Source organism: Dermacentor variabilis, chromosome 8, assembly GCF_050947875.1.
Source record: "Dermacentor variabilis isolate Ectoservices chromosome 8, ASM5094787v1, whole genome shotgun sequence".
NCBI lineage: Eukaryota > Metazoa > Arthropoda > Arachnida > Ixodida > Ixodidae > Dermacentor > Dermacentor variabilis.
Window position 1 is genome coordinate 136,922,418 of NC_134575.1, and position 72,089 is coordinate 136,994,506.

Consider the following 72,089-nt stretch of genomic DNA (forward strand, 5'->3'; position numbering starts at 1 on the left):
AAGTGGCCGTGTGACACAGGTCTACTCTCTTAAAAAAGTTTACACCCTTTGAGGCTTATCTTGTCCCATAACGATAATCGTCGTCTGCCTTGCTTGCGCTTCCTCCCTTGGAAACTCTGCGGTTTCCTGTCGAGAATGCTTTGTCAAGCTTATAAAGCGCAAGTCATTCGTGACTAGGAAGTACCGGGCTCGCAGTGTCAAAGAAAGGAAATACAGGCGACACAGATGATTATTGTTTGGGGTCAAAATACAACCCAAAGGGTGTAAACTTATCTAAGAGTTCCATGCACTCCAGCGCAGAAACGGAGTCTACTGAAATAGTGAATTGTCATTAGGCATTTTGTGCAAAAAAGAAAGAAAAAGAAATACAGTAAAACCTAGTTTATAGACATGTACAATAACAGTGCTTGACTGTCAAAACTATTTCATACTCCACCGCATTTGTAATGAACTGTTCTCCTGCATCCGTTAAGCGTATCACCATCCACCATCATAAAGATGTGCTCTTCCGATAGGTATGCCTTGCTATAAAATGGAGTCTTATAAAAGTCATACAATCTTGGCCGTTCATTGAATAACCAACTATGTTAAGAATAATAATGTAGAAAGTTTAAGTGAAAATATTGCAAGATTTGCTCATATGCTTGTTGGTATATAAAGGAAATGCAATAACACGGGTAATAATAACGCAATAACAAACAAATAAATAAATAAATGCAATAACACGGGTAAATGCAATAACAGAGAAAAAAAATTGAAATGCCTGCAGTGCTTACAAAAAACATGAGCAGAGCTAGAGATTCTCAAGATTCATAGCTAACTTGTCTCCTTCTGATTTTAATTCTTGTCAGCTTGTTTTGCACCACCAGCATGGTAATTGCAGGCCTTCGCAGTTAGCATCTGGTGATTTGCAAGACTATTTTGCTTGTGTAAAGGCCAGGTTCCATTAAAGCTTGTTCCAGCACATTAAGTATTCCTCTCTTGCAGGCACGAACCCAGGTGGTGGGGGCCCTGCCCGCCCCCTCCCCCCCACCACTCCTCACACATTCCTAAAGCACCGCCAAATGAATTTTCAGATTTGACAGCTATTGAGCTGTCATTTTGCTGCCTTTTTCACTCCTTTTGGATCATGGTAGTTATCGGCATCTCTTGGGGTGTGAAGGCCAGTTTTCCCATAGATTCGGTGCGTGCGCGATGAATTCGAGATGCCTTTAGTTTTCACCATCTCTTCAACAGTCACGTGCATCGCTGTTGCTTCGTCAGTTCTACCTTCTTTGTTTAGACTGATACATGGACCAGGAAAGGGATTCGTTCCTTAGTCAGCTGGTCTGCATGCTCGTGGAACGAGTTGCAGTCAGAGAAAACGCCAATTGCATTTAACTTTTCCCTTCGCTTCATTATTTCCTCGCATGGCGGCTCGCCGCAACGCTGGCGAGCCGGAACAATATACCCGCGATATGGGTTAGATAAAGTGGAAAATAAGATAATGCGAAGCAGCGTCAATCGTGAAACCCTGCAATAACCCTTAAACCCATAGGCAATATGACTGTCATGCATTACGTCATCTGGTTTTTCCCTAATTGTACAGCACTTTTCGTTCAAAATTGGCAACTGGAAACAAGAGTCACAAGGAGCTGAGAAATTAAACAATCTACTAAGGGAGAGAGCCAAGGCAACAGCCAAAGACGAAAATAAAGCAAACATTAACAAATTTAACCGTTTACGAAAATAATTATGGATAAACATCTTTTTATTTAAAAAGGAAGTAGAGTAAACGTCGCCAGAAGTGGGGAACAATTCCATGTGTCTTGAATGACGCTTGTACAGTTATCAGTCAAACCGCCTAATGTTGCCACTTCTCTGCTGTGCTTATGTGGGCTTTTTTCTAACCTTTCACAGTGGGTGCAGCATGTCCAGAACCACAGCGTTCTGCGGTCTATGCGGTTGCGCGGGACTGGTGGCCACGCATCGTTACACAACTTCCCAAATAACAATAAGAGTCAGTTTTGGCACTTGGTAGAGCAGTAAACGAGGGATCCAAAAGAAATGTGATTGTTCCGCAAATATATATTTCTCTATCATTCTTCTAGAGGTAATTAAATAAACGAAACTATAGTCGGATGCAACTTAAGTATGCAGCGAAGCCCTGCCCCCACGGCCTCATAACCGCCAGCCACTGTTCCTCTGCGAGGCTGCAAATAATTCATACTTCAAACTTTTCCTGTTAGGCAAATAAGGCGGTGACCACAAAAATAAAATTATTAGCGCGTAATTTTATACATTTTCCCTCGCTTATTAATGTATAATGGCGAAAGTCGAATTCTTTATTGAACTGAAAATTATAAAATGCTTGCTTTGCTGCAACTATTTGTTTTCAAGTTTCAGTGCAGTTGGCAGTGAAGTTTCATGAGTAAAACGGGTTCAGCAGTGAAATGAACTGTACCGCAGACTTTTGAAGAGTGAAATGCTCAGACTCCATACACTTTGTCCATGCCTGTTGCACACCTCACTGCTTCCGCCGATGAAAAGGCTCTTCAAGAACAGCAGACTCTCCGGATCTATCAAGCAGGACGCATTGTTGAAAAGGCCACATGGCGATGATTTTGTTTGCTTTTGTGATTGGCTGGCTAAGCAACACAACCCCGCGCGGTTCACGTGCCATGGTTGCTATGTATTCTACTATAGAAATCTTTAATTTACATTTTCACTTGTTTACTTGTTCTTGGCAGAGTTCTTCCTGCAGTTCTGTCCAGCGTGAGTCCATTTGATGTGGTTCCTTGTTTGCCATGTAAAGGAGAGGTGCATCTCACAGGCCTTATGTCTTTATGGTGAATGGTGGGCATTATTTATATTTGTATAATAAAGGTACCCTTCCCCTAATGCATAGGAAGGAGACCTATGGTTACTCCCTCTCCTCCCCCCCCCCGAAAAATATTACAGCGTACGCGCCTGCTCTGTTGCCATTGATGAAACGGCACAGAGGAATACATAGAGCAAACTTTAGAGTCGGAAGGCTCGCATCGATGTCACTGGTTGTCCTTTCCCATTGTGCACCATTAAAAGCACTCATTGGGGTTAAAACAATGTTTGACTAGTTGCTAACATATTTCATAGTTTCCTTCCAGCGCAAACCCTCACTCCAGAATGCTGCAGGTCACACTGAACATTAATTTCCAAGTTTCAGTGCACTTCCTGAACCACTCCCACTGCCAGATCCATCGACAGTAATTTTGGTTAGTTATTCCCGTAAAACTTCCGGGTTCCTTGCCTTGGCACTCAACCTCAGTACACTGTAGCTACTAGTATAGGTGAGAAAATTATGTTGTATAAACAGAATTAAAGGCAATTTCCTAAACATGCAAAAGCATGCAAGTTGCTTTAACGCGCGAAAAGCATGGATAGCAGGCATATTTCTAATTTAGTGTGTTCACTGTGTGAAAGCTTACATTTACATATATGGAAGCATAGAACGAATGTTTCAAAGCATTAATTACATCCTTGAGCTTAATAATTAACATTAAAAATTCTATATAATTTGGGCAATTTAATCTGAAACATAAAACCAATTCATTCAGTTTTGCAGAAACTAAGTGGGCTCACAAGTTTCACAAGGTCTTTTGGAAGAACGACACAAGAACATATTTTCTGCTGCAAAATGTTTTCCTGTAAAACATCTAATTGGGAAGAAAAGCATTTTAAAACAATACAGGGTTTTCAACTTACTTATCCCAAATTAAATATGCAGTAATTTTTGCCAGTCTGTCTTTTATAGTTCTTTTAACAAAGAAATTATTGCCATGTGATGCTTTGTGCACTACACACAAAATTCAGTGAATGACAATGTCATTCATGCTTAAAATAAGAAAGAACACTGCTTCCCAAGTGTTGCTAGTGGCTACTTCCTAATATAGGTTATAGGCACTCAAAGTTCAAAATTCTCAAGTGGAAATGAGAGTGAAGAAAGGCAAATAAGGAAGCTAAAGTGAAAACACTGTATTAGGCACACCTGCAACTAATAGAGAAGAAAACTCAACTAACAACTCCATGGAGGTAATAGCAGAAGTGTCAAAGTATGGAAGAAAATAAACGAAGCACTAAATCGGAAGTCAGTCGATACACAAACAGATACGTTGAACATTGATTGCACTTTTGTAGGTGGTACAGAACTTGCAGACCATTTTAACAATTTTTTTGTTAAAGTAGGATGCATAGATCACGACATTCAAGATACAATGCATGCCACTTCATTAACAGAATCTTTATTCCTAAAGCCTACTGGCATCCCTGAGGCGATTACAACATTTTCATCCTTGAAGAATAGCCATAGTCGAGACGTAGATGATTTAGAAATTAGGCCAATTAAGTACGTCATAGACTTACTTGCACCTGCAGTAATGCACATTTGTAATATTTTCCTGTCAACCGGAGTTTTCCTGCATAATATGCAGGTAGTGAGAGTAATAGTTCACAAAGGAGGTGACAAAAATAATATGGGCAATTATCGGCCAGTATCTATACTTCCTGTGCTATCTAAGGGACTCGAAAAAATTGTTAACTTTCGTATTGATAATTTTTCGCAAAAACATAGCCTGTTAACCGACTGTCAACACGGGTTAAAGAATAAGCGGTTTACGGAAACTGCTTTAAGTATACAGAAGGAGCTTATTCTAGAGAACACTGAAAAAAAAATTCTGACTTTAGGGTTATACTTAGACTTCAGCAAAGCCTTTGATAGGGTCAACCAGAAATCGCTGCTGATAAAGCTGGAAAAATATGGCTTCCGAGGAATAACACTTGAACTTATCTGATCTTATGTAGAAAGCCGACGTCAGTTTGCTGAAATTAATGAGAACAGATCGCAGATAAAATCTTTGACAGCGGGTGTGCTTCAAGGTAGCATTCTTGGCCCGATACTTTTCCTGTATTACATTAATGATATTGTACAAGTGAGCGATATGTGTAAATTTGTCACGTATGCAGATGATTGCTCGGTTTTCTTTACAGGTAAAAATTTAAAAGAAATAACGCCTGTAGCAAGCTCCGTTTGTTATGGACTTCGAGCATGGTCTAAGGCAAACGGCCTCATCCTCAATGAAACCAAAACAAAATGCGTTGTTTTTCATGCTCTGGGAAGTTCTACTGCATTGCCAGATAATATTGTGTGGGGTCTGTATAAAATTAACATTACGTCATCCATAAAAACCCTAGGCATAATACTCACAGAGCATATGTCGTGGAATGAACACGTTAGTCATATTTGCCCAAACGTATGAAAAGTTGTTGGTGTGTTAAATTGCAATTGAAGTGCATTACCTTTTCAAGTTAAGCGTCTCATTTATCATGCTCTTCTCCATTCACACCTCAGTTACTGTTCACTTATATAGGATAACACTACAGCGCAAGATATTCAAATGCTGGAAATACTTCATAAGAAAGCAATTCAGGCGATAGCGAACGTTTCTTTTTTTGAGCATACGCAAGAGCTTTTCCAACAAAACAGAATAATCAGAGCCCGTGACATATATAAATTCAAGACATTACTAAGCTATAGAAATGCTATGCTGGGAAAACTCGATTCATTCCTAGCCCCGGCAACTCTACAACAAAATAGAAGTGCATATTCATATCGTCACCAGGCACCATGGCAGATCCCTTTTTCACATACTAAATATGGCTGCCAATGCCTTAAACATACACTACCTTCCCTACTTAACTATTTTAACCAACAACATGTTGATGTGTTATCTCTAAACAAAACTAAAATATTGGATTTGTTCTTATAGATGTGTATTGTTAACTGCTCCAACAGTTCCGTAGAACTTATCATATATTCTCATTTTGTTTATACGTTCACACTAGTAACTACTATTCCTAGAATCCAGGTTTCCACTGCAGTGATTGTGCCCGAACCACGTGGCAGGGTTTCGTGTCGTAAACTGGATGCTGTAAAGGGCGTCTTCGCATTTGTTAAAATTCAAGGATGTGACGATGCCCTGGGCTACGTTGCCGAGATGTCTGTCGCGAAAGCAGCAGCCTATATGCAGATTTTTCTTTTTTTACGTTTTTTAACATAGATGCCCATATATATTTGCAAGTATGTAAAATAATTTCTAAAAAAAAGAACGTTTCCTGATGGTAACTTGTGTTTATTGTAAACTTCTGGGAAATTTGTTATATTTATATATGTATGTGTGTGTATGTATATATGTATATATATGTATACATATATTGCTTTTGCATTCTTATTTATTTATTTATTTTACAATACTGCAGGCCATCGTCGGGCCCATGCAGGAGTGGTTACAACATGGAATACAGTACAAAAAAAAGAATAAAGTGAAACTAGTGTATCCAAAACAAAGAGCATTAGCACACACAAAAATGAACATACTCAATAAATATATACACTGTTTAAATGAGCCGTCCGGGAAGCAGGAGAAACAGCGTTTACCATAAGAATGCATCTACAGAGGCTGCATATGAAATACAGGTAATATCACCATTCGAATTCCAGATTCTCAATACTGTCAATAATTGCGTTGGCAGATGGGCAATTTACGGCTCTAGAGGGTAGTATGTTCCAATGGGAAATGGCGTGTGGGAATAAAGAGTACTTGCGAGTGTTATTATGGCTGGGATGGTGTCGTATTGATTTATTATCAGGGTGTCTACCAAGTTGACATTTCCAAATTCCCTGAGTTTCCCAGGTTTTCCCTGAGTGCCTTTGCGAACTTCCCTGAGTGATGCAGAACTATGTTTTATGTCAAGACGGGCTGGAACCATATCGCCCGATGCTGTCACTCCTTAGTAAGCATACGAAAATTCTTTTTAAAAAAAAACCGGCTTAATCTAATTTGAATACTAATGAGTAGTGTTTATGTTACTCAAAAAAAGAATAGAAAGGAGGGGTTAGTAAATTGCACAGCAAATAAAATGTCTGAAAGAAATTGCAAATCGAGTCAGACATTCTCAAACAGAAATAAAAAGGAGATGCATACAGAAGCAAATATTTTCGAATATGAGCTATTTATACTATCTGATAGCAAGCTCAGTGTCATGAGGCCCGAATTTTGTCCCAATAGAGATTCTCTCTCCACAGCTCGTAAGTCAACCTCAACTGTCCTGACATACTCTCAGCCCGCGCACGACGCCTCAGTGTTGCGTTTCACTGATTTAAAGAGTTTATTTTGGTTTGTGTGAGGGACACCTGCATCTCGGCGTCAGCCAAGAGTGTTATTTGAGCTCAGGCTCCTTCAAAGAAGCCCTCGCATACTTCATTCCCCGTTCATTCCTCAATGCGTCGGTCCTTTCTGTACTCGGGCTCCTTTTCTCGCGCGTTCGCAATACGGACCATTTGAAGCATACTCTTGGTCAGTTTACAGTCAACGTCCAATTCTTCGGACCCCCTAAGGGCCCCGAAAACTTCCGAAAAATCAGGCAGTCCGAAAAAATAAATGCATGTATTTTACTGCTCTTAAGGCCTCAAATAGACACAGGCACGTCTGAAAAAGCTCTGAATGCCTGTCAGTACACTTATTAGGCATATCGGTGCTCCTACTGCGACAGGAGAGGGCGAGTGCACGCGTGTAAAATTAAGGAATACATACTGCATCCCGTGACGATTGCCCCTTCCTACGCTGTTAAGCTTCACCGCAATACGTTTGTTAATGCTTCACCGCGCCACACCGCTGCATTGAGGCGAAACAACCTTTCAGGAACCAGCACCAGCATTATGGAATGCGCCGTGCTTTCCGAGCATCGAAGCCAAAATTATTGCTGACAGCGGAGAAATGAAGAAACACGGCACATAACGGCAAGAAGCTTAATAGCGAACGTCGAAGCAGCTAGGCGTAGCGTTGCCGCAGTGGTGGCGACGGCTGCCAGCGGATCTGCGTACGATAGCGCTGGTTCGAGGCGGCGTGGTAATCCAAATGGCAGCGGTGGTGGCTTCGATTAATGCCGTTTCGGACCTGCGGTTAAGCAGAACGTCCGGAAAATCGAACGGCAAAGAGTTCTTGCGTCCGATATTTCAGAAGTTCCGATACATTGACTCTATGGGTTACGTGGTGGTGCCGCGAAGCCGTCCAAATTATCGGGAATGCGGAAAGTCGGTCGCTGACTCTACGCTGGCAACTCCTCCAGCCGACGACAGGACGTCAAAGACGATTCGTTACGATTCCTGTCTGTTGCTCGAGCCAGAATTACCGCGACTTTCGACCCTTTCAATAAAATTACAGCTAATTTTCCCTGATAGAGGCACAAATTCCCTGAGTTTTCCCTGAGTTTTTCCAGACTACTAAAAATCCCTGAGAATTCCCGGTTTTCCCGGTTGGTATACACCCTGATTATGGTTGGTTCGGGCAGAAAGTCTGAATGGCGCTTGAATGTATGTTGCTTGTGGTATTGAATAGAAGCCGTGATAAAGTAAGTATAGAAATTTTAATCTGGAAATCTTTCTACGTTGGAGCCAGTGATTGAACGTTAGCCTTGACGCGCAGGTTCGTAATGCTCGTTTGACGTGAATATTGTGAATATAAAATCTCAATATTAAGTTCTGTATGCGTTCTAGTTTTTCGGTTAAATACTTCTGGTGCGGGGCCCTAATAATATCAGCATACTCTAAAGAGGGTCTAATGAGGGTTCTGTGTGCATTTAACACTAGGAGGTGTGTTTCTATGTTTTCTTCTCAAGAAATGTAGTTTACCTAGGGCCTTGTCATACATGTTATTTATATGAGTTTCCCAATTTCATTTCGTTGTAAGAGTGACTCCGAGATATGTGACCTCCTCGTATTTTCTTAGTGATATATTGTTTATTGTGTATGTAAACTGAAGCGCATTTTTCTTGTGAGTGAAGGAGATACTGGTAGTTTTTGATGCATTCAGTTTCATCCCCCTGTAAAGGGGTTTATTCGGCTCGTAGAGCAGCAGCGACAAACTCAGCACCAGCAGGTAGGGCGCAGCCAGCGAACGAACTGGGTACGTGCCACGCTATGGCAACAGGGCTTTTCAGCCTGCGGATCTTCTTCGTCACAATCACCCCCGGAATTGAAGAGTAGCCATCCTGGCGACCTAGGAAGAGGTGGGCGGATCGTAATACTGCTTCAGCCGGTCAATGTGCACAGTCTCTCGCCCCCGACGACGCAGATCGGAAGATGGCGATACGGGTTCGACCACGTAGTTCACTGGTGATGTTTGTGCAACCACACGGTAGGGCCCGTGGTACTTCGGGAGGAGCTTGGATGAAAGGCCAGGAGCAGCAACAGGCGGGACCCAAAGCCACACGAGTGAGTCGACGGGGAAGGGGTGAGGGGGAGGATTGAGGTCATGGCGTTCTTTTTGGCGGCACTGTTGAGCAGACGTCAACGAACGGGTCAGTTGGCGGCATTTCTCGGCGTGCTGAGCAACCGTAGAAACAGGTGAGCATTCAGCAGGGTCCGGCCGGTACGGGAGAACCGTATCAATGGTGCTGGAGGGATGGCGGCCGTAAAGCAGAAAAAACGGTGAGAATGCAGTGGTGGCTTGAGAGGCAGTGTTATATGCGTAAGTGACGAACTGAAGTACAAGGTCCCAGTTGGAGTGGCCAGATGCAACATACATTGATAGCATGTCACCAAGAGTTCTGTTGAATCGTTCTGTTAAGCCATTGGTCTGTGGATGATAAGCAGTAGTAGTGCGGTGAATAATTTGGCATTCAGATAAGAGTGACTGCAGGACATCTGAGAGGAATACGCAGCCCCGATCGCGCAACAGTTCACGTGGTGCGCCATGGCGGAGAACGAAGTTGTTTAGAATGAACGAGGCGATGTTTTTTGCTGATGCGGCAGGCAAGGCGGCGATTTCAGCATACCGTGTCAAATGATCTACGGCGACAACAATCCATCGGTTGCCAGCGCCAGTAGATGGAAGAGGCCCATAGATATCAATGCCGACACGGTCAAATGGCTGAGCTGGGCAGGGAAGTGGTTGGAGAGGTGCGGTGGAGAGATGCGGGACACATTTGCGTCGCTGGCAGGCAATGCAGGAGCGTACATATTTGTGGACGAAGGTGTACATCCCTCGCCAATAATATTGTAGGCGAAGCCGTGTGTAAGTTTTTGACACTCCGCCGTGACCACACTGCGGGTCAGAATAAAAAGCGGAGCAGAACTCTTGTCGTAGGTGGCGAGGCACTACTAAAAGCCATTTGCGGCCGTCATTGTGGTAGTTGCGGCGGTATAAAAGTCCGTCCCGGATTGTGAAATGCTGCGCCTGTCGGCGTAGCGCTCGAGGTGCCGAAGTTGCCGGAGGATTTGACAAAAAGTCGAACATCATGACGATCCATGGGTCTTTTTGTTGCTCCGATGCCATGTCCAGGATGTCAAGTGGTGAGATGTCATGTCTGTCGGTAGAAGTGCTGCTGTCTGAAGTAACTGGGGAGCGCGAGAGGGCATCGGCGTCAGCGTGTTTGCGTCCAGAGCGATAGACGACACGGATATCATATTCCTGGATTCGGAGGGCCCACCGAGCGAGACGGCCCGACGGGTCTTTTAGGTTGGACAACCAGCAAAGAGCGTGATGATCCGTCACCACGTCAAAGCATCGACCGTAGAGATATGGACGAAATTTTTGAAGAGCCCGTACGATAGCCAGGCACTCTTTTTCTGTTACTGAGTAATTGGCCTCAGGTTTCGTGAGGGCATGACTGGCATAGGCGACTACGTATTCGGCATTAGTGTTCTTGTGTTGTTTGAGCACGGCACCAAGGCCGACACCACTGGCGTCAGTGTGAAGTTCTGTAGGTGCGCTGGGATCAAAATGGCGCAAGATTGGCGGAGACGTGAGTAGGTGATTGTGACGAAGAAGATCGGCAGGCTGAAAAGCCCCGTTGCCATCGCGTGGCACGTACCCAGCACCTCCACCTATTGTAAAGGGGGTTTATTCGGCTCGTAGAGCAGCAGCGACAAACTCAGCACCAGCAGGTAGGGCGCAGCCAGTGAACGAACTGAGTACGTGCCATGCGGTGGCAACGGGGCTTTCCAGCCTGCCGATCTTCTTCGTCACACCCCAAATGTTGCACCAATTTTGTACAGCAGCTAACGAATCATTTAGTTTTACCTTATCCTCTCTGGTATTTGTAGCCAGGCCAGCAGTTGGGCGAACAGTAACATTATTGCGGTTGCGGAAGTTACATATATAGTGAAGCCTATGTGACGTAACAGATCACGGGATTACTGGTGCGCCGTGACGACTGCAGATTCAGCCGTGCTACATCTCCCCTTTACTGGAAGACAAATTAATGATGCCTTTCAGGCTGCGGGTATCGACAGGGCTTGTGGCGAGTCCTCGTGCTTCTCCGTAGCTCTTGGGACGAGTGGTCTTCTTTGGAACCTTCTCCGGGAGCCTCTGCTGGACTATCTTCGCGATGGATCGGAATGTCCCGCAGGTGTTCTCTTGTGCATCTGATTTCTCGACCATCTTCCGTTCTCAGGATCGCTGAACGGGGCGTGTTGTCTGGCCTCAAAAGAATAGCAGGCGACCAGGTTCGCTGGAGGGTGTCGTATGTAGTGACTGGCTGACCTGGAGAGAGGGGTGGTAGGTGCCTCGTTCCGCGGTTATAATAGACCTTCCGGCGTTGACGGATCTCCTGGAGCCGGCTGTGGACGGCTTTACTTGATACTGCCTCTGGTACTAGGTGGCTGGTGGGCACAGGCAGCAAGGTCCTGGTTTGCCGTCCCATGAGGCACAGGCAGTATTCCACAGGCGACTTTAGAATACCATCTCTGGGGGTGTTGCGCCATTCGAGCAACGCCATATGGAAGTCAACTCGGTTATGTGAACATTTCTTTAGAAGCTTTTTAGCCTCCTGTACTGCTCTTTCCGTCATACCATTAGAGCGGGGATGATACGGACTTGACGTAACATGGGCAACGCCTAGCTGCTGCAGGAAATCTTTGAAAAGCCGGCTGGTTAACGGTGGTCCGTTGTCACTGCAGAGCTTAAGCGGTAAGCCATGTGTGGAGAACAGCTCAGCGCACCATGACGCCAGAGCGCTAGCAGTGCTTTGACGGAGTTCGCGGATCTCAAAAAAGAAAGAATAAAAGGCCACAATTATGGCAAATTCACGACCCTCATGAAAGAACAGGTCCATGCCAACGAATTCTCAAGGCAGCTTTGGGATGTCGCGGCAGTAAAGAGGCATTTTCGCGTTTCGCGGCTGGTATTTCTGGCAGACAGCGCAATTTTTGCAAAACTGCTCTATCTCATGTGACATATATGGCCAGTACATGATGTCTCTTGCCCGTGCCTTCATCTTTTCTGCTCCCGGGTGTGCAGCGTGAAGCAGCAGCATAATTTCTCGCTTTTTTGAAGATGGTATGACTACCTTGTTGCTGCGAAAAACAAGGCCGTCTTGCGTGTGCAGCTCTTCTTTGTAAGACCAGTACGGACGCACATTTTCGGGTACCTTGCTTCTTCCTAGCCAGCTTGTTTCGGCGTAACCTCGAAGCTTGACGAGAGCAGGATCTTCATTGGTGGCCGCAAGGAGATCCCTCAGGTGCTGTTGCGAAGCTGAAATGTAATCAAGCACATTTACTCGAAATTGCTCAGCTTCTTCTTGCAAGAGTTGCTTGCTAGGGAATCTAGATAAGCCATCAGCCAAAAACAGCTCTTTCTCTGGCTTGTAGATCAGCTTAATAGGATATCGCCGCAAAGTCAAACGCATGCGCTGTAGGCGAAGTGGACACTGATACAGTGGTTTGCTGAGTATCGGCACCAAGGGGCGGTAATCAGTTTCGACAGTTACGCTTTCCTGGCCGAAGATGTAATCATGAAACTTGATGCAGCCATGCACAATTGCCAATGTTTCTCAATTTGTGTGTAGCTTGCTGAGCCTCTGTTAGTGAACGTGACGAGAAAGCGACGGGGCGGCCGTCTTGAATAAGCACTGCACCAACTCCCATTTGGCTCGCGTCGACCGAAAGGGTGACCGGCTTAGTCGCATCGAAAAAGGAAAGAATTTGTGCGTTAACTAAGCTCTCACGCAACATTTCATAGCTTCGTTGCTGAGCCTCGGTCCAAACCCAGGCAATGTCCTTGCGCAACAATGTTCTCAGTGGGGCAGTCACGACGGACATGTTAGGGATGAAACGTACATAATTCATCATGCCTAGAAAGACTTGGAGTTCCTTACTGCTCTTTGGTTCTTTCATTTCCAGTATGTCGTTCACTCGACCAGGGTCCAGGCGGAGGCCTTCTGTGCTAAGGATGTGCCCTAGGTAGCGGACTTCGGTCTGCAAAAAGGTGCATTTCTTGAGGTTTAGCTTGAGGTTGTTTTCGAGACAGCGTGCCAACAAAAGCAACAGGTGGTGGTCATGCTCCTCCTTCGTGCGGCCCCAAAGTAGTATGTCATCCATTACCACGGCTACGCACGGTAAGCCTTCCAACAAGCAATGCATAGCTGCCTGGAAGATATCTGGAGCTGATGCAATGCCGAAGGGCATTCGAAGAAATCGATATCGCCCATACGGCGTGCTCATTGTACATAGTTTAGAGCTTGATTCAGAAAGTTTAATTTGCCAAAATCCTGACGCTGCGTCGAGTGTTGAGAAGAACTTAGCACCGGACAGTTGCGAGGCTGCGTCTTCTAGGGGTTGGCATTGGGTAATGTTCGCGCAGCAGCACTTTATTAAGCGCTGTAGGGTCTAGGCAAATTCTAACCTTGTCCTTCTTAACAATTGTAACCATATGGCTAGACCACTCCGTAGGGTCGGTTACCTTTGTTATGACGCCTTGTGCTTCCATACGCTGTAGCTCGGCCGTGACTTTGTCCTGAAGAGCAACAGGAACTCTTCTTGCTGGAACGACGACGCCCAGCGAGTCTGGCTTGAGCTTCATGTCGTACTCGAAATCTTTTAGCTGCCCGAGTCGCTCGAAGACCTCTGCAAAAGGCTGCGCTGGCGGGTACAGTTCATGCTGTATGTTTTGCATCCGGTATATGAAGCCGAGGCTTTCAGCTTCTGCACCACTTAAAGTGGCAGGGACGTCTTGTTCGACAATAAAAAACATTCGTTCCTTGCCTCTGTCATTTGCTGAAAGTATCAATTGGACTTTTGCATGCGCGGCTGTTGTGTGGCCAAAAAATGCTACGAGCTTGACATTGCAGGCTTGTTGAGGCTTTTTTGGCAGCTTTGCAACGTCGCTTCTTGAAATGACAACCATTGGCGCCTGTGTCTAGCTTGCACGTGATGGGATGGCCCTCAATGTAGACCGTTGCGCTCCAGTGATCGGTGGTTATCGCACCGATAGTCAATGTTTGCAAAAAAAATTCGTCTTCGGCTCGTAACCCTCGCATTTGTTGGTTGGCACTGCGCGGAAAGTTCGACAACTTGCATGCTCGAGCGAAATGGTTCAGCCTTCCGCACTTCCGGCATGTTTTTCCTTTTGCAGGGCACGTGTCACTGCGGTGCATTTGACCCCCACATTTGTAGCAAACGTTTTTTCTCGTTGCTACCGCGTTTACTATGGTGCCTTCACTGGCGCCCGTAGCTTCACTTATCTCACGAAAGTGCTCTTTGCCTTGTTCTTGCGCGATGCAAATGTCGACTGTCTTTTGGTACGTCGGGTTTTCCGCGATCAGTCTTTGCTGTAGGCTCTTATCCTGAGTGCCCAAAATGATTCTGGTACGCAACATGCGGCCTTCAAGGTCCCCAAATTCACAGTTCTTCGCTAACATACGCAGTTCTGTTAGCCACTCGTTAAACGTCTCGCCTTCTTTTTGGTTCCTTGAACCGAAACAAAATTCTTGGAATGTTAAGTTCGTTGCAGGCTTGTAATGTTCCTCAAATTTCTTAATCAGAACTTCAACGTCATTCCTGTCTTCCGCTTCATCGAACTTGTAGGTACTGTACCACTTCCTAGCCTCTTCGCCTATGGTAACTAGCAACGTGGCTGCTTGAACGTCTTTTGGCTGCTTGTTCAATTGCGTAGCAGTGGAAAACAGCAGAAACTCACTTTTCCAGGTTTTCCAGGCAATCCAAGGGTCGTGCGACGGATCCATAGGCTTCGGGGGCGGTAGTAGCGCGGACGCCATCGACATATCGGCTGGGTTTCGCTGCCACCATGTAGCCAGGCCAGCAGTTGGGCGAACAACAACTTTATTGCGGTTGCGCAAGTTACATATATAGTGAAGCCTACATGACGTAACAGATCACGGGATTACTGGTGCACCGTGACGACTGCAGATTCAGCCATGCTACAGTATTCACTGTTGTGTACACTACGCATTAATCAGCGAATAGGCGCATTTGAATAGGCGGCTGAACGCATGAACGAATATCATTGATGTAGATCAGAAATAGGAGGGGCGCAAGAACGGAGCTTTGTGGAACACCAGAAAAAAACATTGATGTAATCAGATGTAATATCATTCACAGCTACGCATTGCTTTCGGTTTTCAAGATAGTTCTTGATCCACGATACTGTTTTCTCGTGTACACCAATGGCAATTAGTTTACTAATAAGATCTGGATGAGGAATAACATCAAAGGCCTTTGAAATATCTGAGAAAATGGCATCTATTTGGCTTCTGTTATTTATTGATGTAGCTACATCATGGGTTAACTCAGCTGAGTAATAGTACTTAGACCTGAACGGAATCCATGTTGCCGGCTGTATAGTAGGTTATTATTCTCTAAGTGCAATATTATGGCCTTATAAATGATATGTTCGAACAATTTACTGGATGTACATGTTAATGAAACAGGTCTGTAGTTACTTACGTCGAGTTTAGAGCCAGATTTGTGCACAGGTATTACTTTGGCCCTTCGCCAGTCATCAGGTATCACTGAAGTTTCCAAAGATTGCCTGTAAATTACGTGTAAGTATTTTGACTTCCAAACTGCATGTTTTTGCAAAAATGCATTTGATATAAGATCAGGGCCACAGGGTTTCTTTACATCCAGTTTTTGTAAGAGTCGAAAAATTCCTTGTTGGTCGATATCTATTTTAGGCATTGGATTCTCGAACTGATACTCTGGAGAGGGACTGTTAAAGGTAGTTCTGTTGAATACAGATTGAAAAAAGTCATTAAATTTGCTTGCTATGACGTCAGGCTGAACAACTGTCTCGTTCGAAACAATAATCTGCGATACGGTGTGCCGCTCCCTCGATAGGTAGCGCCAGAATTTTTGTGGTTTATTCGTCAGGTAAGAAGGCAGAGTAACAGTGAAAAAACGCTCCTTGGCCATATGGATATTATATTGTAATAAGCGTACGAGATCTTGAAGGTCACGTGTGGTTTTATTTCTGCGCTTCCTTTTAATTTTTCGTTTTAAATGTATTATTTCGCGCGATACCCAAGGATGTTCTCTGTTCACTCGTTTCTTTCTGGAGGGAATGTAGTTTTCTTCACAAAAGTGTACAATACGCTTAAGACGTAACCATAATTCATTTACGTCATGAAGTAATGAAAACTGCAGTAAGCAGGCGTTTAAATATTCTGAGATAGCATTGTCATCCGCTCTTGAGTAATCCCTGATAACAGCAATCGATGGCTTAACGCGTTCACGGTTTCCTAAATTTGGACAGGAGAATACAATCATTTTATGGTCCGAAATGCTATTTTCAACGTTTAATGTGTTATTTTGAAATAGACTGCTTACGAACATCAGATCAAATACAGAACATGACGGACCAGCTATTCGAGTCGGTTCGGAAACTAGCTGGTCTAGAGAGAAGGTAAATGACATGAACAATAGAGATTCAGCACTTTTTGCGTCACAGCTGTTGTGCGAAAGATTAGACCAATTGATTCCTGGTAAATTGAAATCACCTGTGATGATAATATTGGAACGTGAATTAGTGTGTTGTGCAATGTAATTGTGCATAACGTCTAGGTATACAGGGGGCGCATTCGGAGGTCGATATAGGCCACCCAGAAATATGCTTTTTCCATTAAATGTAAGTTTACACCATACGCTTTTATGGTCAGGTATGCTGTTTAAAACTGTGAATTTTATGTAAGATTTAATTGCGACAGCAACACCTCCCCCCCGCGATTCTCTGTCTTTCCGTATGAGCCGATAAGGTGGAAACACTTCGGAATCCTGGACGCTTTCGTGAAGCCAGGTTTCCGTGATGACTATAACGTGTGGTTGATGGGCTGCAACTATGCTTTCAAGTAGGCTGAACTTATTGACTACGCTGCGCACATTCAGTGATAACACTGTGATACATTTCGTACATTGTTGTCACATGCCATCGCGAGCTGCTGAGCCAGCATGTGCAGAAGTTATCGGTTTAGATAGTTCAATTCTTCTGTCCTCACACTCATTCCATATGAAGGTTTTGCCATTTATTTTTAGTTTATCAAATGCCAGAGATACCTTTGCCCCTTTCGCCTTGTCACTTACTGCAGAACGCCATAATTTAGCAAGTGTGTCGCGTACTTTCTTTGAGAAATCTTCGGATATAGAAATCTGGGTGTTTTTCAGCTTGAAGCAGCTTGATAATATTTTGTTTTTCTCAGCGAAGTTGAATAGCCTGATAATAACGGGGCGTGTCCTTTGGCTTTGCTTTGTACCGATTCTGTGAACTCGTTCTATTGAGTTAACTTCTATTCCTAGGATCTTCCTAAATATACCGTCTCGCACTTCTTCTTCAAGTGTTTTAACATCTTCAGCAGAGCTCTCTCTTAATCCATAAATTACTAGGTTATTCCGCTTACTTCTATTTTCTAGATCACCGACCTTCGATGCCAAAAATTCTACTTGCGTCATGGTAGATTTACAAGATTCCTCGCAGTGTACTATCTTGTCTTCGCATTCTTTCCATAATCCCCTTTCATTCTCAATAACTGTCATTCTTTCTTGCAAATCTGCAACTATTGTCTCCACATGCTTGATATTTGAAGACAGTTGTTTCAGTGTTTTGTTCGTTTCCTTTTGTTCTCTTAGAATGCGTTTCATTAGTTCCCGCTGCGAACATTCATCTGAATCAGATTCAGGGCCTGGATTTTGTTCAACGTCTCCGAATGTTAGTAAAATTAAGCGGACAACATTAAAAAATCCCGCAAAATAGCAACACAGCATTGTGGACTTGGGAGCACCGTTAACGTTACGTCATTGTCTCTAGTTGAAGAGACTAAATGCTGGTCACTAACCTGTGCGATCAGAAAAAATTTGATCAGCATCCGTGCTCGTTCGGTGCTTCCAAGTCCACTGAAGGGAACGTCGAAAAGGCTGCTGCTTTTATCCGTGTGCCATGGTGTCTCCGTCGAAGTCACCATGCTGGTCAGGTGGTCCCAGTGCAGTGCACGTGGTACAGCTTCCTGCGACTTGTTTCGTCCGATGAAGCCAGCAGGGCAGACAGCCAGAGGTAGCAGTAGATAGGCCTGATGCAGCGCATGCTCAGACCTTGCGTCGATGAATCCGGTCCTCGACAGCATGATCTGTGCGATCAGAAAAAATTTGATCAGCATCCGCGCTCGTTTGGTGCTTCCAAGTCCACTATGATATATGCAACTGAGCCTGTGTTAAATAATAATATGCAAGATAACGGATTATAATTCTATACTGGGAGTGATTTGACACAACTGCATTACGACTAGTTTCCATGTAATAACATGAAAATTTCTATATGTATTTGCGCATAAAACCCTTATATTCACACTTTATCCGTAATTGTATTGCTACACCAGCCGCCTCCGTGCCTGTCTGGGAGACCGGAACTTTGTCAAGCCGAAGAGATTTCGGCTTTTTTCCCGGCTCTCCCTTTTTCACCTTGTATCCAGTGGTGAAAATAAAAACTATGATGACGATGATGATGATGTAGCAGAATATGTTCCCAGAAGTGAAATGCCACTGTACTGAATTTTGTTAAACTGAAAGGCATTTGCATTGGGTTCAATGGCGTTTCGATGGGGGATATAAAAAAGTTCGTACAGCTGAATAATTTGTTCAAGTGACGTTCAAGTGGTAGCTTACTGTATATTGGTTTTCTTGGATAAAAAATTTAGTTGGAAACAGTGCCTTGTATGTCCTAATTTTTTCTTAAACATTGCTCGATGAACAAGAGGTGCAAAAAGACACCTTTCTATTTTGTCTCTTCCGACCTAACTGGCATTTGGCGAATACCTCTTGCGTGCGGGAGAAAGTAAGGAGGGGGGGGGTATATTGGAAAAAGTTTGGCAGTGTCTGGCTCCTCCTGGGGTGGTGTTAGAGGTGTGTATGAACCGCTGCTTAGATAAATCGAACTCAGTATTTTTTTCTCAGTACAAGCATTCGTGAATGTTAACTTGTTATTCCAGCAGTTTAAAAATGCCTGGATAGGCCCTATATCACAATATGTCCCAAGCCTCCTATTTTTTTTTATTTAAGAGGACTTGAAAGCATTCGAACTTCAATGTTAATGAAAAGAATGTTACAACTTTCAATAGCAAGGGATTGCTGTTATCAAGACTCCACAAAATGATGCAAAAAGAGCTGTTCTGCCATGAACAATTTTCAATATTGTCATTCTGAGAAGCGGTTATTAAGTTTTGAGGAGAAAGTTCGTTGAATGTATGTTCCAGCTTGTAAACCGCGCACAAACTATTTGAGGGCAGTAAGAAGATTTTTTATTGTTTAATATCAAGAGTTGACGAACAGCCACAGTTCAGCAATGTCATGTGTTTTCTCATTTTGAAGAGCAAAAATTATTTCAACATATCTGAGCTATCAACCCTACAATAGTCATGACGTTAGCCATTAATCAAGTGGGGGACCAAGATTACAATTTTTATCCTGTGGACTTTTAGTTGGTCTAATAGGGCGATGGTTCATCTCAATATCCCCGCTCACCAGAGGGCTACAGGATTGGGACACCACCTGGGCATATGTAGGAATAAAATTAAGGCACCGACTATGTGGGCAATGAAGCTATGAAGCAATGAAGATATGCAGTACAGATATGCAGAACATATGCAGTAAGCATTATCATGGTACCACACCTATTGGTGCTGCTGCTGCCTTGCCCGCTGAAGAGGGGCAATCCAGTGGTGATAGTTTTGTAGACAGTGCCATCGACATCATGATGATTGAAAAGTCTGAAATGGTATCATTGTGTACATTATTCACATAGCCCAGTAGGTCACTGGACAAACTATGACTGTTTCCCAAACGGAAGATAAATCAGTCCATGCTTGCATGGAGCAAAACTTGCACAAGCTTAGCAGGAGTCAATGACACGAATGCAGGGAAGTGAAACACTGTGGCAACAACAAGGCAAAGAAAAAGAACTGCACGAAGCACAGCGATCTAAGCATCGTGCCAGTGCTGCTAGAGGATTGCTCACTCAATATGAAAGTTCAGTTCCAATCATGCATACTACCTCTTGGTTTAGCTTAAGGATTGCTTACCTCAACAAAATAATGCCTTTTGTCACTCTCAGTTGTCCCCATGAGTTCAAAGCAGTCTTTCACAACCTAGGCTGAGAACACTCCCAGGAAATGTTGTATCCTGTACACAAGCCATGCAAGCTCCTGTAATATTTGAAGGATCCACATCTCACAGTATAACACAAAGTTGTGAAGACAAAGGCATTTTGAAATGAGCATGACAGCTCACTGCCTACTGGCAAAGCCTTTGCAAAATTTTTACAGCAATAATGCATTGTGGTGCCTTAGAACCACTGGGATTAGCAAGATTCCACTGTAACTGGAATGAGAAAATACTGCGTTCTAATTGACTTATAGTGAAGTGTTAAGCACGACAGCAGCACTGCATTAAAGCATCGATGTTCTAATTGATTTTTTCAAACATGTTATGGTATGACTTTTAGTGACTAAGCAGCATTTGTACAAAGGCACCAAGCTGGTTTGCTTCAAGAAGTGTCTTCTGATCTATACTTTGAGAAAAAATGTTGCACTTATTGCTGGTTCTTTGGCATGCAAGTCTTTAAAAAATGGGATTAGCATGCATCTTACTCAGTAACAGAAACTTAGCAAGTGGACCTACTTGGCTTGGACCTTCAGGGTGACAGATAGATGGGCATCGACATGTACAGTCAAAGACACAAGAAAGTGCCTGGGACCTCCAAAATCGTTCGTAATACCGGTCACTTCGTTGTAAAGATTGTACACCACACCGCCGCTAACAATTGAGCAGGCTGGACATGATAAAGAGAGAACCCTTATTCTATGAATTAAGGGACCCTTAGTGAAATAGGTCACTAGTAGTATTTTTGTTTATAGTTTGTGTGGCTGGATGTGCGACTAACATGTCACTAACCTTGTTCAAGTTTAATGTTATTGACGCATGCGCAGCAGCAGTTGAATGATGATGACTCGCCTTCCCTTTCTTCTTTTACTCTCCTTATGCCCATTGCGAATTGTATATATTTGTGCACGCTTCAATAAAGGTGTTGTCAGCAGTCAGCGCTCGTTCTGTGTCCTTCCTTGTCCGTGTTTTTTGGTGCTGTTTTAAATATGAAACATCTTCAGTGGCTTTCTTGATGACCGACGCCGGAGTTCTACGGCAGACATCCATTATCCTTGCCTTGAACTAATCTGACTTTATCTCAATTACGTAAGCAAGATCATTCACATAAATAACCCCAAAGAAAGAAATCGAGTGGAGAGAGGTCAGATGGCCTAGCGGGCCAATTCACAGGCCTGTGCCTTCCAATCTATTGCGCATTGAAAGTCGCATCCAGCCAGTTTCGTGCTTGGCTGCTGCTGTGTGCGGGTTCCCTATCTTGCTGATACCACAGAAGCGGAAGAGGTGACAGCGGGACTTCACAGAGAAACTAATCCACCACTCCTTCAAGGATTTTGTTGATGTAACACTGTCCAGTGAGTATGTGATCGAAGAAGGTGGCACCGATTATAGCACCAGCATAAATTCTGAAATACAATTTGGGCAACTACTGGTACTGGTGCCTATTGCACTTCACACAGCGTGGATTGGAGTCCCTCCACTAGTGCGCATTATGCAAATGTACCTAGGCGTTTCGGCGAAAATTGGCTTCATCTGTGCACATGATGTTGCTCAAAAGGTATGGTGACTAATGGGCTTTTGTGAGAAATTTAAACGATTCTACGGGTCCCTATCTTCCAAGCATTGTTGCTGGTTAAGGTGGGACGGGTGAAAGGCTGTCATTTAGAATTCTCCAAACTGACTTGGAAATTGGTACCTGGGCGGCCACGTTCCGCATGCTAGCATGAGGATTTGAGGCCATAAATGCTAGAACATCCCTGCGTACGCTAGGACTCAAAGATGGAGTCCTCCGCCGGTTTGTTGAAGCTGCCGGTTTGTCTCAGGTTTTCACAATTTCTGATGATAGTCGATGCAATTGGTCTACCGCCACACTTCCATTAGTGATATACATATTTGCAGTCTTCCTCTTGTTGCCCTTTGCAGCTGCCAAGGCGAGGATCATGCTTACCGGGTGCTCATTAGAGAAACATATGGCAAATGGGATGGAACAAAACGTACCTTTAAATCTTTGCACTGACGTCAATTCACTTTTGTGGTGACAGGTTCTGTAGCCAAAAAAAAAACATCCGTGCACTTTATCTACGCTAAAACAACAGCTATCACAACTTTTTTCCAGGTAACACCAAACGAGACGTGTTACTTCGGCAGGGATGCGGCAGATAAGGCATTAGGTCGGTCACAATGTTTTTCTTTATTTCCTTTATTTCGTCCTGGATTACTCAGAGGGAGCATGTTCGAGGGCGCTTCCTTAATGTGCGGGTGGGAGCACAGTCACGTGGTATTCTCCATATTTCGCAGGGTTTATTTATCTATCATAAAAAATTAGTACGCAATTAGTACGTCACTGAAAATATCGCAGTTAGATGTCCCTTGGCTGTGCCTTCAGATGCCTCATTGATAATTTGATAATTAGGATAGTACATGTCGACTTAGATAATTATTGAAATTATCAAATTAAATCTGTAATGAAAAAATTACTGGCAGCTACTGCAATGTACTGTAAACAATATGCGCTAGGTTTTCTTCAAGTAACGCATTGCTCTCTTTTTAAATCTTGGTGCATTATAATTAATTGGGACACTCTGTATATATTTACGTTTGCATGTAAGTGACGACGTTTCCATCCGTAATAAATGTTGTAAGTTATTAGAAATGTTCTTTTTTTCATGAGTCGTTGACATTGCTTACTGTAAAGAGAAGCAACACAGAGACACACAACATTCACGTGCATTTCATACGCCGTTGATAAAAGAGTCTGCTGACGGGGTCAGTGAAGTCTATAGGTTTCATTCATGATCAGAAAAGCACGCAAAACAATTTGAAGCATCATGAGCATACAACAACATATTCATTCTCTAGACATAGGCTATCCATACCGTTAGAAATCATTCTTAATTGGCTACCTCCATCTCTTTCAAAAATATTATAACTTTGTCCTGTGTGTATATTTAAATATATTGCATATGTGCATGGTGTTTACAGTGGAAATTTAAAATAATGTTGAAGTGAGAAAGTACGGATAAGGCAGCCACTGCGAGTGCTTCTGATGGGCGTGTCCCCCTATTGTCAGGATTTGAAGAAATAAAGTGACCCGCCGTGGTTGCTTTGTGGCTATGGTGTTGGGCTGCTAAGCTCGAGATCGCCGCATCTAATTCCGGCCACGAAGGACGCATATCGATGGGGGCGAAATGTGAAAACACCAATGTACTTAGATTTAGGTACATGTTAAAGAGCCCCCCGTGGTCCAAGTTTCCGGAGTCCCCAACTATGGGGTGCCTCACAATGAGATCGTGGTTTCGGCACATAAAACTGCATAATTTAATATTCTTTTTTGCAGAAAAAATCGAAAATATTAATTAAAAGCCGTTCAAGTCTGCGCCAACAAGGATGCAGTAAGCTATTAGCCTCAGTAAAATTTCAAGGGAAAAAGTCGAGGAAAGTGAAAAGAAACCTCAAATGATGTGGGTGACAAAGCACTGGTATTGGCACTTTAGGTGTGTGTGGGGGGGGAAGGGGGAGGGAGGCTTCGGCTTCGCCTAGGGTGCGGAGCTCAGCCCCCCCCCCCTCCCCCTGGAAATCTCCGGAGGGGGCTCGGGCCCCAGAGCCCCCCACATAGTCGCCGCCTATGCTGCTATGTTAACATGGATGGTATTATATGTGCATTTCTCAAGTGAATAAATTAAACAAAGTACAAGTAGTTCATTTTCAGGGGAAGCAACATTGAAGCAATCAATTTTGCGTCCTTCTATTTTAAGGTGAAAGCCTTAGATGCCTATGCTTCAAGGTCTCATTGTGAGGTACAGAAAATATCATGTGATCCAAGGAAGGCCAGAAGCGAACGAAAACATGTCCAGCCATGTATAAGACATGATTAATGATTATCAAAGTTATCACTATGTGGTACCTGTTTCCAAGTTCCTGTGATGATGTAAAAGGTTATTTAAGATGCACTGCTTCATCACTATCATTATATACAGTTCTTTCATATGTGAATGCATAGCTTGTAGAAGACAGGTAGGTAGAACCATAACACAGAATGGACCATTTGTTAAAGAATTGGTTTTCTTCAAATGACGATCCATCTATAAGATTTTTATAATGAGTGGGACATTGCACCAAACTGGTAGCCCATGACGGTGAGGTGCTCATTGTTACTAACCTTCTAGTGAAAAAAAATGTACTTTCGAAGAACTCCCAAAAAAAATAAATGTATAGATATTGTTTTATGATGGCCCTTGAGAGTGCGCTTTATGCTTGAGAGAGTGAATGTTGCAAGTTTACAGAGATACTGAGTGCATAATTGAATCATAGTGTCCGTAATTATGTATCTTGATGCTAGTTTTTCATGATATATATACAATGGAACAAAACTGCTTAATAGCTAGTGCTGTGGGTAGCTGAACAGTGAGAGAAAGAGAGAGAAGGGAAGACGGAAAGGCAGGGAGGTTAACCAGACTGAGTCCAGTTTTCTACCCTACACGTGGGGAGGGGAATGGGGAGTGAAAGAGAGAGAGAGAACTTAGGTGTAGGATGTCTATAGTCGGGCACTCAAGTCTGTTCAGCGCTTTTTCACTGAACAGTGAAATGCACATTATTGCAAGGACCTGAACTTTAATCAAAGTGGTGACAATAGTGGTCAAAGTTTTCTTATTATTTGTACTAATGCAATGTGAAGATGGGTATCACGATCCTGGCAACGAAAAATGAAAATTAATGACAGCGGTCGTTGTCAGCTTAAAGAACTGGGTGGACAGACAGACATGGGAAACCAGCACTTAAGTGGTGTCGGAGCAAAGCTGGAACTTATGGCTGAGCCAAGTAACTTATAAGGGCTGTGGTGCACGCGATAGCTGCGCACGGGTATGATATACTAGAAATCATCAAGCAGTATCTGCCACATGGTGTTAGCGCATGCTGCCTGCACTGATAGATCTCCCACCGAGCTCCTACATCTATACGAATACACAGCTACAAAATGCATGCCGAGATGCAGGATCCGTCCAGTAAAGGGAACAAATTCGCCAGTCGCTTAATATGACATTGACCGACACCTACAGAAGTCGCTTAATCATTTAAATGATTATGTGAGAATGACTTGGTTCGACAGGCAAGGGTCTGACTGGTGCTGTATAAGTCGCAGGTCGCTTTTTAAGTCGGGACGATAGATTGGATTTTTTACAAGCACTGCTCCAGGAGGGCACATGCAACCGGAGGCCTCAGGAGAGGACCTGAGGTTATAATAAAGCAGGCGGCGCAGCAGGATCCCCAGGGCACCCAAGGGGCAGTGGGGAGATCAAAGCTGGAAGCAGGATGGTCCGTAGATTGTAGTGGCGGAGGCCTAAGCGTGCTGGACTTAAAATAAATATTATTACGTCCAGTCGCCAACTTGTGACGCCAAGACTTCTGCAACAGCAGTCAGAAGTTTGCCGTTTGACAAACTAAGGCAGCAGCGGAAGCGGACGAAGACACAGAAGCGTGAAAAAGAGACCCCACGCTACAAGTTAGTAGTATTTTAAAGTTTAAATTACGGCAATTGAATAAAGCGCAACTGAGCCCTCTCGAAGCGTTCGACGCATGGAAAAATTCGCGAGGACGGTAAGATACCAGTGTGACAGAGGCACAAGCAAGGAACGAGAACGCACACACAGGGCAAACTGTGAAGATGCTATATATTTTGATATATATGTAATATATGCTATATCTATCAAGTGACTAGTGCCATGCTCTTAATCTTCAAAGTTCGCAATGCCTTCGCAAAGAAATTGTTGACAGTGTGCGCTGTGTGTGTATCTTGTGTTCCGGCTCACTGCTCATCGCGATCACGTACGATCCTGATCGAATTTCGCGGTCGTGATTGCCTCCTTTGGACAAAATGAGCGAGAGACCCAATCACAGTCGAGAATTTCGATCCGGATCGGTGCCGATCGCGATCAGAAGTATACGTGTGACACTGGTAGTGACAGGGCAACGCCATATCATACTCGCCTTCACGGGAGACCACTGACCAAACGACAACAATCGTTCGCGCCAGTGCACTGTGCCAGCAACACCAAGGAGACGCACGAGGAAAACTTGTACACGACGCACGGATCGCCAGCCGACACACGGCAAAATGCCGGCACGCCAGGGCACGCCTAGGGACAGAACGAGCAAAGAAACTGCTCCTCCGTGGTACCTAGGCAAAGGGAGAAATTTCAGGCGCAAACGCCCCCAGATTTTCTCTTTCGCACCTGCTGAAATGACTGGCCAATCCCGTGGACTGGCGATTCCTCTAATGACCGTCTCGTGACTGAAGGGACGCTCTTTGCCGATGCAGCACAGCGTTGCCGCTCGGAGCAGGACGCGCCTGCATGTATCGGAAGCTTCTCGAACGTTGTCGATGCTTCCATCCGTTGTCTGTTATCACCGACGCTTATGAAATCTGATTGTATGAGCGACGCGAATTGTCTAGTACTTACTGGAAGACACGCGGGAAACAGGGATTACTCTGGAACGTTCGATGACTTATGTATAAAAGCCGACGCGTTTCGCCGATCAGATTTCGACGATCGCCGACTGTGTTCGCCGCTATCATTGTGCTTCGAGTGCAACTTGCGTTTGTGGGCACAGGTTCGCCCAATAAAGTCCGTTTCGTCATTCACAGTTTTGCGACTGTTTTCTTCACCGTCACTACTACGTGACAATAGGAACACAACTGAACAATAATATGACAAAATCCTTCACACCATGAAGTTTACTGCAGGTTGCCTTTGCAGCGCCACTTGATTAATGTCTACTTAGGAATCTCAGTAGCGGAAGGAACACGACGCAAAAGAAAAGCAGGGTAGTCTGTCGACCTCAGTATCTCCGCGACAATGAGACATTACCGGAAAGACGAATGCGTCCGTGCCCTGGGTTCTTTTTCTCCTTTCCCTATATTTGCGACCGTCTGCCTGGCCGTCCCGAGGCACTTACCACGTGAAGATGACAAAGCGCGGATTTTATTCGTGGTTGTAAGAAAAGGCTGAGGGAAGTTTTGCTGGCCTGACAATCCGGATGGCTGACAGCTGAACATCGGCCAGCAGGGGCATAGTGTAAATAGTAGAGAGGAGAGAAAGTGATAACTCGGCGCACTCTCGCATTGCGTGGCGAGCGCCATGTACAAAAGCGCGCACGTGCGCTTTCGTCTGCCGAGAGGATGCTGTTCTCGCACACGTCGAAAATTTGAAGGCGTCTCGTCAAAAAGGCGCATTCTTGTACTGCAAATTTCGCTATTACTGCTTTCTTCCTTTTTTTTGTAAGCTTTGCTAAAGCAGGCGTTTGTCTTCTTTACTGATGTGTGATGTATGTAATGTTCTCACTCTATTGCATTCCTGGCTTACTTCAAGGTCGTAAAAACTCGCTACAATAGATTGAGGTACAGAAAAGCGAACGGAAGCACGTAACGATGTTCTTTGTCACACTTTCTCGACCCGTATGGCATTGTGCAAAACAACACATGAACGAGACACTATAGCTAATAAGGCTATATTTCGGATCCCTTCATTATGTGCATGTTTCGGGAGGAGGGGGGCGAGTATGAGCTAGCGTGAAAAAACACAAATAGACGGGGCATTCGCAGTAAAGCTGGCCACGAGGCTCCCTTTTCATCTTTCTCGTCCGTTGATTTTCGGGACCCTCGTCTGCATATATTACTCCTAAAATTTTGACACCCTTATGGGTGTTTTGCGGGTGTACTGATCTTTTCAACCTTGTAAACACCCTTGAAACACCCTTTTTTAACGGGAAAGGGTGTTCGATAAGAAAACACCCTTGGAACACCCCAGTCTCTCTAATTTACACCCTAATTATAAGGGAGTAAGTGAACAAGCTTACAGTATATGCTAAATGAACATTGGCAGTTAACGCGTGTTAATTGGCTATATATTAAACGCGCGCTACCTGCGCTTGAATCAGGTTGCTGGGATGATTAGATCGGGGCATCTAGGCAGGAGCGCACTGACTCCAAACAGCGGTCAAAAATGAAGTTTCCCCACGAATGTTGATATCGAACGGATGACACTAACGCGCCGTCTTTGCATAGCCAGATATCTGCAAAAGGCTTCGCATGATCAATGGCAAAATATTTATAACGCTATCACTGAATACTTAAAGGTGTGCAACCAGTTAGACTAGGAATGGTTAGGAGTGAGGGCTAACAGTAAATAGCTCACCAACTTATGGTTTGTAGATGACATTGGCATACTCAGCAACGCTGCAGACTATTTGCAACAAACGTTTGAGGACTTTGGCGCAGAAAGTGTAAAAGTCTGATTGAAAGTTAGTATGTAGAAGAGAAAAGTAATGTTCCACAGCCTGGCGAGAGAACGAAATGTCATGGTCGGCAGTCAGCTTCTAGAACCTGCGCAGAAATACGTTTATTGAGGTTAATTACTCGCAGGGGCCTCTGATCAAGGAAATTTAAAAAATAAAAAAATTAGTTGGAGAGCTTACGGCAGGCATTACTAAATCATGACCATGGAGCTTACTGCTAATTATTGCTTTCTGCCGTTATTAACGTATGGGGCCAAAACTTGGAAGTTACCAAAGAAGCTTGGGAAGACGTTGAGGACCGCGCAACGAGCGATGGAATGAAAAATATTAGGCATGACAGTAATAGACAGTAAGACAGCGATGTGGATTAGAGAGCGAACGGGGATAGCTGATATTCTGGTTGACATCAAGAGGAAGAAGTCGTGCTGGGCAGACATTGCAATGCGTAAGGGACATAACTGATAGTCTATTGGAGTTGCAGAATGGGTGCTAAGGGAAGGGAAGCACAGTCGAAGACGGCAGAGAATAAGGTGGACATGATGGAATTAGGAAACTTGAAGACACGTGGAAACAGTTAGCACAAGACAGGGATTGGAGGTCGCTGGAGAAGGTTTCGTCCTGCGATGGACATCAATATAGGCTGATGATGATGATGTCACGACATCCATGCCAGCTTCGCGGCATGTCATTCATGTTATGTCATGCATGCGCGTCATGCACGTTCTGATAGCTCGATTTGCGTCGATTGCGGGTGGGGGGGCGAGTTGCGGCGTAGCCAAGGGGGGCACGCCGGGCACTTGTAACGATCAGTAACAGTAAATTGTTTGCTACTATGGCAATGGCCCTGCTCCTTCCGCCTCCACGGTCAGTTGGGACCCCCCCCCTCCCTCACACGAAAAATTTTCTGGCTACGCCACTGTGGGGAGGGGGGTGTAAGATTTCTCTAGACCCCTCCCCCTAACGTGTCAACGGAAACGGGGGAGGGGAGGGGAGCTGGCGCCAGGCCACAAACCTTAGGCAGCCCAATTACCGGCTGCGTTTCCTTTTGGACGTAAATACTGCTCTAATGTCATTACACAGCTGGATTCATGGCGGTTCGAGGGCATGCGACAAATAAAAAAACACATACAGCCATCACTAAGTCTCAGCTTGAGCAGATCTTTGGAAGCTGGGCAAGACTCTCATAAAAAGAAAAGCTTCGCACCCCTCTTACTTGCATTGTCAACTCTGCGTCACCGCCGACTGCACATTTCCGGTAAAGAAAATCACACAGGAACTCCTCTGGGATTTGTCTGAGTATGCGTAAGCATTGTGACTCTTCCTCATCTACACGCAGTCCATGTCGTTATGAATGTTATGAAACTTGATCCGACGTGTATAAGCGACAGCGCTGCGGCGACACGAGCTGCTGTGGTCGGCGGCGCCAAGTGAATGGCGCAAGCAAAGTACTGCAGGTGGCGGGGCCAGCTGCGCTAGTGACGTTCCGTTCATTTTGAGCTGTTATCGCTCTTTAGCACTTCTCATCCACGTCGAACGATTATCAACCGTTCTCCGGCGGCGGCTGCTTGTGGCCGGGCCGCGTGAACCGTATCTTGAAAGCGGACTGCAATGCGGACAGAGGGTGCCCACTGCTGAAAACTTCACGCGCTGTGTTCTCACCGTTTACTTCGCTTTGAAAACAGACGCGCGTACACCTATCTTGAAAGTGATCTCGGAAACGCGCATGGTGCGGCATGAGCTGAGAGCTTCGTGAGCGCTATGTTCTCGCCGCTTCGGTCGCGTTGAAGCGAGAGGTAGCACGAAGGTGAATTCACTCGCTGCTGCGGGTTCTATTTTGAAAGATATCGTGCGGTATGAACTGACGGACGGATGGTTTTTCTTGTTGGATAAGTATAGAAATGCCTACGTTATAAAAAAATCGCAGGGTTCGGGAATTTCGCGGTAAGAACCAACACCAACCTACTCCCCCGCCCCCCGCTCAGCGCTGCCGTCTTGATCGTCCCCTCCCGACCCCTGGGAAAAGGGACACTACGCCTCTATCTCAGTTGAAGAAACGATGATGAAACGTTAACAACGACAAGAACGGAGTATCCTTTACGCGTTGTCCCATGGCCTCCGAGCTTTGCATGCGAAGCTGGCGCAGGCGAATCTAGGAGACCATAATTTACCGCTTAATCGCATAAAAAGGCAAAAGAATAATGCCAAGTGACACAGTAAAAAAATGTAAACAAAGAACTGATCTTAACCATACTGTTTGGGGAAAAGAAATGAAAAATTAGACATCCGCAACACACGCCACTAAAGCCACCACCGCCGGCATAACGTCGGAACCAACAGTTGGCAACATTGGTTCCCCGCTGCTTTGTCTCCGCGACGCAGTGCCGCCATCTTCTCGCGCGTAACGTTTTGTATGGTTCTGTTTTCTGCAAGTCCGCGCACGCAGCTCATCGGAGGATGCACGGCTGCACGGCGTCGCAATGCGGCCTGCGTCATTTGCACGTCTTAGCATAATCGGTGTGAGACATGTCGCATGTGAAATGTTTGATGGAAGTGCCTCCCGTCCAAGTGAAGCGGCCGTACGGGGTTCGGAAGCGTCGACGTGTTTCCGGCATGCGGATTTAAGGTACGTGCAAATTCGTTTCGCCCTCCTATTGAGCTCCGGAGCATAGCGTGCAATATTTCATGTGAAAAATGCAGTGACCGTCATCATGGTGTGAATTTCGAGCGGCAAACGAGAACTGCGGCACTTAGCGCACACCGCGGCTGCTAAGTCAGCGTGGAAATCGTTTTACGTTAGCGTAATATGTTGCTGTCAGTCTAACCTGCGGCTTGTGGACAGCTAGCCCATTGACTTTTGCTTGTGGCAGCGATAGGTATGTAAATGGAAGCGGTAATAATTTTCGAGAGCGGACAGTTGTTTCGCTCGATGTTTGGTCGTGTTCATGGCGTTATGAAGGCTAGAAAACTGTTTTGATCGTGCTTAGTTCTAACTCCAAGAGGCGTAACTTTGGTGTTGTATTTGTTTGTTTTCCGTGCCGCCAGTACCACTGTCACGCTTTTGTTGCAAGAGAGTGGTAGCTGCTACATGCCGCCTGGGCAGAATACAATAAAAGCAAATTTCTCACTTTCATCCGTATGCAACGTGACGTAACAAAATTTCCAGCGTTTCATTCGCAGCGTAAATATCCAGTATAATTTAGTAGGAAATTCAAATTCTATCTCAGCTTAGCAGGCGTGAAACAAGTGAAACTCTTATTCCTTTTTGAATTGTTCGCCCAAACCGTACCGCCCGCAGATGCGTCATCGGGTATTTGACAGTAGCTTCACTACATGAGTTGTTTTATGCACAAATATTGCCCGGTTAAGTATCCTGTTAATTTATGCCGACGCTCGTTCATCTTAATTTTAAGCGATTACTATCCCCGAGTACCGGACGATGCCAAACTTGTGGTGAGGTGTAGCAAACGCGGGAAATTCAAAGTGGCGTGGCTGCAAGTTCCTGTTTTTACGTTTCTTGAATTCAAAGCCAACAGACACAGTATCACTGATTTATTTCCATTTCTGCTGCACTTGATCAATATAATGTGACAACTGTATTTGCTCTTTAATGTTCTTCATTTATTGTGTATTCAGCTTGGCTGCCAGAAAATGCTTGAATTTTTTCCATTATCCAAGTGACGGAATATTTTACTGACGGCCGTGTGTGAAACACACAAGATGACAAAACTGATAGCAACATGATGAGATGTTTATTTCATAGAGTTCGGACTCCACTTTTGGTGAGGATGTCGATCGACCTTGGGCCTGGTGACAGCACACCGGACATGGCCAAAGTGCAGCCTGTCAGTTGAGTGCCCCCGAATGGACCATCAACATCGGAAAATGAAGTAGAGCCAGGTAGGGGCAATTTTCACTTTTGAACAAAATACTGCCAGCTGCTTTTTTTAAAGAACTAAATAACATATTTAAAAAACAATCCTCTCTCTTTGCGCAGCCTACATACAATTGTTTTTTGCTTGTTATACAGATCTTCAGAAAGCAGTTCATCTGAACCCTTTTTGCATGCACAAATAAATAAAGAGTGCACTTTCTGAAGAAATCGATGCACTGAAATGTGCATTCGGAACCCACAAAGATGCAAAATAACCAACAACATTAAAGCGGTAAAAAAAAACAGGTTTGAAAGTTCTTCTAACATCCTAACCCGCCTTGGCATACGGAACTAAATATAACAGCAATAGAGGGGCATGCAGAGAAGTGTTTGTAAGTGTTTGCAAGAGGTGGAGAGTGTCTAAAAAATTGTTTTTATTTACTCAGAGCATCTTGGTGCCATGGCAGTGCAGTAAAAGCTCAAGATGATGTCCTGCTCCTAATAAACACCTTTAGATTTTAAAATTAAATTAAGGGCTTTTACATTCCAAAGTCACAACCTGAAGTTTTGGGAACCTGGGCTTCTTTAATGTACACCTAAATCTAAGTGCATACGCATTATTGCATTTTACCCCCATTGGAGGGCAGCAGCCATGGCCTACATTGAAGCTGTGAGCAGCAAGACTGAGCAGCATGGCATCATAGTAACTGGGCTATAACACCAGGTCAGAATGAGAAATACTGGTTAGAACTACCAACTTCTTGGCTCACAAGCACTTTGCACTAAGTTAAAGGAGTATGGAGTACTGACAGTGACCGTTTATGTACCAATTTCTTTTTAGGCTGTAGACTCCATTATTACAGTGCGAAGCTTCAATTAGTCAAAACCAGCCTAAATTACAGAATCAGCTCAAAACACGCACAATGTATAGCTGGATTTGGACATGAAAAGGGAGTCAATTCATGTCGCCGAAAATGAAGGTGGCCGTCACACTATTTCATGCGTTTTACCTAAAACATAGTCAATAATAATTATTCAATTTCTAAAATATTCTTCTCAAAAAGTGTTTTCTTCTAGCATGAAGGAAGGAGCCAAATGGTGTTCAGGTTCACGAGTGGTTAGTTGCACAGCACTTCTTGCATGTATTCACAGGCTTCTTTCAAGCTTGAAAAAAATAAGCTTGTATTGCACCTATTTTTTTTATTGAGCAGTAGAAAGCTAGATTGGGAATTTTTCAGGATGCTCTACAATTTTCGCACTGACACTTTTACTTTGAATATAATATTTGAGCAGGTAAATAAATGTTAATAACTATAATCCTAATTAGGAAAAATCCAAAAATTGGTTTCACTGGCTCAAAACGATGGCAAACGACATTACCTTGGTTCTGTCCAGCTACGTGGCACTTGTACATATTTAAAGCTTGCACAAGTCACACAGACCACCTGGTACTTACAAGGCCTATATAGAAGTGGCTAAGTTGTTTGAGCCAGCCATCTGTAGCGAATCATGAGAAAGCCATGTTTCTTTGACTTAAGGGCATGATGAGATTTACATGCTCGACACCTTGTATCTGTGTGTTCTAGGCCTGTTCGGAGTTTAGCTGCTACATAAACAATATTTCTTCACATGTAAGCTCATATGCTTCTCTAAAGTATATTACCTCGTGTTTCCAAAATGAACCATCCTCGCGCTTCCTTCAATATGTCATTATCTGTTGCTGTGCTAAATTTTTAAGATGCAACTGCACAAATTTTCATCTAGTTTTTATATTTCCTCGCTGTTTCGTGGCTTCATTTCTGAACAAGTTGTTTTCCTTAAACCCTATTGCACACAGCAGTACACAGCATTGCTGTCTAGAGTGGGAATTGTTTTTTTTTCAGATTTATATTAATACACCTTGCCTGGGCAATGTAAGCCTTTCTACGTAACACGGCCCTGCAATAATGTTTTATATTGCATTCCAGCATCATGCAAAAGCTGTTTACTTACCAGATGAGAATGTGTATAAGTGTTGGAAGTAACAGAACTGGAAGAAGCCAGCAGATAATGAGGCCAAGGAAAGCATACAGGAACATTTTTTTAGCTTTTTATATGAAGTAGAGAAATGATCAATTCAAGGGAAATGAAAGTGGATGAAAAGGCATCCACCCGTGGATGGGCAACGGACCCACAACGTTCACATTACGCATGTGATATACTAACCACTGTAGTACTACGGCCGCGTTCGAGAGTCGACAATCTGAGGGGCCATTATGGACGGTTAAATGCTGCCTTGGTAGCACAGTGGTTAGTGCATCGCATGCCTAATGCAATGGTTGTAGGTTCTTTCTCCACCCATGGCTAGTCTTTTTTTACCATTTTCATTTGCCTTTATCATTTCTACATTTAAGTGGAAAATTAAAAATAAGTTTCCACGTGCTTTCCCTGGCATCTTCCAGCTGTGATTAAGAAACTTGACCCTCAGTTCTCTTCTCGTTTGAGAACAGGAGCTTCATTTTGAAAATAATAAATTCACCTTGTACAGCATCTCAATGTGGTCTCAAATAAATCTTATCACAGCCTGTGTATTACCAAGTAAAGTTTTTGTTAAGATGATGATATTGCATGGGACCTAATTAGTAGCCTTTGTGTACAGAGATATGACTAGTCTAATAAATAGGAGGATTTTAAGAAGCACTTCGAACATGGTCTGATCAGGTGTTTAAAAAAAAACTAATCTAACGGGATTTCAGGCATAATAGTTGCCCCTGAAAAATATTTGGATCTGCATTGGCATTGTTTTTAGAGAGCACCAATACTGCGTTGATTGAAGTAGCCTCGTGGAACATGAAGCATCGCTTCTTGCTGAGTCAAGGAAATATCTGCATATCTGAGGTGTATGTGTCATATGCTCGAATGCTGTTTTAAGGCTGCTAATAAGAAAATTACTTCGCTAGTCTTCCAGAGATTGCTGAGATTGCTTCAGTAGTCTATGCTACTCGATCATAACCAATTTACCAGAGTGAACTTTCATCACAGTTGGCTTTGCAATGTTTATGCAAAATACCACAATTGCCTATTAAACATGTGACTGCACTAAAGCTTGGAAATAACGACTTGGAATTAAAACTTGGAATTAATTAAGATTTATGGGACAGCAAAAGTTAGTTTATTACTCCAGAACTAAATGCCAGACACTTCGGTTATTTCTGCTATAGAGTTTCTTACAGTAATTACTAGAGGGAACTCTGGCACTGCAGTCATTGTACCACCATGGGAATGATGGGAAGCACATGGATTTGTCTGAGCTTCGTGCTTGTGAATTGAGACGTTCTTGTGGCTTTGTATATTATACGCTATATAAATCTTATTGTAAATTTCAGCGCAGTCTATACTCTTCGAAGTGCAGAAGACGCCGCCAACACGCATAATTGTTATTAATTGCAACGATTGAGCTTGTTCAGGTGACCAAATTGAAACGCGCCAAGCGTCTCAAGGCACTGGTATGCCCGCGATAAATCGATGAGGGCGTTGCACTCGCTTGTCGTTACATGCCTCCGTGGCTTAATAGTTTCAATATCAGACTGTTGTTCTAGAGTTCCTGTGTTCGAATCCTGTCGTCAGATGGTTTGAATGATGTTTATTTATTTATTACACAGTATATTGTTGAAAATGGGTAGTCTACAAAGTGACAAAGCTGTTTTAAGCCAAGCAGACAAAGTTTAGGCAAATGGATGTACTTCCCATAACTCCCATGCTGGTACAACCGTTCTTGTTTCAGCTCTTGTAGACACTAGCGCCAGAGTTCCCTCTTGTATTTATTGTATGAAACTGATTTCTGCACCTCGCTCGTGCAGAAGCGGCACCACATCTGCTGCCTAAACATGCGCTACATTTCGGCCAAGTGCAGGAAATGTGAACTCGCCCTGTCCAAAGCCTGCACTAAGTAAAACGAATCACAACGTGCAGTTGCTGCCATGTTGAACTGGTGGAACGAGTAGTGAAATGCAGCACCTCCTGAACTAGTTCAGAAAGTGCAGGTTAATCGAGTGGAGATTATATAGTAACAGAAGTTGAGTGATTCTGCATTACATTCGCAAAATATACTTCATGATACCTTTCCATTTATTTTTTTAGTTATTAAGAATACCTTTTGCAGTGTTGGACAAAACTACAGAATGCCAACATATTTTCTAGCATTCACTGGTAGCAAACATGTCAAAACGTCTTCTACTTTCTGCATTGCCGCTTTACCCGTGAACCCCCAAGTTAATTCTGGAAAAATGCAACAAATTTTCCAAATTTTTATGTACGCATTTTTTCGGTGTTATTCTCATTCTAAAAATATAATATTTCATTGGTCTCTGGTTAGAAATAACACAAAAATAAAACCCGCTCTTGAGGGCAGCTTTCCCTCAATGCCGACTGTAACTCATCTTTGACAATAAGAGCAGCTTAACATCGGGCAGAAAGAATGCGACTCGTCATTGGCGATATTGGTACTACCTCCAGTCACTAGTACAGCTCGGGATCAAGGGTTAAAGGTTGCGAATTCATTACTGCCCAATTTCAATTCTGCAGCTGTTACACTTGGGGGGGGGGGTGTAGCGTGTGTATGTACGTGTGCATGCATTAAAATGACTTCATGATAGAGCAAAGCAACTGTAGTGCAGAGAGGCATCAGTCATCTTTATATATTTGCTTTGTAAAGTTGCGCTAAGTTTATCTTTTGCAGTATAGACTTGGCGATCTTTCGCCAAAGATGCCCTTGTGCTATTAAAACCTATCAATTAATTAGCTTTTTGCAGTAGCAGATGCTTATTCCTTTTCAGGATCGGTGCGCCAGTTTTAATTTGTTTCTCTTGAACTGTGCAATTCCCACTCACAGGAACGCATGTCATCTGAGGTGTTCCTTTTTGAATCAAGAATGTTGAGGTTGTCTTTGTGAAACTCGATTTCCTGCCTCAAACGAGCTTGTACAAACTGACCAAGCTGATAATTCTACCTGTTTATATATGAAATATGTTGCGGTTATGAACCCTTATAATTAATAACATATAGTACAAAAATTTTATGTATTAGAACAATTTCATGAAATTTTCGTTTTTCGCGTTCGTGTTGTCCACTTCTCTACTCTTGTGTCCTGTCTGCACACCTTGCATATTAAATATCGTCTAAATTTAAGCATGCTTTCTTTACCACTACGCAGGGCGAAAAAGTTCCGGTAACAGCATGCATTCAGTACGGTGGCCCAGACATGTATGCAAGCAACCTCCTTCATGTGGACCAAGAATTACTCTTCAGTGTCTCGCAGACTTCCACGCGAAGCCCTCAACATTCTCGTCTCAGTGGAATGGCTGCTCATCTATCAGCGTGTCCATCACCAAGAATGCCAGTTGTAAAACTTCTGAAATCCTTTAAGAAAGCTTAATGATGTTATTATTTACTTTTCACGGTTGGCCGTAGAATCTGAACATTTGTGATGTTTCTAACATTTTTACCAGGCACAAAGCGGTGCAATAACTTTAAACCAGTGTAATGTATTTAAGTGATGCTCGCTTTAATGCCTATCTCGTTTTGTTAGTGTTTAAGAAATTCGAATGTCTGATGAGGTAACAGCATTTGGATTTGTCATCGTGGCTCGTTTCAGTGAGCTGCTAGAAAATAAGACGCAAAACTTACCACATGCTAGTTATAGCATTTTTGTTTTCATGACTACAGTATACACGTTTCAAAAGGTGGAAAGTGGGGGAAAATGCCTCGAGAACATAATCATCCTAGGATTGTCATGTCCTTACAGCTCTGCAATGACTAATACCTCATACATTTTGGGAGCACATTGGTCGCAATGCCTGCAGGTATATTTGATAAGAGAATAGCTAGGTATATTTGATAAGAGAATGCTACGGGCTGTACTGGTACTGTCTGAAGATAATGCATGGTTCTAGAAAGCCTGCAGCTGAGCATCTGCCACATTACTGAAGGAAGTGTCCTAATTTATTTTGTTGATGTGGTTGAAATTTAGGAGCTGCATTGTATAGTTGTGACTGTGGCAATGCTGCCGAACTAAAGCACAAATTACACACCTCGACTCACACAATGTACTCTTAAAGTTTTGCTACGTTGTATCTGTTTGCTACCTGACCTTATGACACCTTTACGAGCAGTCGCAGGTGATTGCAGCTGCTGAGAATTTATCAACTGGCAAGGTGAAAAAAGAATGCTGTGCCACCAGTCTGGCTGCACACTCTGACATGCAAGCTATCTTGAACCAGGTGTTCGGTAGAGGGTACCTGTGCAGCCAAAACATTGTTTTGAGCCCTATAGGCAACTGCATTCACAACTACACACAAGTGTGCTGTCACAGCTGAAAGTTGAGAACAAGCAGCATTTTTACCGGTGTTTCTTCAAAACATTAGTGCAAGTCATTTTTTCACCAAGGCTGCTAATCATGCATAGGTAATGAGAACGGCATTTGTGACACACAAGGGGTCATGTGTCTAAAGTTTATTTTGATCAGTAATCTATGAGATGGAATTATAAAAAGTATACCTTTTGTTCCTCAGTGGTCTCTTGGAGAGACATGACCATTTCTGGCAGTTTAGTTTTGACTTTCTATGTCTAGATTTGGTGTGCATATTGCAACTATAACTAACAGTCAGTGCTCTGTCTTGCCCAGTTTTTATGCTGTCTTTGCGATATTTGCAATATTTTGCAGTTAAGCTGAGTGAAGTATACGTCTACTAATACTAGTTTTCATGTTCAACTTATGTGCAGTGCTCACTGGCTGTGTTTTGTTCACATATGTTCTTGGATTGTAGCGCAAAGTGACACGGACACAGACTAGAAGCAGGCAGGACGCGCGCAAACTCTCAAATAAATTGTATTGAAACGAAGAACATATATATATATATATATATATATATATATATATATATATATATATATATATATATATATATATATATATATATATGATTGCAAAAAACCGCAGCATAAGTACATGACAAGGTATGAAGACGTCAGTTAAACATATCAGGAAGTAGGGAAGGGAAGAAAGGAAACAAAAGGACACTACTTCAGATTAACACATGTGTTGTGAAGATACTGAAATTCGCATTCTAACAGAGACAAAGATGCATGGCTAACGCGAGTCTCTCCTTACCTTTTAATGTGGAATGCCTCGATTATTTCCCTTGTGGTTTGGCATTTGTGTCTTGAAAGAATTTTTGTCTTCAAACAAAGGTTTACAACCGCAGTTGAAACAATGTGACGCTAGATGTAAAGCATTGGGGTTGTTAAGTGAATGTTCGTGTTCTTTTAGTCTAATATTGATGCACCTGCCGCTCTGTCCAATGTAAGTCTTCCCGCACTTGAGAGGAATCTGATAAGCTATACTAGTGTTACAAGGCACAAAAGGGGACACATGTCTAACGCCGCAATCATCTTTTCTTTTTTTTCCACGCTGTTCAAGTTTCCTATTTATCATAGGGCACATGATAGACAACTTGCGGGGGGCCAAGAAAATTATCGACGTCATATCTATTGGCCATGTTCCGCAAACCATTTAATAATCTATGTACATAGGGCACCACAACAAACTTTTTTTCTGTTTTTCTTGTTTCTTGGCGGGCCTCTTTAGCCATATAAAAGTTTTTCGCAGGTTAGTGATAATAAATGCACAGAATAACTAGCCTTCTCGAGCCTATGTATTTGTTGTGAAACACTGTTTTATATTGTGTGGACATGACAGTAATGGCAGACTTAGCTGAGTAAGCTAGTCATGTCCACACACTATGAAACAGTTTTTCACAACAAATAGATAGGCTCAAAAAAGCTAGTCGTCCATTTATTATCACTAACCTGCGAGAAGCTTTTAAAATGGGTAAAAAGCCTCGCTAAGAAACAAGAAAAACAAAAAAGAAAGAAACGTTAGCTGTGGTGACCTATGTACATAGACTATCCCATGGTTTACGGAACGCAGCCAATAGATATTACGCCCATACAGTTTTCTTGGTCCCCCGCAAGTTGTCTATCATGTGCCCTATGATAAATAGGAAACTTGAACAGGGTGGAAAAAAACAGGAGATGATTGCGGCGTTAGACATGTGCCGTTGTAACACTCGTATAATTTATCAGATTCCTCTCAAGTGCGGGAAGACTCACATTCAACAGAGCGGCAGGTGTATAAATACAAGACTAAATGAACACAAACATTCACTTAACAACCCTAATGCTTCACATCTAGCGTCACATTGTTTCAACTGCGGTTGTAAACCTTTCTTTGAAGACAAAAATTCTTTCAAGACACAAATGCCAAACCACACGGGAGATAATCGAGGCATTCCACATTAAAAGTTTAGGAGAGACTCGCGTTAGCCATGCATCTTTGTCTTTGTTAGAATGCGAATTTCACTATCTTAACAACACGTGTGTTAATCTGAAGTTGTGTCTTTTCGTTGTTTCCTTTTTTGACTTCCCTACTTCCTGATATGTTTAACTGATGTCTTCATACCTTGTCATGTTCTAATGCTGCGTTTTTTGCAATCACCGATATATATAATATATGTAATATATATATATATATATATATATATATATATATATATATATATATATATATATATATATGTATAGACATATATGTTCTTCGTTTCAATAGAAATTTAGTTGAGGATTAGCGCACGAACTGTCTGGTTCTAGTCTGTGTCCGTGTCACTTTGCGCTACAATCCAAGACCATGTTACCGTACCAACTCGCCCAACTTTCTATCCTTTTGTTCACATAGACAATCAGACTTGTTCTTTCTTATGTGGCCGGTTATTTTCGTACTTTATGATAAGATGCAGTGCTTTTCGAATGAAAACATGTGATAGTTCGTAGGGAGGTTATTTAAAAATACTTTTCTGCTTAAGATTTATTTGAACAAGCCTTTGCCATTATTCAGTGCTTCTGTCTTTGTATTAGTATGGTTTTAATCCTTATCTTCCTTTTTACTTTTCAAATGTGCAAACATTATTTTGTAACCATTTCTCTTTAACGAAATAATAAATACTTCTGACATTTCTTCACAAATTTTACCATGATTGTGTTCAATTAGGTAACCTTAGAATAGCTGATTGTTATTCTGGTAGCTTAACTTACAATGCCTGTGGGATATTCAGTGCAAGCACATGGTGAAAAATAAACTAAATTATTGGGTATATGCAGGTCACTGGCAGTAAATGAAGCATACATAAATTTCAGGAAATAGTGCATGCTTATAAAGCAGCATGCACAGCTACACATGCAGTTTTCTTTGTAAATGCTGAAACATTCTAAGTGGAAGCGCTTTGTTGCAGTTTGTTGTTTGGCTTTCAGTGCTACCTTTAGGACATTATATATGTGATGGTACTAGTAGTAGCATATCGTGGAGATAAATGACAACTTTGCTGAATACAGGTATCAAATATGTGCTTAAAACGCCAAAACTGCTTAACAGGCAAACTTATGCTTCTGTAGTACACTGGTTACCGTCACCAATCCATGCATTGCTTGCGCTCTATTGCATTCAGTATTAGCTACAACGAGCTGTGGTGGCTTTCCCTCCTGGTCAAGCCGGTGTTGCTGCAAAAATTTTTGACCAAGAAAAGGGGATGTTTTTAATTATTTCAGAAATGCATGTAACATGCTTTTGGTTGGGTGCTGTTTCCATGGGGTGATAAGTATTGGTGTACCAAGGTGCGGGAGATCCTGTGTCCTTAGTGCAGCGTGCGTTGTTATTGCACTCGGCATCCTGCCCGCAGTGTACTGTCACTGCAGAGGACGATGACGAAAAGCATAGGGTGTGTGCATTGCTGCGGTCGTGAAACTTGAAAGGGTCACACGTTATATATGCTACCACATGACAGACTAAAAGCGGGATATGACGACGCCTCACACATTCTGGCTCATACTGAACAAGGTAATATCACAGCTAAGGCTAGGCAGCATCACAACAGCTAGTCTGTCCATTAACTACATGGCTGTAGTGAACGCTAAAATACTTGCAGGGATAACACCCTTTTGAGAGGGTGTTGTTCATGCTATCCCATATTGAAAGGGTGGTGTCTGTGTTACACCCATACAGGAAGGGTGTTGTTTGTTTTACACCCATAGGCAAAGTGACGTCATATTAACACCTCTTCATTTGTGGGGTGTTAATCTACACCCCTCTGCTTGGGGTGTTGCAGTACACCCAAAAAGGGTGTCACCCTTGGGACAAGTCATTTACACCCTTAAGGGTGTTAAAATTTTTAGAGTACTGTATGTACTAAACTGATGTTTTGTTATGTATTCATCATTATCAACATATGAGCTGCTCTTTTTTTGTGCGCTTCGTCACATGTTCTCTCCTTGACGTTACTTATTATGAAAATGCAATATGCAAGACTTTTTGCTATAAGTTCGCACTCGACTTTTTAGTGAAGTGTTAGAATAGTATATTGAAAGGCGAAATTGCACATCAGGTTTGAATAGCCTGCCAAAACATGTCGTAATCGATAAATACAATCTCCGCGATGTTCGTTTTCCGGAATGGTCGACTGTTGGTGAATTTTTCTTTGCAAGGTAGGGCGTTTTTAGGGCCGCCAACTCCCATATATTTGCAAATCGTCTGTTAGGTTCGTTTATAGTCACAAATCAAATCGTAGGGCGTGTGCGATCCCCGCTTCAGCAGTGCGTACTCAGGTAAATTTTATACCGAAACACTGCCAGGGCGCACGTGCGCAAATGAGAAAAAGAACGTATCGATTAGAAACGTGCATCAAAATAGGCAGGACCCCATTATCTGAAACACGACACCTATAAGACAGAGTGGAACCTTTCACAGCATTTTTTTAATTTTCTTCCTCTCTCTTCGGGAACTATATATATATATATATATATATATATATATATATATATATGAGGCTAGGTCGCTTGGCGGTGTTCTTACCCAATTACACATAATCGGACAGAAACAAGCCATCGGCTCCACAATCTTGTTAGTAGAATATGATTCGCGCATATTTCAGAACATGTGCTTCCTTTGTCATGTCGCCCAGGGTTCACAATGCTTCAAACAAGGGTAATATTGCAGATCGCAGTCATCAAAATGCGGCCGGTACTGCCTCGTGTAGAACCAGTGACCTTGACTTCAGCAGCGGACACGTGTTTCACACGAGCCGATAATATTTTTCTCAAAAAATATGGTGAAGAAATTCTGTTGGACACACGTTCAAGCATCATCGCACTGAGCGCGTCTCTGGCTTGGACACGCCAGTTCGTGCAGCTGACAGGTGGCAGCCGTATCAGTGCTAATTTCTGAAACCTCTCATGAAAAGTATTCTCGCGCTGGTCATAATTCATCCGTGTCGAGAACCATCTTGTCGAGGCTGTCGGCCCGTTCACCATAATCGTGCGAGCCGTGACCGAGGGGTGTCGCCGGGTGAATGGCCGATCACAACAGCCTGTCCACCGGCTCGAAAGGGGGCAGCTCATCGGTGCCCATTGAAGAGGCCTTGGCCGCTCAGCAGGCGCAGCTCCGGCTCGAAGTCCCAGGCTCGCCAGGAGGATGGAAAGGCCGATCACAACAATGCGTTATCCTTTATTTTATGCTAGTCTTATCCACCGCTCACGTCCGGCTGATCCCGTTGATAACGTGAGCGGACCATCGCTCTAACCACTGACCAAGCGCGAAAAGCACGAAAAGGCATTATCATCGGAAAGGCATCACTACATAATACCGGCCCAGGCCAATGGGTGACACCATGTGGTATGGGTGGGGTGCAATTTGTTCTCTACAGTCTCGTCTTACTGCGCGTTGAGTACTACAGCATGCGTGCTTTTCGCGTCGCTCATACAATCAGATTACATAAGCGTCGGTGACAACAGGCAACGGATAGAAGCATCGATAACGTTCCAGAAACTTCCGATACATGCAGGAGCGTCCTGCTCGCGGTGAAAAGCGGTCACAGGTGAAAGATAAACAAGTACATGTGTCAATACAATTCCATTCCACTGCGTTGTGTCAGCCAAAGAAAAAAATTACCGACGATTACGTTACTTCCTAATGCGAAATTTGAGCGCAGCAAATAAGCTGTTTCACCTTTTCGATAGATTGAGGCAAAGAAATCGAGCAACGCATGTATGCGCTATCACAGAATTTTTTTTATATTTCCCGTACTCCTGGATCATCTCGACGGCGGCGACGGTAAGCTTCTGCTTCGGCGGCACGCACCTCTGGATTCTGACGGCGACGGCGCTGGGCCTCTGCTCTGGCAGCTCGTTTAGCAGCAGCAGCAGCAGCAGACGGAGGACTTCCATCGGTCGTCTCGCTCATGGCTCAGAAAGAACTGGCAGATAATTTCGCAGTGGCAAACGGCAGCGGCAATTTCGGCTCGGGCGGTGCACATATACAGATCCGCCGCCACCGATCTGCCTCTCTGATTGCCACCGCACAGGGCGAACGGCAGCGGCAATTTCGGCTCGGGCGGTGCACATATACAGATCCGCCGCCACCGATCTGGCTCTCTGATTGCCACCGCACAGGGGTTGCATTGGAGGAGGAGCGAAGAAAGGAATTAAGTTCGAGCCGGCGCTTTGACAACCGGAGACTCGCAGGAAGAGGGGGGAGGGGGGCGGCGTGTACAGCCAGCGGCAAACGATGGGTGCAGAAGCGCGCGCAGCAAGCGGACAACACGATAAAGGGAGGAGGGAAGAGATAGCAGCGACTGACTGATGCCGCTGACGCCGATAGTGAGTCAACCCCAGCTGCGGAGTTGGTTTCAGGGACAACGCCGCCGATGCCGATAAAAACAATATGATACCCTCGCTTCCGCAGCGCTAAGAACCAGGCCTAGCCGTGGGAAGGTGGTCACGTATTCGTCGACGTGCCGGGGCCTACGTGAAATAACCGGCGCGTCGGCAACTGAAGAGCACCCTATCCGCCACACAAGAACAGGGGGGGGGACCCTTTCCTCCTCTTTCTGCATGGCGGCGACGGTGTTCTATGCAGTCACGTTATCTTGACTCTCTAGCGGCGTCAGCGGCATCCAGCGGTATCAGTCGGTCGCTGCTAGCGCTGGGGGGATGAAAGGGGGGCGGAGCTGGTTACGAGGCCGACGACAACGCCGACGACGACGCGAAACCCAGGAACGGACGCCAAAGAGCTGCGCTCTAAAAAATGGCTGTGGCTTAGCTAAGGTTAAGCCCAGGATGCGAAGCATACTAGCCTTTATTTTAGTTGTTGAACCACTGTTTAGCCTGGTGAACTGCTGTTTCTTGGCTATATTTGGTTCGGCTAGACAAAGAAACAACTCATGCGTTACTCTGCTTCGCCTTCAAGAGTGGAACGCGACAGCATTCCCGTCGACCCGCCAAGGGGTGTAAGACAATGGGCTACGGCGCAGCGACTACGCGCCCCGCATTGGACGCGGTGAGCGTCGAGCAACGCAGCGTTCGGCGCGGCAACGAAATGTGCGCCTGAGCAAGCGACGCACGCCTGAGCCTTAGAAAGAGCTCGTTTCTAAGGCAACACCGCATTCACTAGAGGCGCTTTTGTACCGCTTTGAAGCATCGTACTCGTGGCTCAGTGTAGCGTCTCCGTCTCACACTCCGGAGACCCTGGTTCGATTCCCACCCAGCCCATCTTGCAAGAGTTGAGCCAAAGCCACCTAGAAACAAGCGCAGCTGCTTATATACCGCCGCGACGCTGCGAGCGACGGCGCGAGTTGGAGCCCCGTTTCTCCTCTGTCCTGACGTCACGGTGTCACGTGGTCAGCCTTGAAGGCGACACTGCCGCGCCTGAGGAGCTGGGTTGAGCTCTAGTAATATGCTTCGCATAAAAAGAGAAGGGGAAGATTCCTCTACTGTGTTACTGTAATCGCGCCATCTACAAGGTCGACGACTGAACAGAAGTTTCAGGGAGTCATTTTAGCGCACCAAGAGCGAGGCCTCCTCCCTTTTTCGGCCACGCAGGCGGCTCTCATGCTTGGCTGGCACGCGCTTTCACCGTGGCTGCTATGCACGTACTAGCCCAACAAAAACAGGAAAAAGCAGCGTGTCTCGCGGCTTTGGCTACGCCTCTGGGAGTGGTTGCTCTAACTATTCAGGATGATTGACAGGCACTGTGGGGGAGTTCAGGGGCGAAATCCTATAACGGTTCCAAATGCGAACCGGGGTGGCTATTCTGGATATTCCGCCATTTTCTTCAAGGTGTGACGTTCACGCGAGGCGTTCAAAATGGCGCTGATAGCCCCGTTTTGCTTTCGTAACTTGACGCAAACTTGACGTTCTGCCTGAGAAGCTGAAATGAAGGCATCTAACTTAACGTTCTTGATAAAGCAAAGCAGTTTTCCTCCCCAGTAAAAATAAAGCAGCTAGCTCAAAGCGTACGATTATTCCGTCGAAAACATTTCTCGCTTCCGTCGTCTGCTGTATACAAGACGTCGTCTGCTTCATTAGCTAGGATGCGTGTACCCGGTAAACGGAATGTGTCATCCTACGTTGGTGCCAACGCGCTTGTTTTCGACCTCGAGGAAACGTACGCGACCAACCAGTGGTGATGAGCACACGTTCTAGGCCGCGTTATCGCTATCTCGCGAAACGCAAGTGACTCAGCCCTACTCGGCTGGCTGAGAAACGGCCGTATATCACTGATAGTGTTGCGCGCACCAGAGATATCCGCTAGCGCGACGCAAACGCCGGCGCTGCCATCTCTTGTTCAGTTAGCTGGTCACTAGCATTGCGAGAGGAAACTTCAAAGAACCGCCTTGCGTGCATTCCTTTTTATAAATTAAAAAGACGCCGTTGTCACAACTTTTGATTGTGCAAAAAGGCATCAATCTTGATTACAATGCAAACGCAGCAGTGGAAAGTGGACAACGTTACGCAAGGTTCGCTATGTTCAACCAATATTATTTCGTATAAACGCGTTATGGCCCAAAACACAAATGCCAACACCACCCGAGAGCGATGCAAATACTATGAGCACGCGTTATGACAAAAGATTTTCATGGTGCCAAACGACGGGGAAAATGTGGCGATACGCATTCATCTCTCAAGCTTTTGCATATGGCTGCTCATTACCATAATTTGCGTGGCTCGTCGCACGACAAATTATGGCGGAAAATCTCTGCAGTGCCGGCCCAGCGCAACGTCACGGAACGTCAAATTGACGTTTGCGAAACGGCCCTTCCTCTGACGCTTCCCACAGCACATTCTTTCAGCCAATCGGCAAGCTGGCATGGCGCATATATTGGATCCCCACCACATATTCGCGAAATTGCAGATGCATTGCACTGGCTTCTGTACGCTACCGCTCACTTTCTTTTTGAAGCGCTAATGTCGCAATATAACTGCCAAGGACCAAACAAATGTATTAGTCGATTAAATTTGTAGCTCCACGTCACGTTTCGTCATCTTGATGAAAACGCAAAATTACATTTTGCAGAACTTCCATTTGCCGGCCCATATTTCAAGGCACGTGAGCACTTGACAGCCAATCAGAGAGTCAACATGGCGGATAATGGCGGCCGTGTAGCCGCCATGTGTGTCGAGAATAGCACCCCGGTTCGCTTCACCGCTTACGTCACTAAATAGGCCACTCCTAAGCCCGAGGTGAAAGACACGACCAATAAACGAGAGGGTGCTGCCTCTGAAGTGTACGTCACCGTATGACGAGTTAAGAATTGCAGAATGTTTCTTCTTTCTCAATAAATATGAACTATTATTTAAATATTGTCCTGAAAGTTTTCAATTATCGCCGCGTGTTGACATATTATTTTATTGTACAATAGGCAATATAATATTACCATTTGTTTAATTGTTCGTCGCCAGGTCGTAATCCACGCGTTTATAATTGTTACCACTCGAATCAAAGGAAATAGCTCCGTCTCCATCAGTTGTGCGGAAATTTTGAAAGTTGGTTTTTTATTCTATGATGTCGTCGCACAGGGACATTTTCCTCGGGCCGGACGTCTCGCACCGGCAAAGAGCGATGGCTGCTCGTCTCCTCCCGTTCGTCGCACAGCCATCGGATGATTCCCTTTCACAGACGATAATGACGCCGAAACTCCTCATCTGTCAGCTCTGATAACGCGTCTAGCAGCTCCAGTCGTTGACGGGTCCGGGAGAGCAACCCGAGGCAAAGAATGAGGGGGCGCCGCCATGTTTTCACGGGTATGAAGTCGCACCTCAGAGATGATCAACGCGCGCGAGCGCGCAACACCCGCGAGTCTCCGAGGCGGCGCGGCCATGGTCGCAAGCAAACAGCCAAGCCACAGCAAGGGAACCCAAAGCGGACTACGTCTTCGCCGGTTCCACTCATGGCCGACCACGGGTTCGCTTTGAAAATTACATACAGGTGCGTGACGTGTTCAAAATTCGCGGTACCGCAGCGCTGTCTCTGATGGCCGCTGACGCAACCATAATTCTGACCAATCACGGGAGGGTAAGGGAGCCTTTTCTCTTTCGGAGCCATTATACGATTCCGCCCCAGGAATCCTTCGGCGGAAAAGTCCTGAGGTAAAATGTTTTGGCCCGCCACTTTCGGAGAAACTGTGAACTTCCCGGTCCAGCACTTTTGTGACAGTCGTGTAGATGGCGCTAGGTGAAAATTTTGCATGTAAGTGCAACAACAGTACAAATTTCTTCCTTTCTTTGCAGTTTGACGCTGTGATTATAGCATATTACAATAAAAAAGAACCATAGCTGCTAATGTTTGAGATACGAGCCCTTAGATTGCGGTACGGTTTGCAAATTGCGTCGACTTTATCGATGTTACCAGTAGTAAAAAATAGTAACATTCACACGTCCCGTACAGCGTTTCTATTTGCTTTATTCGAAAAGTATGCGTTGAGGTTTTGAATTCAGGCTTCTAATTGTCTCATCCAAAACGGCACCTTCGTACCTTCCAGCAAAAATGGGCAGAAGGAGGACCAGAATTCTAGATATTGCTTAATTTCGGTCGCATTATTAGGAAACTACTAAAGGTACATAAATGAAATTTTGCGTCATAAATTGAAATTCCTTGAACTCTAAATTGTCCAAAATTTAACTTCCTTGAGCGTGTAGTTGGCGGGCTGTTTACAACAGAAGTTGCGATATTTGGCAATATCCAAATGCAAATTATTCAAAAAGTAAAAATTCAACAATATTTTGCTGCGTCTAGGAAAGAGATAAATATGTCCTAAAGCTACACAGCAAGCCGAAACGCAGTAAATGCGGTAGTTTCTTCTAAATATGGTCACAACTGAGACACAGTTCGCGAAAACCATGTATCTCATGCTTCTTCTTGAACATTTATTTCTAAATTACGATAATCAATTTATATATGTTATATGTAGTTGAAATACACAAGAATTAAGCTTTTTTATGGTATGTACGACAACTTTATATCGTAAGTAGAAGAGCCGCCACGGTTGCTCCAAAAGTACCGAAAACGGCGGGCTCGTGCCGCAGGAGTGGGCGCAAATTGCAAAGAATGCTCCGGTATCCAGTAGCCCGAGCTCATGCACCCGATGCGTTGCGCCGCAGAATTGTCGGCTGCAGCTCTATCAACACCCCACGAAATAATTGCACGAATGTGCGGGCTAAAAATTCTAATTCGCGAAATGGTCGCTAAACTACTCGCCTTAGCGGAACGTTTCATGTGGGGTGCGCTCGTGCTGTGCGTTCATGCTGGCAGCAGGAGTCGCTAAACATACAGTAAGGCGTTGTAAGGCGTTGGGGCTCTTGGGTCCCTCTTCCGTTCAGAACGCGCAGCGAAGACGAACAAAGACAGCAGCAAGAGGCCGTTCAACCAGCGCGCCCGGCGCTCGCGTTTACGGAGAAGCGTTCGTTGAGAGCGACGTTGCATAAGTGGGGCCGTCAAAAGTCGCGAACGGGATTCTCTGGATCGTCTTCAGACTCGGTTGGGCCGAAGAGTTTGGCGGTGTATGACTCGACAGGCTGTAGTCGCGGGCCCGCCACGATGTCCGGCTCGCTTTTACTTCCCCTCTCCCACTTGCTCCGAGAAGCCGCTACGAAACCTGCAGTTATGTTTCACGCTTTCCTTCTTACCCTCGAAAGCTTCAGAAAACTCTCGTTGTGTGACTTCATGTCACAAGTTCATACAGTGTCTGTATCAGCTGCACAGAATTTTATTTAAAAAAAAGGTGAATTTTGTAAGGATATTTCCCGATCGAGATTCTATGAAGTTATTTCTTTTTGTGATTACTAGGAACTCGGTAGCGCGAAAAATATGGCAGATAAGTAATAACCATATCCTTAATCATCCCGTAATTATTACTTATGGAGGAAGCACTTCAATTCGAAAATTGAGGACTCCATAGTCGTATTATTAACCCATCAAAAACTTCTTAAACAAAATCGTTTTGGGTGCTACAACCTACAGTACTTTGGCACTGCGGGCGGCGCCCTGTATATGGCAGCAGCGAAAGAAATATTAAATAGTGGATCAGTGACGTTGATCCCTTAATCCTCTCCATTGTGAGTGCAGTAGTGCAAGCTTTCGCTGGCACGGGCTTCATCGCGGCCTTTTCTTTCTTTTTTTATGGTGACGCCAAGGATCGACGCGAAGCGTGCTCTATTCTGTTCCGAATCTTACAGTGGTGCCGCAGCTCGGTAATCACGTTGGTCCGTATAGCAGCAAATGAAAACAAGGCCTAATTGATCGGAATGAAGAGAACTCGTGATTGTCATAGCATTGGCACCCGCGCAGCGGGGAGGCAGGTAGCGTTTTCTAATAGGGTGGGGAGATCAGCGTCACTGACAAACAATTTAGTTTTCGTTTTCGTTCGGGGCTGCCCACGGACAAAATACTGCGTGCCATAGAACCTACGACGATTTTTGTGAAGTTGTTGTTGGGCGAGATATGAATGTCGGGCTTCAATTTTGCAAATGCGATATTGCCGCTAATATTGGTAATTAAAACATTATTATAAAGATATCTTTTGTTACTTGTGACTTAATTGAGTCATATTTTCCACGATGCCGCATTTGTATTGGCTGCCAAGACTTACAGTTTCACAGAAGATATGCACATGGGCTTATCACACGTTATCAATGCAGCACCCTGTGTTATTTGGCGCAGGAAAAACAGCGTGTATAATGCTGCATTCGCGATCTCTGGGAAAGAAAGCGATGGAGAAGGGGACCCGGGGAACGTGCGCGGTATCCAAGGCGGCTGTACTGGTGCTGAAACCCGGAAATTGTCGATATCCTCGCCTTCCTCGACTACATCAGGGGGGGGGGGGAGATGACAGAAGACCTATGGGCCCCGGGTGCCAGACGACCTAGCTACGCCACTGCTACTGGTGCTGTTTCCTTTCTATAAAAAAGTGCTCTTCTGCCACTATCGTCAGACGCACCTAAAATAGTGGTGGCAGCTAGCTTGATGCGAGTGAAGAGCATACACGGTGGATGGATCCTATGAGCGCCCCCTTTAGGACGGGTGGGGTGTTGCGCCACCAAGCTATTTCTACTATACTGCTCAATCTCCTGCCTGAGTAAAAAAAAGAAAACACAAAAAAGAAACCGCAATGAGCTCTCACAACCAAATTTCCTAACCCCCTATTGTGAACTTTGCTTTTGTACGTCTCCGTTGTTTGGGTTTCCCTACTTTTCTTCCACCAATCTTCCAATCGCCTCTAACTAATCTGTATTGTTTAATCTCTATTGTTATTGTAATAATCTCTAATATGTTTACTTTTCCCCAGCTCTCGCTGAACGGTTGGATGGATGGATGGATGTTATGAGCTTCCCGTTTGGAACGGGGCGGTGGGTTGCGCCACCAAGCTCTTGCTATTATACTGCTTAATGTCCTACCTAGGGGAAACAATAAAAAAAAAACACTGTGAACTACCACACCCGAATTTTCTGATCTCCTAGTGCGAACTTTACTTTTGTACGTCTCCGTCTTTTGTCGTTGCCCTACTTTTCTTCCACCAATCTTCCAATCGCCTGCTACTAATCTCTATTGCGGACATGTTTACTTTTCCCCTGCTCTCTCTGAACGGTTTGTAAAATACCAAGCGCCACCTGTCGCACAGCAGGTGAAGCTGCAGCGCTCTGCCACGGCCGGGCTATGGTGGCTACCATAGCCGGGCTAGAGAGGCGACGCGCGCGCTCTTTCTTACGACCTGCGCAGGCCCCGACCACTCTCAAGTTCAAGAATTGACCACAGAGGGCAAAAAAATTGGCCGTGCGCCGCTGCTAATAAAACAAGCATAGTAAGAACACTCAAGGGATGCCCGGGTTAGTTTCAATATCTCCTGCTAGAGGCGCCTTAATGAGTCCAATTTTTTCTTACAAACTGCCTCCTACAAAACCGAAGCATTTTTATTACATAAAGAAGACTACAGAATTATCATTGCTAATTAGATATTGTACTCTTTATTAGTAAGTTTATTGTTTTTTGTCATAAACGCACATTGCGTTCAGCATCATCGATCTTCCAAGTGATCTCTTGCCTGGATTTAAAACTTTTACCGGTATTTTCTAATGCACGGCAGCACCGATTCATTCGTTCGTACGCTTAGACTTGTTGCTTCTTTCTTGCTAAAACTAGTTTATTGCGCTTCGATGTCTCGCGTTATTTGACTTGGGGGGAAGTGACGTGTTTGCAAGCGGACATGTACGCCCGGAAGTTACGTTTCGGTCGTGAGCCATGCATCTGCATCGAAATGGGAGCCGTATTCTGCGTCTGAAAGCAGTACCCGTGAGTCGTTTAGTATCGCTGCGTGAATCCTGATGTAATATTGCTCTCGTTAACTTACAGGCCGAGACAAGTTAACGAACCAGGTGCCGCATTACATATGGGCATGCAGCACCCTACGTTGCTGTTACCGAAATAAACTTTTAGTTGAGAGGCCATCCTTATACACACATTCATGAAAGAGAAAGCGATATCGGAACGTGCGTCACATTTTTTATCTCGTTGTAGCTGTAGCCATGAGCGACTGAGTAGCCTTATCAATATATTTTTTTTCGAGTCCGCCTGCAAGTTCTTTGTTCTACAGAACCGAATAACCCTTTGATAAACTGAAGCTGAAGTACTGAATTTAATGTATTAAAGAGCGGCACGCAAGATAATTCACCTATATTTCGTACCTGTTGGTTCCAAATGTTCTAGCTGTTGAGTTTGGTTTACCTAAGGATATTTATTTTTGTAGTAGTGAAGCGGTGCGTCACGTTTATGCAGAATAATAAGGCGTCATTTCTAATAGCTTCATGTCTTTCACGCATTTGCTTGTGAAACCAGCAGTGTGATCTCTTCTAGTGTATAAATCAACGCACAAATGGGGCGCTATAACGTAAAGCTATTCCGAAATTTCTATTCTAATTCGGCAATCGGCCCTCTGCGATTGGTCAAAGACTTCTTCGGAATAGCCGCAGGCTGCCCCGTTCCGACAGGAATAAAATATGGCTGCCGCCGATCGCTGAAACGCTGGCTATTGGCACCTGCCGGAGAGCATGGGTGTATTTGCGTATAATAAAACTTATTGCGTGGCCGTGTAACATTTTCGAGCACTTTCGGCACGTTTACCACCTCATTCTGCCAACTTTTCTTTGCTGAGGGTCAGTTTTAGCGTCATTCTTAAGCTTCCGTTGCACGCCGCGGCGATTTTCGACCAGCCACCAAAAGCTAAGTAAGGGTAAGCCGACCAATCGCAGACGCCGGCACCACCCTCTTCATCCGGTCATCGATTTTCAGTGCACTGGTACAATGTACTAGAATAGGGGCAGTGTGTTCAGGAAGCGCCCGCCGCTGAGGCGCTTCATGTAGATAGCACGAGATGGCGCTGTAGGAACATCGGCTGTACGGAACGTACGGCGCAGTGCCAGCGCTGCAGGCTGATATTTTGATAATCGTTTTCTGTCGCAATCAAATAGACGTGCAAATGCTCGGCGGATGTTAATATGCATCCACAAAACTCACTGCATATAAGAGATTAATTGTATGTGCACTCCTAGCGCATCTCAACGCCCATTAGACGGATTTATTAACCTGACAGCAAAGGTTTTGCAGACACAGAAGTTGTGGCGTAAAGCCGTTAAATTTGTTTTGGGCCACGTTGCCACGTAACCAGAAATTATTCGAACGGAAAAGTCGGCTGCAAATAACGCCATAGTAAAGGATATCGAATTGACTTAAACCAACTCGGCTTCCAGGCGCACACATATTCTTTGGCGGTTCACATTCATAAAAAAGCGGCCGCGGCATCCGCGACCCCACGTCAAGCGCTTAGTTCCTCAGCCGCTGTAGTAGAAGAGAAGGCAAAACTACATGCACGTACATAGCCCAAAGCCAAAGAGCTTCCCTGCTTGGCATTTACCTTCTTTCGCGATAAACATTTGTCCCTCGTTCTGTTTCGCGAGCCCCCCGCAACTACATAAGTTTCTGAGCATGTGTTGGTGGGCTAGTTGGTTAAGCATGATTACAAAGACGGTGCTAAAACAACACACGAAGAAGGGGGACACGAGACAGCACGTAGGCGCACTAACAACTCACAGTTGTTAGTGCGCCTGCGTGCTGTCTCATGTCCCCCTTCTTCGTGTGTTGTTTTATTCGGCGCCGTCTTTGTAATACATAAGTTTATTCGTGATTTTGTTTGATTTGCATCATGAAGTGTTCCTGAACGTCAGGCTCATGTGAGGGTATGAGACACACCGACATCCTACATTTCTGTGGAAGGAATAAAACAGGTAGGAAAGACGCTAAGTAAAAGGCATCTCTGCAAAACTACACACAGTATGCCTAAACACAGAAAATCAGTGCAAGTACATTCCTACCCAAACAATGGAGACCTACAGCGGAATTAATATGCGCAAATAAATTACTTCATTCATTTTTAATTATATTACCAAAATTAGCATTTTGAATGCACCAGAAAAAGTTGTGCATTCAGATTAAAAAGACAAAGAATGGATGGAATTCGAGTGCCAGCACGCTATACAGTCCTCAACGCCCGCATGCTCGGACAGTCCACGGCGGCGGTCATCTATTTTGAGGGCCCACACGTCCCCTACAACATCATTTATCAGAGCGGCGACTACCGATGCAAGCCCTACCGCAAATCAGTTCAGTATTGCCGAACCTGTGGCAACCTCGGACATCGTCAAGACGTTTGCCCAAAACCAACCCCAAATTTCTGCTACAAATGTGGCAAAACAAACCAACCCCCGAACCATGACTGCCATCCCACGTGCAAGATTTGCGGAGAAGGACACGAAACAGCTGGGAAAGAATGCAAGAAAAAGGTCCAGCCCAACCCACCGCCTTACCAAGTAAGACAGCAATGGCAAAACATGATCCCAGAGCGAGACAGTCAATGGAGCTCCAGCCGCGATGAGTTCCCTGAACTAGGTGCTGCCAATGGATGCGCCGCCAACTCAAGTGACTCCTCCAGTGGCAACGCGAGAACTAGCAGACCCAAGTCAAGATCGCGGTCGCGTTCCCGAAAACGCGTGAATTACGCTGAAATGGCCAGTGCATGCGCTGCCAACTCAAGTAACGCCTCCAGTAGCACCGCAAGAAATACCAGACGCACGTCAAGATCACGATCAAGATCGCGATCGCGTTCCCAAAAACGCCTGAATTACGCTGAAGTGGCCAGCAGCTCAGGCAATGCAGGCGTCGTATCGGCAGAAGCGGTAACCGTAAGAGCCCTCGTGAGCAAGCTACAAAATTAACAAAGTCTCATAGACAGACTACTCCAAAGATGCAAAGAATATGAACAGGGAAGCGAACAGTCATTTACAGCGCTAACCACGGACGCAGTTGACTCCGCTATCGAAGCTAGAGTTCAAAAGCACCTCCAGGCTTTCGAGGACGTCTTCACAAAGAACATCCTTGCCCTGATTGAAAACATCACCAAGCCTATTGTCGAGAAGATTGCGTCCCTTAACACCCAAGTGACCACCCTCGCAAATCAAGTCACCACTCTCTCAAGCCAGGTTACCGGCCTAACAGCCCAGGTCAACAATTTTATAGCACACGCAAAGACCAATTATGTCACCAAGTGCTACCTCGACAGCCTTCTCAACACGACCGAGCAGGGTAGAAAGAAGGCTCGCACGAACAGCCGTAATGCCTCCCGCTCGATCTCACCCAACCATGAAGCTGCCTGCGAAGCTCAAGATCCTCATGATGGCGACAGCTAAAACCACAACAAATAGCCCGCAAAATACTCTGCGCATCTGGCAATGGAACTGTCGATCCTTCCGTCCCCGGTATGCAAACCTACAAGAACTCGTCAAACTGGACCACCCTGATATAATTGCCCTACAGGAAACCAATACCCACAACGTCCGACTTCAAGGATACATCGCTCATGCACAAACTCATCGCACAGCCATTCTTACCAAGAAAACTCTCACAACGCAGGAACATGAAATAGAAGACATCCCCATCGAGCACACCCTAGTGGAGATCATACCAGACAGAAAAACGCAGCAGAGTCTCTTCATCGCCAGCATATACAGCCCTCCTCGTGATCAACTTCCGGAATTCGACCACTTTGTCCGTGAACTGAGGAAACGCACGAAAAGCTATCAAGTTGTTATAATGGCAGATTTCAACGCCCCACATACAGCATGGTCTTATCCAAACACCACCAAGAAGGGAGCCCAAGTGCATGACACTGCTCAACACCACAGACTGACCCTCTGGAACGACCCATTGCAGGCCACGAGAGTCGGGAACAGTGTCTCCAGGGACACAAACCCGGACCTTACGTTCACAGCGAACGTCCACTGGGCCGAGTGGAGTCGACTCTCGGAGACGCTCGGCAGCGACCACCACATTATCCAACTTGACATCGCGCATAACCAGAAACCAACCAAGACTGGAGTTGCTCGACTAACAGACTGGAAGTCCTTCAGAGACAACCTCAGCGGCAACACAACAATCGATGACATCGACCATTGGCTCAAGGGCCTTCTCATCACCGCAGAAAACCACACCAAGAGCATCCAGCTAAGCACCAACACCCCCGCAGTCGACTCGCATCTCCTTCATCTCTGGGAGGCCAAAAGAAGCCTCCTGAAGAGGTGGAAGAGACAAAAGCTCAATAGAAAACTTAAGCAACGAATCGCCCTTCTCACCATAGAGGCCCAAGATAACGCGGAGCAACTTAGCAGGCAAAATTGGCACACCTTTTGTGACAGCATACAAGGGACACTCAGCACCAATAAAACCTGGCATCTCCTATGCGCTCTCTTAGCTACCGATCGCACCAAAACGCAACAGAGGCAAGATTTGCGCAGACTGATCCACAATCATGCTGGATCGGAGGATGATCTCCTTCGTGAGCTTCAGCAAAAACTTAGCAGCGACAAGCCCACTTCATCAGCGAGCAGGAAAATGTACGGCGGTGCACCAAACCCAGATCTCGATCGACCATTCACCCTGGCAGAGCTCCACGCAGCATTAGCCAAACTCACTAGAAACACCAGTCCCGGCAAGGACAGAATAACTAATAAGCTCTTACGCAACCTCTCGCAATCTGCCACTACAGCACTGCTACAGTACTACAACGACTGCTGGGTAAAGGGGGACCTACCAGCAGTCTGGAAGCATTCGGAGGTCACCATGATCCCCAAACCCAACAAACCCCTTCGCATCGAAAACCTACGTCCCATTTCCCTCACATCTTGCGTGGGCAAACTCCTCGAGCACATGGTGCACGACCGGTTAACAACATACCTCGAGGACAACGGACACTTGCCGCACACCATGTTCGGATTCCGACAGCATCTGTCCACGCAGGACGTACTCCTGCTCCTCAAAGAAGACTTGCTTGATTACCTCGATCACAGACGCAAATCATCAATCCTGGCAATCGACGTAAAGGGAGCATTCGACAACGTGAGCCACGAAGCCATTCTCCGCAACCTCGAAGATACAGGCTGCGGAGCGCGGATCTATAACTATATCAGCAGCTTTTTGACACACCGAACAGCAACAGTAGGCGTCTGCAACCTCCGCAGCGATAAATTTCGGCTACCCAACAAAGGAACCCCACAAGGATCACTTATTTATTTATTTTTTTATTTATTCAAATACCCTAAAGGCCCTCTTGGAGAGGGTATTACATAGGGGGGGGCACACGAAACACACTAATAAGAATATGCGAAAAAAATAGTAAGAATAAACAATTCAGCAAACATAGTAAGAACACCACAAAATACGCATACACCAATATTGGAAGTGGATTAAAGTTCGAATAAAGATAAGAATGAAGTGTGAAAATTGAAACACCGGGGGTTCAAGGATAACACAAAAAGAGAAAAAACTGCAATACGATGTCAAACAAGATACAAAGGTATTAAATTAGCCCTGAAAAAGAAATAGCTAACACCAAGGACGCGTAGAGACGTCAAATTCTGATATGATTCCACAGCATTTGATGAAATTGATCGGTGTTAACTTCAGTGGCAATATCAGATGGTAGGTTATTCCAGTCAGCTATGGTTTTGGGGATGAATGATTGTGCGTAATGGGCCGAGTGGCAAGCTGGGCGTTTGACTTTGCAGGGGTGATCACGGCGAGGAAAAATGACAGGGGGTGACTGAAAGAAGTCGTCGCGCAAACGATCATGATGATAAAATTTGTGAAAGAGAGATAGGCCGGCGTGTTTCCGTCGTAGTGATAGCGGAGGCAGTTCGGCACGAATTTTTAAAGATGTAACACTGGAGTACGGAGAAAAATCTGAAAAAATGAAGCGAGCAGCACGGCTTTGCAGGGATTCAATGTTACGTATAATGTACTCTTGGCTCGGGTCCCATATGGCACATGCATATTCAATTTTAGGCCTGATTAACGTGGTGTACGCGAGTTTCTTTAGGTGTGAAGGCGCTTGCTTTAGTCTGTGTTTCATGATTCCGAAAGTACGGTTAGCAGATGCAAGAGTAGCGTTGATGTGATGATGCCATGTTAGATCCGATTGCAAGTTGATTCCTAAGTATTTGTACGTGGTAGTAAGTTCGACAACATTGTTACCTATAAAGTATGAAGTTGGAATACGGGAAGAGGAGTGCGTAAATGACATGCACTTAGTTTTAGTATAATTTAGGGTCATTTGCCAGTCTGAACACCATCTGTTTATTGCGTTGAGGTCTGACTGCAAAGCTTGATGGTCAGTGTCAGTAGAAATGGTACGGTAAATTACGCAATCATCGGCGAACAGTCTTACTCTGGACGACATGCAGTTAGGCAAGTCATTAATGTAAATTAGAAAAAGCAAAGGGCCAAGCACGCTCCCTTGTGGAACGCCGGACGTGACAGGAATAAAAGGGGAGTTGCAATGATTAATATTTGTGAATTGAGTTCGAAAAGACAAGAAATCTTTTATCCATGCAATGACTTGTGCGTCAATGTTAAAATGTTTAAGTTTCAGTAGTAGCCTGTGGTGAGGAACGCGGTCAAAAGCTTTGGAAAAATCTAAGAATATCGCGTCGACTTGGTTGCCAGCGTCAATACGTGAAAGCAAGTCATTAGTAAACCCTGCAAGTTGCCCATCGCATGAATATCCCTTGCGAAAGCCGTGCTGGTATTTGAAGATTATGTTGTGTTCTAAGTGTTTTATGATTTGAGAATGTATGATATGTTCGAGTAGTTTGCAAACGGTGCTAGTTAACGAAATAGGCCGGTAGTTAAGCGGTGATGAGCGATCGCCAGATTTAAAAATTGGTATGACCTTGGCTGTACGCCAGTCATTAGGAATTTGGCCGGATGATAATGACTGTGAAAAAAGAGCGCACAAGATTCCCGAAATGCTTTGCGATGTACTTTTGAGCAACTTGTTGTTGAACCCAACGTGGTCAGATGCAGATGATACCTTACGATTATTAACTAGTGATATGATACCGGACTCGGTAATATTTATCTGCGGCATGATGATATCGGAAAGTGTACCTATGTTTGGGCATGAAGTGACGTCCTCGCGGGTGAACACAGACGAGAATGCATTGTTTAATATTTGTGCACACTTTGACTCGGGAACAGTGGCGCCTGTGGGATCGGTAAGCACAACATCGGGGTGATTGCTTGGATTTATTACTTGCCAAAATTTACGAGGATTGTTAGTCAGCATAGATGACAGGTCGTGGTTGAAAAAGTGACGGCGACTGGATTTAAGTAACTCTTGGTATTCTTTGTCGCACTGTTTGTATTTAAGCCACGATGGTGCAAGACTGGATTTCTGGGCTTGCCTGTACAATCGCTTTTTTTTGTTGTTTAGACGCCGAAGTTGCTTGTTGAACCATGGCGTAGAACTCCTACTCCTAATTGTTATGGACGGTATATATTTGTTAACGACGTCAGTAAACATATTTTTCAACGCCACCCAGTTTTCTTCAACTGTACGGGACAAGAAGTCATTAAGAAACTGGTCGGCAAAAAGAGATAATTGTGCATTCATTCCATCAAAGTTAGCTCTGCTATAGCATTTAATTTTTTTTTCAATGATCTTCCTACTGTTATGCCGACAAACAATGTCCCCAGTAATGACGTCATGATCGGAGAGCCCATCTAGGTGACCAATGTTGGCGCAAATGTCAGGGATATTAGTAAGGATTAGGTCAAGAATACTGGAGCATGTGGCAGTGCGCCGTGTGGGTTGCATGATAAGTTGGGATAATGAAAATTTCACCCCTCCTTTTCAATATCGCAATGATCAACCTACCGAAACAACTCAACGCCATCCCAAACCTATTCCATGGCCTTTACGCCGACGACGTCACGCTCTGGACCAAAGCGCCTACTACTGGACAACAAGAACGGAATCTACAAGAAGCCGTCGATACTATTGAAAGATACCTCCGAGACTGCGGTCTCCAATGCGCACCCGAAAAGTCGGAGCTTCTCGTCCTGAGAGCACGGACACGAGGAAGACCACCTAACTATATCGAACCCGATCCTAGCGTCTCGCTCAACGGAACCAAGATCCCCACAGTCGACTCTCTTCGCGTACTCGGACTTCACATCCACAAGAACGGATCAGGGGCGGCCACTCTCCCGCGTCTCCAACGCACACTGTCACAAGTTACGCACCTCGTCAAGAGGATCACAAACCAAAGAAGCGGACTCAAGGAGCACGACACACTAAGCATAATTCAAGCTCTCCTAACTAGCCGTATCACCTACGGAACTCCATACTTGACGCTCAAGCCGGCAGAAATAAAAAAAACTAAATGTTGTCATTCGAAAGGCAATCAAAGTAGCCTTGACGCTCCCACCCATGGCATCAACGGAGAAACTTCTCAAGCTCGGCGTCCACAATACGTGGGAAGAGCTTGTCGAGGCTCATAAGATCAGCCAACTAGAGCGGCTCAAGCTCACACCCACCGGACGTGCTATTGCGCTACCTCAAATACAGTGAAAGCTTCATTGCAGACACAGACCAGAAAGCAAGAATCCCACCTGCAGTCCGAGACTGCATCAGCGTTGCAAGTATACCGCGCAATATGCATCCGACTTATCATAAGGAGCGTCGGCAAAGCAGAATCCGCGCACTCAGCAAGAAATACGGGAGCAACCCTGATACGAGGTACACCGATGCTGCCCGGTATATTAAACGAAACGCCTTTGCCCTAAGCGTTACGGATCACCAAGGCAAAGAACTTGCAGCTGTCACCATCCGAGCAAGAGCCCCTGAGACTGCAGAAGAAACGGCAATTGCTCTGGCAATAACAACTTGCCCTGAAGTAGCAGTAATACTAACAGACTCCCAAGCAGCAGCTCGCAACTATCAAAAAGGCCGCGTATCAGAAACAGCACTCAAAATACTAAGAAATCACATCGCACGCGCCCCGCTCCCCGACACTTACATCAACTGGGTCCCAGGCCATCAGGGAATGACAGGAAATGAGGCGGCACACGCCGCTGCCCGCGAGCATACCAGCCGGGCTTTCCTGCCATCCCACACTAGGCCGGCCACCAACGTTGATGACATCGCCCTAAAGTACTCGGAGCTTCTGCAACACCACCGACTCAGCAGAAGAACGTACGCTTTACCAAACAAGAATCTGAGCAAAGAGGAAGAAGTCATCCTGCGCCGCCTACAGACCAACACCTACGTGCACGGAATAATGATGCACAGACTGTATCCTATGCAGTACTCGTACATATGCCCCCATTGCGACGTTCCAGACACCCTGCAACACATGGTCCAGGATTGCCCACTGCGTGACACACCCACAGACCTTACGTCACAAGCTCCACAAGACGACTCCAAAGAAAGCCGCCCCATAGAAGCACAAAATGAGCGCCCGAACTCACCGCAGATCCATACGATAACTGAAACGTGGGAGGCCAAGCTTTCCTCCGATGACCTGGACGACCAACGCAGTCTCGTCGCCCGGGGCCAAAGAGGCAGCCCAAGCCAGAGAGTTCTTGGAATGAGGAATCCTCCCACCTAGGGTGAACCGGGTTCTGACTCGGTTTACCGTTTCGGAAAATAAAAGTTTAGTTCTCTCTCTCTCATGCTTCTCTTCACTGATTAACACTTTTTACGTAAAAGTGCAGCCTTGTTAGGACATAAAAACGCAAAACTGCTGATGTGAAATCATCAGCATGTAATTTGCAGCATATATGACATAGCCAAATTTAAAGCTTTCACTAGAATCATGACATCAACTATGCTGTCGTTGCAAAGCTCCTCTTTGCGGAAGAAGGTTGTAAATATATTCCCTCAAGTTTCTTTAGTGCTTCGAAAAGCAACTTGGACGGATACGGCAATCCTCCCCTGTCACAAATTTCGTGAATTTTGAGACTGCTACTGACACTAGAGTTCTGCAAAAGAAGAGAGCGGCAGTCCTCACATTTCTTGCGAGCAAAAAATTTCTGCGCGACATACCCTGCCTTATATAACGGATGAGGCGGTCACCGCTCCTTTCCTCCACATAAGCCCGGTGCTCTGCCGGAGTATTGTTTAGCCTTTGCTCTACCAGCGTAAGATTTCCAGCTTCAACTAACTCGTCAATTGTGACGCAATGTCCCCTTCCTTGTCAAAATTATCGGGTGAATGAAGTAGCGATACCAAATGTTTACTGACCTCTGTGTTCCCTGTTTGCATTGCCTTCGCCAAGATATAAAAAGGCAATTCACAACAATAAAAAATTGAGGCGGCGTTGGGTGATCGTTGGATCCGCACGACTACTTCACGAGAAGTTCTCCAACTTTTATTGGCTTAGTCTAGATGTCAACAGGTATTTAAAACCCTCTCCTTCCAAGTATTCTAACAGAGCCAAAGTGCTGCACAATGTCACACGGAGCCCATCTGCCGTCGACTGGCTCAAGCCGCAAAGTCCTTTTGCAATGGAAAGCATATTTAGCGCCAGCGAACAGGGACAGAAGGGAGACGACACCACAATGCGATAACTTCAACAACTTGACTTTCAGGAAACACCCACCTATTTAATCCATGCACAGTTAAATAGGCGGGTGTTTCCTGACAATCAAGTTGAATTTAGCGAATTGTGGTGTCGTTTCCCTTCTGTCCTAGTTCGCTGGCGCTAAATATGCTTTCCAAGTCAGTCTACCAACACGCCCAACAAATGGCAAACCTTTTGCATGTGACTCCCAACGAGACAGAAACTCGAGGAATGCCTTCAGAGCCCTTCAGAGCAAGCACACGGCAAGCACGCTGCAACTGGCCGCAACTCCACAGAACGCAACACACGGAGAACGCGTCCGTACAGCCCGTGCGACTGCAGCGCCGCCGCATACATCCGGGACCCATCTACGCTCCCGGCTTCAAAGCGGTGCGTGGCGCGCTGCGCCGTCTGAACACACTGCCCCTATCTAGTACACTGTAGCACTGGCTCTGCCGCAGCGGATCCCTCTCCACTCGAGCGTTCTTCTCGCCTCTTGTCAGCCAATTAGATACGACAAGCCGCTCAGTGTAGGGAATGTTATTCGTTTTTCGAGCCAACAAAAGTGATCTCCTATGAACGAGGAGAGTGTTTGATTGGTCTGTGCAGACAACCCTGTGGGTGGCCGCCCGGTGCTTGCGTCGGTGGTTACGCAAATTTGACGTCAGGAGATTAGAATAGAAACATATTGGAATAGTTTTACGTTATAGGGCCCCATTACAATGTATACCTCACACCTTCTCGTATTTCATATCGCAAAATTGTGCTCATTCAATTTCTGATGCAGCGAAAATTTTTGTTCCAGACATGCAGTAATGAGGACGGCACTACTATAAAGCAATACACTCCACGCACTAACTAGAAGCTGCTTCCTGCTACAACAAGGTCACTGTATGGACTTTGGCTGCTACTACAAGGTATACAACACCCAGTTCAGAAATAAATATGCTTGATATATGTTGTGTGGGCTTGCTAGTATTGAGATACATGTCATTTGTTTGTAGCAGATGATATGAATGTTTGTTCATATTTACAGTTCAGCATAATTGGTTCGAAGATAAAAAAGAAACACTACATCAGTTTGGATAACCTCTGCTGTATCTCATGTGTCACTGTTCTGCCCAAAAAGAGTCTGTGCCAAGCACACCTTGGTGATCATGGGAGCCCCAAGTTACACCAACAGGAAGGAGCTGGAGCCGAATTCGCAAGGCTTTACACCAGGAACAAAGTCGTTCCAGGAGAATTTTATAAGATACCAAGTCTACGGACGACTGTTGCAAGAGTGAAAAGAGCCTCCGCCATCATTCCACCAGCACGGATATTGGCCGAGTCATCCAGGTACCTCAACAAAAAAGATTTTGTGCCATCAGATGTACAGTACCTGCAACCTCTGAAATAGCACAGACGACGCTGGCCAAAGTGTTCCGTCAGCTTGCCCTTCCTTAATGAGCTTCCTGGCCTTGTCAAATACCATTTGTGCCAAGTACAGTTTTTTTTCAATGAATGCAAGCTTTCTCATTCCACATTCCTGTTAGAAATGATTCCTCTTCCTCATCCAAACATTAAAGATCAACTGATTCTTTGCTCATACTTAATAACAGTCACTGTCTAGTAGCAAAACACACCTGTAGCAGTATTTTCTATTGTACGTTGCCATGTGCAATTCCTCTCCTGAAATAGCTGATGCGGCATTGGCGTGTGTCTTGCATTAATCTTTGCACCGTGTGCTAAGTAGCATCAAACTTTTCTTAAGATTTTCGGCATTCAGTGCTTGCAAGGTACAGTGGCTTGTTTCTTGAATGTAAGGTTTCTGATTCCCATATTTAATTCCTAGTCTCGTTCAGGATTGCCATTCTTCCTCGACAGCCCGTGCTTTTGGGCAAGCTACATTGAAGTGATTCATTGCGGCATCTTGTTTCGCTGCTGTCACTGTCTAGTCGCAAAACACATCTGTAGCAGTATTTTCTAGTGTAGGTTGCCATGTACTGACAAGTACATACTGACAAATACTGACAAATACTCACAAGTACTTGGTACTTGTAACCGTGTTACCTTTCTCGTATGTGGGAGCCTGATCAGTTACATTTGGAAACAGTCTCTCGAGGCAAGCACCTGCTTCTGCAGTTTGCACAGCGACATAGACTCCGAATTTACACGCACCATGATTGGTGCTCCCGTTCCATCCTTTCCTGCTGCTGCCATGCGAAAATTTTGCTTGTGGCCTTCCTCGGCCATGATTTGGCGTCAATGGAGACTATCATACGTGATTACGTGGTTCGAAGTGTATGAAGTTGATATCCACATGGGTGGAAAGGCCTGCAAAAGTGGCTGCAAATGGTGATGCCCACAAAACCGACCATGTCCCTATTTAGAGAGTGTGGGGCACCAAGTGCGAGTTACACATTGGCCGCACGCGAAAGAACAAAAAGAATCGTGCAGGTTGGAAAGGAGGTAACGCTAAAATGCCGGATAGTCCATGTCGCTCTGTCGGCTGCGGCAGCAGATGCCTGCGTCACCTGATTGCTTCGCAATGCAAGTTTCTCATTTTCAATGGCGGCTGCCAGTGTAAACAGGTAGGGCACAGTGTTCAATGTGCTTGCGCTGCTGGTTGTCGCTTGTTACTAGACTACCATGTGCGATGAAGGCAAGCACTACGCCGGCAGTTGGACGGTTGAATGTGCCGTAAGCGATCCTGGTGCGTGTATGCTCACTCTTATGTGGATCGCAGCCAGTGTACAGTGCATAGTGCCAATGCGTTATGTTAGAGGTATGCTGAAGTGATTTGATTGCATAGTCTTATTTCAGTGCTATACCACTTGGTCATGGCTGCCGTTTTACATTTCTCGGATGTGGTTGCCTGGTCAGTTGCATTGGGCAACAGCCTCTCAAGGCAAGCACCTGCTCCTGCAGCGCGCACAGCGACACAGACTCCCCGTTTACACTCACCTTTATAGGTGCTCCCCGTTTCATCCTTTCCTGCGTCAGTCGTGTGCAAATTTTGCTAGTGGCCTTCTTCGGCCATGATTTGGCGTCAACGGAGACTTATCATACGTGATTACATTGTCCAAAGTGTATGAGGCTGATATCCATATGTGTGGAAAAGCCTGCGAAAGTGCCTGCAAAATGGTGATTCCCACAAAACAGACCATGTCCATATTGAGAGCAGGTGGGGCACCGACTGGGAGCAACACATTAGAGGCCACCGAAAGAACAAATAGAAACGTGCAGGTTGGAAGGAGGTAACGGCTAAAATGCCGGGTAGTTCATGTTGCTGCGTTGGCTATGGCAGCAGATGCGTGCATCACCCGATTCGCAACGCAACTTACACTGACTGTCGATGCGAACAGGTGGGACACTGTCCAATCTTCTTGCGCCGCTGGTTGTCACTCGTTACTAGACCGCCATGTGCGACGAAAGCAAGCACTGTGCCTGAAGTCGGATAGCTGAATGTGCTGTAAGCGACTCGTAGTGCGTGAATGCTCACTGTTGTCATGTGGATCTTAGCCAATGTACAGTGTATTGTCTGAACCTTATGCGGCGATTGAATGCCGAGTCTCAATTGATCATGGCCACCGTGTTGTTTCTTGGATGTGGCGACCTGGTTAGCTGCATTGGACAACGGTCTCATGAGGTAACCATCTGCTCCTGCTGTCCATACAGCGACAATGACTCCGAGTTAACAAACACCGTAATTGGTGCTCCACGTTCGACTTTTCCTGCTGCAGCAGTGGGCAAGTGATGCTTGTTGGTCTTTATCGGCCGTGATGTGGCGTGAACGTAGACCAGCATAAGTGATTACATGATCCTAAGTGCATGAAGTTGATAGCCACATGGGCGGAAAGGCCTGCAAAAGTGGCTGCAAAATGGTGATGCCCTCATAACCAACCATGCACCTATTTAGAGAATGTGGGGCACCAAGTGCGAGTTACACATTAGCAGCACGCGAAAGAACAAAAACAAACGTGCAGGTTGGAAAGGAGGTAACGCTAAAATGCCGGGTAGGCCATGTCGCTCTGTTGGCTGCGGCAGCAGATGCCTGCGTCACCTGATTGCTTCGCAATTTAAGTTACGGCGACTGTCAATGCAAACAGGTGGGGCACTGTCCAATTTGCTTGCGCTGCTGATTGTCGCTCGTCACTGGACCGCCATGTGCAACGATGTGCAACGACGTCAGTGAGCTTCTCAGCGCATCTTGAAATGCAAATTTTATTTCTGCTCTTGTACGAGAAGGTGCACTGCTTTTCTTCTGCCAATAAAACCGCACGTCATGTTCACTCACTTGTGGCTTGTTTGTATGGGCGTCAGTAGAGGCTCTTTTGCCTCCTGGCTATTAGAACGCACCAGCTACGCGGCAGCCTAGGTAATGAGGCATGCCGCATAGGCAGTAGGGCGAGCACAGCGCGTACCAGCGCACGCCACCGGCGGAAAGCGGCCATATTGAATTTTGCTCTTAAAGAACTGCACTTCCGCTGGATGGATGGATGGATATTATGAGCGTCCCCTTTGGAACGGGGCGGTGGGTTGCGCCACCAAGCTTTTGCTACTATACTTCCTAATATCCTACCTAGGTTAAAGAATGAAAAAAGAAAAAAAACACTATGAACTACCACGCCCAAACTTTCTGATCCCCTATTGCGAACTGTGCTTTTGTACGTCTCCGGCTTTTGTAGTTTTCCCACTTTTCTTCCACCAATCCTCCAGTCGCCTCTTACTAATGTCTATTGCGGACATGTTTGCTTTACCACTGCTCCCTCTGAGCCCAAGGGCTGGATGAATGGATGAATGCAAAGATATTATGAGCGTCCCCTTTGGATCGGGGCGGTGGGTTGCGCCACCAAGCTCTTGCTACTATACTGCCTAATATCCTACCTAGGTTAAACAATGAAAAAAGAAAAAAAAAACCTCTGAACTACCACGCCCAAATTTTCTTATCATTTATTGCAAACTGTGCTTTTGTACGCCTCCGTCTTTTGTCGTTTCCCTACTTTTCTTCCACCAATCCTCCAGTCGGCTCTTACTAATGTCTATTGCGGACATGTTTGCTTTACCACTGCTCCCTCTGAACCCAAGAGCTTCAAGGAGGCCAGTGGTGCCTAAATCGACCGCTGGGTAGACGTCTTCACATTCTAATAAAATTCTAATAAAACATGCTTCGTAGTTTCCATAGCTTTACCGCAGCAAACACATGCTTCTTCTTCCTCCTTATATCTCGCTTTATAGGTGCGTGCTCTAAGGCATCCCGATCTCGCTTCGAACAGTAATGAGCTGCCCTTTGAGTTATCATAAATGGTTTCTTTCCTGATTTCGTTTTTTCCCTCTTAAGTTGTTACTCATGGCAGGTTTCTTTTCCGTTGCCGCCACCCATGAGATTAATTCAGCCTCTCTGACTTTCCGCTTGACCTTCTTTGTTGCAGTGTTGTCCACCCTACAGGCCGCATACTTGCTGGTAAGTTTGCTAGTTCTTTTCCTCCACTGTGAATCAATGTTTTCCTGTACAGATACCTGAACACTCTCCCAGCCCATTTACTTTCTTCCATATTCCTCAGCCGTTCTTCATACTCAATTTTACTGCGAACTTCCCTCACTTCAAAACTAGTCCAGCCCATATCACCCTGCAAAGCTTCATTTGTAGTATTGCCGTGAGCGCCCAATGCGAAGCGACCCACTGACCTTTGGTTCCCGTCGAGTGTTGATTGTACCCCTGATTTATAGCAAGCAACCGCATTTCCAAAAGTAAGTCCTGGAACCGTTACACCTTTCCACATACCTCGGAGGACCTCGTACCTATTGTATCCCCATAGCACTCTGTGCTCTGGGCTTCTTGGTTGAGCACCGCCATCTGGCGTCCACCCTCTAATTTCCATGCGCTGCCGCTGCTTATTTTCGTACCACTGCGGAAGGTACAGGTTCCCTTCTCTAAAGTGGTTTCATTTTCTGTGGCCTGCGTGCCCGGCGAGGGAACAATAGGGTGAATTCTCGCAACGCCGGTCTCGACTCACTCACTCCGCCGCGCGCGCGGATGAGAGCGTCGATTCTGGCCTTGTTACTGGACTGCTGGTTGCCGAGTTCGTTCGTCAAGTGGCGGCGCGTCGACCCAATCTTACCTCGTATCTCCGGAATGAGTGCACAGGCCACCGCGATGAGTGTTGTCATGCTAGCAAGACTGGTTCCCGAGGCTTCACTCCTGAGCATCAGGCAGCATATGTCATCGTTAATTATTTATGAAGCCAGTATAAAGCCGCAATGCATGTATGACCGGAAAGGATATGCTGTGTTCGGTCTTAAGGAGAGGGCCTACAGCAGCACGTGGAACACGCAGGCAATCTTAACCAACAGGTTTTGTGCTTCGTTCTGTGCGGCACTAACAGCCAATATAAAATACCCTGCTCTTATTATTTTACTAAGCAGCTAAGTGAAAAATACATCTTTCAATAGAAGTGATTGCTGCAGTCGAGTCGTGTGAGTTCGCCATCGTTCGAATTGTGACCGACAACTACTCGGCGAACACGACGATACTCAAGCACATGGGCAATGGCTCCTTACGTATGGTTTTGACGCATCCGCATGATCCCGAGTGGGCTATCTTCCTTAGCTTTGAGCCGTGTCTTGTCACAAAAAATATGAGAAGTCAGTTTCTTGAAAAGCAGCTCATGGATGTCTATGACGTTATAACTGGTGCATACGTGCAGAAGCTGAATGAGTATCAGAAGCTGATGACTGGATTGAGAGAGAGAGATAGCAAGGACCGGAAAAGCAGGGAGGTCAACCAATGAGCACCCGGTTCGCTACTCTACACTGGGGTGGGGGAAAGGGGAATAGAAAGAGGAAAAAGGGGGAGAGTAAGCAATGTGTGCGTGTGGGAGGGGTACTATACACAGGGACACTATAAACGGTCTCTTTAGTCGGTCACTAGTTCCACTAGTGGCAGCGGTTGCGAGCATGCACGAGGGAGCCACTGGCATTCCTGTTAATAAGCATCTAGCTGCTATTCCCTACACAGGTGGGCTTTGGTTTTCATTTTTTTCCTAGCTCTTGCATATTGCAACTGCAGCCACTGTTACAGTTTTTGTCTCCGTGCACTGTATCTATCATGCCCTCAAATGCTGGACTCGCGAAGCGTCTTGATGCGCTAGAAAGCGTTCTGCAGGGAAAACTGGCTACGGTGGCTCAACAAGTTCTGGCGAGTGTTAAACCGAAGATAGCCACTGAACCAGAAACGATTGTTGGTAGCTTCAAGAAAGATATTGAGGAATTGCAGGGGAGCCTGGTTTACTTAAATGAAACTGTGGAGGAAATGAAGTCTGAGAACGAGAAACTGAAGATTACGAACTTGGCACTTACAACTAGAAATGCAGCCTCGGAACAGAAAATAGTGTTGAACTAAAGGGTGTAATCCTGCACTCAAGGCGAGGACTGTGTGGCGATGCTTCAGGCTGTTGGAAGTAAAATTGACTGCCCGGTATCCAGGGACGACATCGAAATTGCCCATCGAGTGCCATCCGTCTCATGCACGAAAAACTTAATCGCAAGGTTCACCTCGAGGGGGAAGAAAGCAGAATTCGTAAGCAAGGCGCGCAAGGAACGTCTACAGACTCGCGAAATAGGCTTTCATGGAACTGAGCCTAAGCCAATTTACTTCAATGACCATCTGACACAGGAAAACAAAAATATATTTTCGAAAGCTCTGTATCTGAAAAAAGAACATCACTGGCAGTTCCTATGGACTGACGACTGCTTAATCAAGGCAAGGAAAAACACTGACAGCAGGGTTTTTTGAATTTGAAACGAGTCAGATCTGACGATTTTCACTAACCATGCGTAAGAGCACTTTGCTTCTCCCAACACGGTCTACGTTGAATCAAACGAACTTGCATCGTTGTTGTCAAATCCCAGCTGCTCAGCTACCCATTTCAATGCAAGAAGTCTGAAAAACACTATGATGAATTTCATCTGCTGTTATCATCGATCAATCTTTACTTTTCATTGGTTTGTGTAAGAGAGACATGGTTAAGCGATAGCGATAAGAATTTGTTTTCATTTCCATCATACACTTCGAAATATTGTCATTGCATGTCATCCAGCCGCTGTGGTTCCTCAATCTTTATTTCACAAGAT